At 42.0% G+C, this 60948-nt stretch overlaps 2 protein-coding genes across 18 annotated transcripts; one reads left to right on the top strand and one right to left on the bottom strand.

Annotated features, from left to right (window-relative positions):
- The first annotated feature begins 8771 nt into the window (after positions 1-8771).
- LOC141648508 (F-box/FBD/LRR-repeat protein At4g00160-like) lies at positions 8772-26575 on the top strand. Of its 17 annotated transcripts, none has more exons than XM_074457229.1 (20): positions 8819-9048; positions 10113-10404; positions 10747-11028; positions 11146-11284; positions 11383-11663; positions 12382-12542; positions 12643-12809; positions 12914-13028; positions 13629-13945; positions 14073-14199; positions 15755-15886; positions 15968-16084; positions 16657-16708; positions 18879-19012; positions 19090-19175; positions 19271-19349; positions 24392-24821; positions 25105-25605; positions 25716-25880; positions 26155-26575. In XM_074457229.1, exons 17-20 carry the CDS (start codon positions 24438-24440, stop codon positions 26500-26502), a joined length of 1398 nt encoding a protein of 465 aa, XP_074313330.1. In that variant the 5' UTR covers positions 8819-9048; positions 10113-10404; positions 10747-11028; positions 11146-11284; positions 11383-11663; positions 12382-12542; positions 12643-12809; positions 12914-13028; positions 13629-13945; positions 14073-14199; positions 15755-15886; positions 15968-16084; positions 16657-16708; positions 18879-19012; positions 19090-19175; positions 19271-19349; positions 24392-24437; the 3' UTR covers positions 26503-26575. The 17 variants fall into 17 exon arrangements, with proteins under 17 accessions (XP_074313326.1, XP_074313330.1, XP_074313329.1 ...); XM_074457228.1 differs by having other exon boundaries at positions 15752-15886; XM_074457222.1 differs by having other exon boundaries at positions 15294-15886.
- A 1505-nt stretch (positions 26576-28080) lies between these two features.
- Positions 28081-30638, bottom strand: LOC141648517 (uncharacterized). The gene is made up of 2 exons (XM_074457243.1): positions 29297-30638; positions 28081-28312 (listed from the first exon to the last, which is right to left on the bottom strand). The coding sequence occupies exons 1-2, from the start codon at positions 30561-30563 to the stop codon at positions 28248-28250; spliced, it is 1332 nt and encodes a 443-aa protein (XP_074313344.1). The 5' UTR covers positions 30564-30638; the 3' UTR covers positions 28081-28247.
- Between the last annotated feature and the right edge of the window lie 30310 nt (positions 30639-60948).

Raw genomic sequence — 60948 nt, 5'->3', positions numbered from 1 at the left:
GCGCGTGAGGGTTGTGAGGGAGTGTGAAGGTGCGGGTTGTAGAGACGGGTTGGTAGTGTTAGCGAGTGTTGTTTTTAATTCCTTTAAACGTAAAAACTTGTTTTATCATTTAATATATCGTACCCTTGTTTAGCTAATTAATTCCCGAGTTATTTAAATGTTTAGAGACGGGTTGAGTCGGGTTGGTAAAATAGAAAACTGCTAGATCGGGAAAGTTTCCATTTAAGGAAACTTTCCATTTTAAGAAGTTCTAATTTTAGTCACTTTCTATTTTGGGAAGGGAATGGTTTAAGTAATTGTTTATTATTTATTGTCTTTCAGAGGGCGAATTTGTTGTGGAATATTACTAAGCACCCGACTTTTGACTGCAATACTGAGGTAAGGGAATACACTGATTGAATTTTATGATTATAAAGAGTTGACATGTTTGGGATTATATGACATACCTGACTATCTTATTTACCCTGTTGAGCATTTTTGTTTCATATATTTCATACATTGCATTTGCATTGGAGTTGGAGTTGGAGGAGATGAGATTGTTGTGATTAAGGCCCAGGGCGGGTTCTGCAGACTTGCCACTGGTGTCCTCAACAAGGTGAGTGCGATCGACTACGGTCGATATATATATAGTCTACCGGGGATCGGTATGGCTGGGCGTGCCGGGGATGTGTGTGATGGAGTTGATTGGAGGAGCATAACATTGCATTCTTTATTATGTCGTATTACCTACTCAACCTCGCGGTTGACCCTGTGTATTCGTGTATGCCTGTGATGATACTTTTAATGGGGAGCAGATTGACAGGTTGTTGAGACATTGGGAGCTGGCAGGGAGAGAGCATGGATCACCTGACTTAGAGCTAGCTCACCTTTATTTTGTTTAGTTGTCAGACTTTATTTTTATTTAAGACATGTGTTATTTCCGTTGTAAACGTTATAAACTTTTTAATTTAAAAATCTTGTTATCTTTCTCTTTGTTATCTCTTTGCCTCGGATTCCCGAGATGGTAACGCCCTTCTTTATCTGAGGAGTCCTAGTTCAGGTCCTTAAATAAATGGGGGTGTTACAAAGTGGTATCGGAGCGAACGATCTTGAGCCTAAACCAATGAATCCAATGAATATAGGAAGAGTCTAAATAAAATGAACCCCGGGACAAAACTGTTAGGAGCACACTAAAGGTAAGGGATGAGTTAGGGGCCCCCTCACACCGAACCATTGGCCCTCTCGGTTTGACCGGGAACCCCGAGTGCATATGAGAGGAAGGGTAGAGAAGTTGCATGATATTGAGCATAACTTCATATATTATTGCCTAAGTATTAACTGATTGATATGATAATTGTTGTATAAAGAGTTGGTAGGAGGTTGTGGCATAATACTTTGCATGTTTTAAGGTTGATTTATACTTATACATCTATAAAGTTGTGTCGAGGAAGGCTATGTCTAGTGACATGCGGTTATGTGATCCCTAAACCATGCTAGATAGACAAGTAAGATAAGAGTAATAGAATTGGCTAGAATTGCCAAGGTGTTTTGTGTTGCGACTAATTCTTAAAATTCTCTTGTAGTCATGCCTCCAAGAAGGAACACGGTGTAAACATCACCCGGGAAGAGTTAGGCCGACTCTTGGGTGAGAATGAGGCCCTAAAGGCCAAAAGAATGGACCCTGCTAAGATGAGTACAATAGTGGCGAGGCATAACCCTACCATCTTCACCGGAGAGGGGGAACCTCACTTGCTGGGAGATTGGTGTCGGGAGTTCACCAACCTATTCGAGCTGATAGCTTGTCCTGAAGAGCTGCAAGTAGACCAAGCTGCACACTACCTCAGGGCTACAGCTGGGGAGTGGTGGAATAGGAACAAGGCGGAGATTCGACATGTTGCTAGGGACATTGAGGAAGGATACGTGTCTTGGTTAGAATTTCAAGTGATATTAACGGATCGGTTCATGCCGAGAATTCAGGAAAGCTAAGGCGAGGGAGGAGTTTGATACGTTTAAGATGACAGAGGACATGACAGTGGAAACATACCATAGGAAGTTCCGACTGTTGGCATCATACATCGATGAATTTGCAAAGAACGAGACCATGCTGGCTATGAGGTTTGAGAGGGGTTTGACGGTGGATATCAAAAAGAGACTCACGACAGCTCCACCTACCACCGTTCGGGACATCTATCCGAGAGCTGGTCTTTGCTGAAAGGCTCTCCCGAGCGGATCAAAGAGGATAAGAAAGGAAAAGGCGAGAAGAGGAAGTCGGAAACGTCGGTGATAATACGGGGCCAAGAAGCCGGGTCAGGCAAGTTCGGTGGATACTCCACCAATAGTGCTCCTGGGGGGATGAGGAACCAAAGCGGAGGCGGTTTCAGAGGTGCTAGTCTTGGAGGTAATGCGTCCGGGATCACTTGTTTTGGGTGTGGGAAGGCGGGACACGGGAAGTTTGAGTGCCGAAGTTCGGAGGAAACCAATGCTGGGGCTTCCGGACACCTACATCCGGGTTCGATGGGTCTCGGACAGTGGGATCGGGATACGGCGCTCTGTACTCCTAACACTCGCTATGGAGGAGGTGCCCGATCTGGGACAAGTAACATTACCAAGGAAGCTACAACAACTACCGAACCGTAGCCAACAAAAACCGATCCAATGGGGTGGTAATTTCCGGAGGAACCGAACGAGGGGAACAAGCAACCCAATACCGCTTCATCGAGTCGATCGGAGCTAAGTCCGGTGGCAAGCTCTTTACCATGGGGAAGGAAGCAACAAAGGAGGATGCACATGTTGTGACTGGTACTTTTCCTGTTAACTCTAAACCCACCTTTGTGTTGTTTGATTCCGGAGCTACACATTCTTTTATATCTGCGGAACATGCCAGAGTCTTAAATCTTAAGTCATATGATAGAATTGTTGATTCGGTAGTGGTACCTTCGGGGAGTCGGTGTCTTGTGATAGAGTCTACACTGGGTACCAATCCAGATCGGAGAGGTTGTGTTTCACGGTGACCTTATAGAGTTTCCCTTGGGGGTTTTGAGGTGATTACGGGATGGACTGGTTAGGGAAGTACAAGGCTTTTATCGATTGCTATCAGAAGAAAATCTCTTTGAGGGGACCTAAGGGAACTAGGGTGTCTTATAAGGGGTATGTGGTCAAGCCAAGAGTCAAATTCATATCGATTAATACCCTAAAGTCGAGTCGAGGAAAGGGGATCGATTAATCTTGTGTCAGATGTGGGATAATGGGGCGGAGACCCCTAAGGTGTCTGAGATTCCAGTGGTGAGGGAGTTCGAGAGTGTATTTCCGGAGGACATTCCAGGGTTACCACCGAAGAGAGAGGTGGACTTTTCCATTGATCCGGCGGGAACATGGCCGATTTCTAAACCACCTTACCGTATGGGACCAAAGGAGATGGAGGAACTAAAGAAGCGATTGGATGAGCTAGCAGAGAAAGGTTACATACGGCCTAGTGTTTCACCTTGGGGAGCACCGGTGTTGTTTGTCAAGAAGAAAGATGGAAGCTTGAGACTTTGCGTGGATTACCGTGAGTTGAACAATGTGACCATCAAGAACCGTTATCCTTTGCCAAGGATCGATGATTTGTTTGATCAATTGAGTGGAGCCGGAGTTTTCTCTAAGATCGATCTCGAGGTCGAGGTTATCACCGGTTGAGAATTAAGAACGAGGATATACCTAAGACCGCTTTCAGAACAAGGTATGGGCACTATGAGTTCGTGGTCATGCCATTTGGGTTAACTAATGCGCCAAAGAATGATGTTCATGGACTTGATGAATCGAGTGTTCGGTCCTTATCCGGACAAGTTCGTGGTTGTGTTCATCGATGATATCCTGGTGTACTTCAAGAATGAGGAAGAACATGAGGAACATCTAAGGTTAGTCTTGAAAACTTTGGAGGAGAACCGGTTATATGCCAAGGCGAGCAAGTGCGAGTTCGGTTGAAGAAAGTTGCTTTTAAGGACATGTGATTTCCAAGGAAGGGGTGTCGGTTGATCCTAGTAAAATTGAGGCGGTGACGAGATGGCAGAGTCCTAAGAATGTGGGTGAGATCCGAAGCTTCTTGGGGCTAGCAGGTTATTATCGAAGATTTGTCAAGGACTTCTCAAAGATCGCAAAGCCATTGACGTCATTAATGCGGAAGGAGAACAGGTTTGTTTGGGATGAGAGTTGTGAGGAGGCGTTTCTAACCCTCAAAGAACGTCTCACTACAGCTCCTATACTTGCTCTACCAGGATGGGAATGATAATTTCGAGGTGTATACTTGATGCTTCCAAGAAGGGTGCAGGGTGCGTATTGATGCAAAATGGGAAAGTAATCGCTTACGCTTCTCGACAATTGAAGACCTATGAGGAGAATTACCCTACTCATGATCCGGAGTTGGGGGCGGTGGTGTTTGCGCTCAAACTATGGCGACATTATCTTTATGGGGCTACCTTCAAAGTGTTTTCCGATCACAAGAGCTTAAAGTACATTTACACACGAAGGAGTTGAACATGAGACGAGAGAGATGGATCGAATTGATTGGCGACTATGACATGGAGATACTTTATCATGAAGGGAAAGCGAATGTCGTAGCGGATGCGTTAAGCGAAAATCCATCCATGCTTTGAGCGGTGCGGATCTAGGGTGAGGTTGCATAATGAGCTGCGGGAGATGGGAATCCACATGATCCGGAGAGGAGAGATTCTTGGGGACCCGACCGTTGAGCCGGAGTTATATGAGGAGATCGAGAGAGTTCTGAAAGCCGATGCTAGAATTCGAAGTGGCGCAACACGGAGAACAGGCGAGAATCCGGGGATGATTCCGGGTTTGTTATCCATGCGATGGTAGTCGAGGTTTGGAGGTCGGTGGTGTGTTCCGGATAATGAGGAGTCAAGAGGAAGATTCTTACCGAGGCACACGCTACACCATACTCGGTTCATCCTGGGGAGATAAGGCATACAAGGATCTCAAGAAGACTTTTTGGTGGCCGAATATGAAGAGGGAAGTTGCTGAGTTCGTAGCTCGATGCTTGACGTGTCAGAGAGTGAAGGGTGAACATAAGAGACCGCAAGGGAAGGTTCAACCATTAGATGTGCCGGAGTGGAAGTGGGAGAGCATTTCTATGGATTTCATTGTGGGGTTGCCTCGAACTCAGAAAGGTAACAACATGATTTGGGTGATCGTCGACAGACTGACTAAGTCAGCTCACTTTATTCCCATGAAAGATACTTGGAGTAAGGCTGAGTTGGCTAAGGCTTATGTTCGATGCGTGGTCAAGTTGCACGGTGTGCCTAAGGATATCGTCTCCGACAGAGATTCCAGGTTTCTATCCAAATTCTGGCAGGAATTACAGTCTTTGATGGGTACTCAACTGAAGATGAGCACCGCTTTTCATCCTGCTACCGACGGTCAGACGGAGAGGACTATTCAGACCCTCGAGGATATGTTGAGAGCTTGTGTTCTAGAGTTTGGCGGATCGTGGGAGGACAGACTGGGATTGATCGAGTTTTCTTACAACAACAGTTATCATGCTAGCATTGGGATGGCACCTTTTGAGGCACTTTATGGTAGGAAATGCGGGAGTCCCGTGTGTGTTGGGATGATCGATCGGTATTTTGTCGTTTTGGGGCCGAGAGATGATTCGGAGATGGTTGAACAGTGCAGTTATCGGGCAAAAGATGAGAGCCTCTCGGGACGACAGAAAAGCTATGCTGACACTAGGAGAAGTGAGATCTCTTTCGAGGTGGGAGAGAAGGTACTACTCAAAGTGTCGCCAATGAAGGAGTCATGAGGTTCGGGAAGAGAGGAAGGCGAGTCGAAAATTCATCGGACCTTATGAGATTTTGGACAGAGTTGGAGAGGTGGCCTATCGTTTAACTTTGCCACCAGCGTTAGCCGGGGTTCACAATGTCTTTCATGTTTCCCGATTGCGGAGGTACCGAGCGATCCATCACATGTGTTGAGTCCCGAGGTGATCGAGGTGGACGAGCGATTGTCCTATTTGGAGACACCCAAGGAGATTCGGACGGGAAGGTAAGGAAGACCAGGAATGGGGAGACAACTTTAGTGAAAGTCTTATGGACTAACCACAATGTTGAAGAAGCTACATGGGAGACTGAGGCTTCCATGAGGGAAAGCTATCCACATCTTTTTACATGAGGTAAGTTCCGGGACGTAACTTCCTTTTTAGGAGGGTAGAATGTAACATTTTGTTTCCGACCTAGATCCATGTGTCTTTTACCTCAGGGGATTTGTTTTGGGACCCACATCGATGCGTGTGGGGGCTTGCTAGATGAGTGAACTTCGGGACGAAGTTCATTTTAAGGGGGGAAGACTGTAATACTCCGTATTTTATATCGTTAATTGAGTCGAGTTAATTGTTTAGTTGTATTGATATCGTACGATCGAGTTATCGTAAACTTGTTAAGACGGGTTAATTGAGCGAATCACGTCACCTAATTCCTTTTCTACACTTACCCATTTACCCATTGACCTCCCGTTGACCCTAGCCCATTTACCCATGACCCAATTAAACATTTAACCTAATTCTACCCTAACCCTACAAAACCCCATTCCCCTCACACGCCTACCATTTCAAATGGCACATTTCCCCAACAAACACACAGATCGAGAGAGGGAGAGTGAGTGCGAGTATTGTCGGAGCAGCAAGGAGGGTCCTAGGGTGGTTGTCGACGTCCACAGTTAACCGTGGTGGCTGTTGGGGTGGCAGGAAAAAGGTATGAGTACAACTTCCTCTTTTGTTTGCGTTTTCTGTCGGGTTTTGTGTGTGGTGTCGTGTCTCAGGGAGGGGGTGTTGATGACTGGTGTCGGGGATATGGTGTTGGGTGGTTTGGGTCGTCTCTGTTGGTGGTGGTTAGGGTGGTTCTTGGTGGCGGGAATTGGCGGCGGGGTTGTTATTGATAGGGTAGATCACGGGGGTGTAGCGGGGGTTTTCGAGACGGGTTTTAGATGCTTAGGTTGGGGTGGCACCACCGTGGACTCGGGGAGGTCGAAATGGTGGTGTCACGGTGTCGGATGTGGGGTCGACGGCGAGCGGGACGTGGTGTTTTGGCAGAGGTTAGGGGATGGCTGCGGTGGTTGTGTGACGAGGATAGGGGGTGGTGGTGAGGCTCGGCGGTGAACCGGGCCAAATGACGGCTCTGGGTTCGACTCGCCGGCGGCGATCGACCACCTGGGTCGGTTGTTGGTGGTGGGGTCGAAGAGGGGAGCAAGCCAGGTGGTGTTCGTGGTGGTTTAGGGTGGCGCGTGAGGGTTGTGAGGGAGTGTGAAGGTGCGGGTTGTAGAGACGGGTTGGTAGTGTTAGCGAGTGTTGTTTTTAATTCCTTTAAACGTAAAAACTTGTTTTATCATTTAATATATCGTACCCTTGTTTAGCTAATTAATTCCCGAGTTATTTAAATGTTTAGAGACGGGTTGAGTCGGGTTGGTAAAATAGAAAATCGCTAGATCGGGAAAGTTTCCATTTAAGGAAACTTTCCATTTTAAGAAGTTCTAATTTTAGTAACTTTCTATTTTGGGAAGGGAATGGTTTAAGTAATTGTTTATTATTTATTGTCTTTCGTAGGGGCGAATTTGTTGTGGAATATTACTAAGCACCCGACTTTTGACCGCAATCGAGGTAGGGAATACACGATTGAATTTTATGATTATAAAGAGTTGACATGTTTGGGATTATATGACATACCTGACTATCTTATTTACCCTGTTGAGCATTTTTGTTTCATATATTTCATACATTGCATTTGCATTGGAGTTGGAGTTGGAGGAGATGAGATTGTTGTGATTAAGGCCCAGGCGGGTTCTGCAGGACTTGCCCTGGTGTCCTCAACAAGCGGTGCGGAGATCGACTACGGTCGATATATATATAGTCTACTGGGGATCGGTATGGGTGGGCGTCTTGGGGATGTGTGTGATGGAGTTGATTGGAGGAGCATAACATTGCATTCTTTATTATGTCGTATTACCTACTCAACCTCGCGGTTGACCACGTGTATTCGTGTATGCCTGTGATGATACTTTTAATGGGAGCGATTGACGAGTTGTTGAGACATTGGGAGCTGGCAGGGAGAGAGCATGGATCACCTGACTTAGAGCTAGCTCACCTTTATTTTGTTTAGTTGTCAGACTTTATTTTTATTTAAGACATGTGTTATTTCCGTTGTAAACGTTATAAACTTTTTAATTTAAAGTACTGTTATCTTTCTCTTTGTTATCTACTGCCTCGGATTCCCGAGATGGTAACGCCCTTCTTTATCTGAGGAGTCCTAGTTCAGGTCCTTAAATAAATGGGGGTGTTACATGGCGGGCCAATCCTGCCCGGCCCGGCCCAGCCCAGTCTCATGGGCTGACTTTCAGCAGCCTGACTAGCCCGTGTGCCAGCCCAACACAGCCTGTTCCTTCCCTCTGGTCGAGCCAGTGCCGCATTTTCCTTGGCCCAGCCCGGTCCAAACACTAAAAAAAATTAAAAGTATAGTTGGCCCATCCCGACCCGCCTTAGCCCGCTACTATGTAGGCTGGCATCGGGCTGGACAAAACCAACCCAGCATTGGCCCGGCCCAACACGGTCCCTCACGTGTGCCGTGCTAGACTGCTAGTGCTGCAACCCTTAGCCCAGCCCAGCCCAGCCCAGCCCATATCGTATATCCGGAAAATCGTATAATGAGAACCGTATACCGTATCGTATCCGTATTTAAAAACCGTATCGGAATTTTTTGCTCAGCCCTAGTGCTAGTGCTGCAACCCTTAGCCCAGCCCAGCCCAGTGAGCACCTCTACGGGCCTCACCCTCACATTCCCGTTTTGCATAGGCCAATGCAAATCCAATCCCAGCTCCTCCCATACATCCGCCACGGACCCACAATCCCCGCATGAATGACTCCATACGATAGCCACACCGAGAGCATCCTCATCAATCCCGATTTTCGAGAAAATTACAGAGTTAACAGCAGCAGCAACAGGAACAACATGCAAATCAACATACCTAGCTCGAATCGCATCAAATTCATCCTCAACAGCAGTCTGAAACTCCTTAAACTCTTCAACGACGGTAATCAACATCCTTAAATTCACTTTCATCGACAATCGTTCCTTGCGTTTTTGATGACAATGTTGCATTGACTTATGATGTTTGACTTTTTGTAATTAAATTGATTGATACATGTGAATGTATAGGTTTGTCGATACGATCATAATTCATAACTGAGTTAGGAGATGTTAAACCTGTTTTAGGGAAATTAGTGAGCTGTAAATTTCAAATATAGGAAGTTATTGAAATGATTTAGCTTCATCATTCGCTTTTGGTTGGACGTCGTTTGGTAGCGAGAATGGTTTGACTGTTTGTCTTGATTCTTAAGTATTTATGGCTGTATACTGTGTATTCTTGCTCAATACTCCGTAGTGCTTTATTAAGAAATAGGTTTATGTGAAATGTCTCCTCATATGCAATATGCATGTGCTTGCTTCATTTTTCAGCTGTTTGTTTTTATTTAAAAAAAAAGGTGCAAGGTGTATGGTAAATGGCTTATCAAATATAGCATAATTACTCGATAGGTAGAATCATATATTTCATTGCGTAGATATAAAATTTCTTTTCAGCAATGTTTCCTGTATTGGGATTTCCTTGGTGGCCTTAGAATTTAGTAGGTAAATAGTTCAGTACAAGTGTTCCAATTTTTTATTTGAGTGCCTTGTTCAGCTTGTTGTTTCTGGCTTTAGAGGATACATCATACAGCCGAAGTTATCTTATTCCATTGTTGGGAAATTTGTGATCCCTATCTTGTCCGTCTCCTGGAAAACTCACTCCGTGTCCGTCTTGTCACAGAAAAAAATTTGGTTTTCAATTATATTATAATGCAGCCTTTCCCTGTTTGTGATATTATTATTGATTCTGCGCTGTTACTTTATTGTTGGCCTGTTTCAACTGTTTATTAGCTGGTTTTCAATCTGGTTCGTCAAATCGTTTTACATTGGCCAAACTGTCTCGATGGAAAACATCCAGGGGTTATTGCGACTTCGTGTAGGGCACCTATTTGTTATGAATAACGTGTTACAATAGAGCTTAATCTAAAGCGTCGGTTTTTATAACTGTTCACAATCCTTGTATTTCTGCAGCGTCTTGGCGCAGTCTTCAGACTAGCCAGCCTAGGCTTTGAGAAATCTTAATGCGTCACTGTTGTTCTGCTTAGGAGAAGCTACCTGAGTATCTCTCTGTCAACTGTAAGATCTACTGAGAGTAAAAACAGTGGCACAGGAAGCTACTACAGAACGAGTAGAGGTGTTTCGGACACATGGATGTTAACTTAGAATGCTTTTGAATGTTTGTAGCAGTCCTTTGGTTCAGTGTATGCTTAGTGCTTTCCTTGTGCTCAGACGTTGGTTTGGCTGCAGAGTCCAAAAATGGAAGGTAACATCTTTTTTTCAATTCTGTTGTCCTCTTATCGTGATATCATTAGTTTCAATTTAAATCTTTGGGACTCAGGTGTTTGGTGACTTCAATCGGATGTAATATGTTTTTCATCATGCTTGTTCATTATCTTCTATGTACTTTGTCCAAATTCAAGCTTCTGGAATATTCCGAGATTTTTTTTTTTTGGAAATCTAATAAGTGAAATTCAAGAACAAATTTGTTATGCAATTATACCAGACATTATATATATTTTTTTTAATTTGCCTTTATTTTTGCAAAAAAAAATTGTCAGTCTTTTTTACGTATTTTTCACAAAGCTCCGTCGCGTCATGTGTGCAGGAGAGGAGCTGACTTTCTGGGACCCCTATTGCCTCCTGTTTCTGAAATATGTTCTGATTTCGACCCAACCGCCAACATTGACCCTTCACTTCTAAAGTTGCTTGGGAATTTGTGGTTCTATGTGGCTCTTTTCGGGTTAGCTCCTCCTATCCAATAAAATAAAATCAGTGTCACGAAAAGCCTGTTTCGACACCACTGAGTGGTGCTGCAGATGGACCATACTTGTGGAATATTCAATGGGCATCAACCATCGAGCGGACTGCTGAAGCTAGTCCGTCACTTGTGAGTTACTTATTGTAAAAATCCTAGTTTGTATAAATAATTATTACTTTGTTAAGCAAATACCGCCTTCAGCTTTTTAAGTACAAATGTTTTAACACTTCTTGTGTTTTTAATCAGGTTGTTAGCTCGGTGAAGTGGCTTGAGGATGAATTTGAACTTAATGCTCTTCATAATCCTGGTAGAGGTCGTGCGAATGGTGAGAAAGCTTGATGACATTTTGGGGATGTGAGACCTGTTTTAGGGAAATTAGTTAACTGTAAGTTTCAAATATAGGAAGTTATTGAAATGATTTAGCTTGATCATTCGGTTTTGGTTGGACGTTTGATAGTGAGAATGGTTTGATATTATTGTCAGACAAGGAAGAGGGATTGGACAGAACATGGGCAGCTGTTGAAAGGCCGAGCCATGTCAAGTTGTCTCTTTTCCGAGCTGCACTCGCAGCTAGATTAATGATTAAGTCACTTACGTCTCTCGATTCTTACCCAAAATCCACCAAGAGGTTGTTGCTTGAGAGTGTTCTCAAAATAATCTGTGAAATTATCAATTTTGGTTGGGGTAAGGTCCGAGCACCTGTCTATACATTCATCTTGGGCTTAGCTACCTGTATTCGTGAGATAAATGATTACGATGAAGAGGTGAGTTTTTTTTCTGTTTGTGTTGTGTCTTGAGTATTTATGGCTGTTTACTGGTAATCTTTGCTCAGTGATTGGTAAATTCAATTTTCAATTAAACCTTTTTTTCTTTTTTTCTCTCTCCCCCCCCCCCCCCCCCCCCCCCCCCCCCCCCCCCCCCCTCTAGTGCTTTAATAATAGGTGTATGTGAAATGTCTCATCATATGCATATCCTTGATACATTTTTTTTGGCTCTTGAAGCTATTTGTCTTTAATTTTTTTTATAAATTTTTTTGCTGAGGTGTACGGCAAATGGTATATCAAATACTCCGTGTAGCATAATAATTCGATAAGTAGAAGCATATGTTGCATTGTATAGAAAAAATCTTTTTTTTTCCAGCAATGTCCATGTATTGGAATTTCCTTGGTGGCGCCTTGTTCAGCTTGTTGTTTCTGATTTAGATGATGCATCATACACGCGAAGTTGTCTTATTTCACTGTTGAGAAATTTGTGATCTCTATCGGGTTATTCTCTTGGAAAACGCACTCCATGTCCGTCTTGTCACAAATTTTGTTTTGTCAAGTATCTTATAATGCAGCTTTGTCCTATTAGTGTTATTATTATTGATTCTGGTCTGTTACTTTATTGTTGCCTTGTTTCGACTGTTTATGAACTGGTTTTGAATCTGGTTCAAGTTATCACTTTACACTGGTCAAACTTATATGTATGCAAAACATCCAGGGCAAACAAGCTGTTCCTACAGTTCAGCTGAATGTTATCTGATTGTTGGCTGTTCTGAATGTTTCTGTTTAAAAAACGGAAGTGGTGGATATGATATTGCCATTGATTATAGACAGCTTAGAGGAGGGTGAAGCATCAGCTCTGTCTTATTGCGACTTCGTGTAGGGCTCCTATTTGTTACGAATAACGAGTTGAAATAGAGCTTAATCTAAGGCGTCGGGCGTTTTTTTTTAACTATTCACAATCCTTGTATTTCTGCAGCTTCTTGACGCGGTCTCCTTATTGGCCAGCCCAGGCTTTGTGAAATATTAACGTGTAACTGTTATTCTGCTAAGGAGAAGCTATCTGAGTAACCGTCGACTATAGGATCTACTGAGACTCTGAGAGTAATAACAGTGGCACAGGAAGCTACAACAGAACGAGTAGAGGTGTTTCTTGACACATGGATGTTAATTTAGTATGCTTTTGAATGTTTGTAGCAGTACTTTGTTTCAGTGTATGCTTAGTGCTTTTCCATTTTAAACTCCTTCAGAGTTTCTACTCATTGCCGGTGGTCTTACTGAAAGTAAAGTACGTTATGATTACCAACACCGGCTTCTTTCATTGTGCTCAGACGTTAGCTTGGCTGCAGAGTCTAAAAATGGAAGGTAATAGCTTTTTTAGATTCTGTTTTGTCCTCTTATCGTGATATAATTAGTTTCAATTTAAATCTTTGGGACTCAGGTATTTAGGGGTCGTTTGGTTCAAAGTATTGGAATGGATTGTGATACTATAGAGGTATGGAGTTAGAATCCCATACTTGCTCATAGGTGTTTGGTTATTCGATCATGGAATGGAGAGTGTAGTAGTAATAGGATGGAATGGAGTTAGAAAGTGTATAGATGGGTATGGGATTCCAAGGAGATGGAATGGAGTTAGAATCCATTGGGTATCTAACTCCATTCCAAAAACCTCCAACCAAACACTAGAATGGATTGAATCCATTCCAATCCACTTCAAAAGCTCCAACAAAACACCCCCTTAGTGACTTCAATCTGATGATGTAATATGTTTTTCGTCATGCTTGTTCATTATCTTCTATGGAATTTGTCCAAATTCAAGCTCCCGGACTATTACGAGATTTTTTTTTTCGAAATCTAATAAGTGAAATTCAAGAACAAATTTGTCATGTTGGCTTTATTTTTAAAAAAACATTCTTTTCTTTTTTAAGTATTTTTCACAAAGCTCCGTCGCATTACTGTGTGCAGGAGAGGAGCTGAGCTGACTTTCTGGGACCTCTATTGCTTGCTGTTTCTGAAATATGTTCTGATTTCGACCCAACCGCCAACATTGAGCCCTCACGTCTGAAGCTGTTTAGGAATTTGTGGTTCTATGTGGCTCTTTTCGGGTTAGCTCCTCCTATCCAATAAAATCAGTGTCAGAAAAAGCCTGTTTCGGCAACACTGAGTGGCGTGGGGACAGGGGAGCATGAGCAGGGCAGCAGTTGAAGCTGCCATGACCATACTTGTGGAATATTCAATGGGCATCAACCATCCAGCAGACTGCTCAGGCTACTCCGCCACTTGTGAGTTACTTCTTGTAAAAAATTGTAAAAATCCTAGTTTGTATAAATAATCATTACTTTGTTAAGCAAATACCGCCTTCAGCTTTTTCAGTACAAATGTTTTAGCCCTTCTTGTGTTTTTAATCAGGTTGTTAACTCGGTGAAGTGGCTTGAGGATGAATTTGAACTTAATGCTCTTCATAATCCTGGTAGAGGTCGTGCGAGTGGTGAGAAAGCTGCTGCAACACAAAGGAGTGCTCTTTCCGCTGCTTTAGGTGGGTGAGTTGAGACTGGAGCAATGAGCACAATTTCAGGTTTTGTGCACTTTTACTCACTTTTTGGAAGCTTAGAGTTGGAGATGTCTAATATCTAATACAGTAGAAAATAACCTCTCAGTTTACACTGCTAAGAAATATAATATGACCGTTCAACACCTGCTGTGGCACGGGGCTCTTCCGTCATGGTCAAGAAAGAGGGAAGTACAATTAAAAGTAGCTGGTTTATGAACGTAGCTGAAGTTCTCACTCTGTGAGAAGTCTAGCAGCATCTGGTAGTCAAATTTTTGTTGAGAGTTGTTTCGAAGAAGCTGGGCGTTTATCTCTTTTTAGTTTTTTCAAAATAGTCCTGTCATATGTAGTGTGCTTGCTTGTCTTCTTGTGTAATTTTGATCTGATTTTGCTCATTGCTTCACGGTGTCTGTCAAGGAGACATATTTTCTAGAGATGATTTGTTTTAGTAGAAATGGTGGTCCTGACTCCTGAATCAAATGCCTTTAGAAGTACCTTTAGTTGTGTATCTGAATACTTAAAAAACACCAAATCTTGCACCAGCTGTCTTTCAATATTTGACGACAATTGTCCATCAGGTATTTGAAACAGCTGTATCTTTGCTGGTACACTTCTAATCAGACTTCGCAAACTTGCATTGTTTATAATTGATGCTTATTGATGTGATTAGGGGGTTTGATTTAGAATCATAAATAATGGCTCATAGACTTTAGCTTGATTGATTTGAGGTTGGTTGTGAGCATAACATTAAATACTGTGCTTCGGATGCCTTGTCTATAAATCCACATTGGAAATCCACATTGAAGCCAATAAACTGTATTTTTTTGTGCACCTGTTCCTCATATACTGCTTGTTGATATATGATTTGCATTTGCTGTACCTCAATTTGTTCCTACACTGTTCCTTGTGTGTTCTGTTATGGCACAAGGTGTCTCCCTCTGTTTTCTTTTATATTGATTAAGATTTTTTTTTAACCAATGTGATCTGTAATTTTGTATTTATAGATGAAGCCTTATGTTTTGTTTATCGGTTTCTATTATCTAAGATGGGTATTAATAGTCTTGGTAAATTTATGCTCGTAGGTAGTTAGGCATCATAGTGTTGAGCTAATGCTTCTTATTGGTAGAATGTTTCAACGAACCACCAAACTTTCCTGGAGCTTCCACAACATCCTTTTGCAACGAGTACCTTTTTCACTAAAATGCTTCTTGGCCTGAATATTGCTCTTGCCGGTCCCAAGGTTACCTGCAAAATTTTAGAACGGGCCTTCAATTACTGGAAGACAGGATATATTGGTACTTGACTTTAACCAACTGGGTTCTGTCCGATAGAAATTGGTTCAAGTGATTTATAGTAGGGTTTTTTTTGAAAGTTATTTAGATAGTGCACATCTTACCCTAAACAAAAAAGACTGGTTGTCTTGTGTAGTGTCTCTTAGAGATTTAAGAGGGCTGAAATTTTTTATGAACCTTTGCTTTGGCACTTTGGCAATTCGTCTTATGCTTTGGAACATTACATGCATTGCTTGTTTGGACACAAGAAGTAAAATTTTTGCTCGGAGTGAGGTCCAGGCTGTCTCTGCAATTGTCCAGTTTCTTACAAACGAACAAACTGATTCTACTCCGTCAGATGATAAAGGCGAATGTTCTGAAAATGGAGGCTCTCTCTCGAAGAGGTAATGGTTATTTTAAGTAAAAAAGACTAGCTTCATATCTCGCCTTATAGCTTGAAATTTGATCTTAAGAATTTCTCGCAGAGAGATAATTTTCTCCTTCTGTGGGGTTCTCTGGAGAATTATTGTGCTGGGAGAGATAAGCGGAAGCAGTTACTTCTGATGTTCTGCCAATATGAAGCTGACAGGCTTGAAGTCTGGGTACAACTCACTAATTCAAAGTCATGCAACCGTTTAATTTAAAAAAATACCATTTTAGTATTCTTGCTTAAATAAATGAGCCTCAGGTTTTGGCTCGGTTATTCATATGCATGGGTTTCATTTGAATTTCAGGAATTATACACCACGGCCTCAATTTGTGCAAATTTTTCTACATTGTTGATGCTCCTATTTGGTGCTATAGTTATATGTGAATATGTGATGTTATGCTAGATTGAATTTTGAGCTTTTAAGCTGTTAATTGCAAATTAAGGTCTAAAATCCAGATGAGCTGTCCACGTTGTTCTATGTGCTACTGCATTCTATGATATTGATCCTCTGGCTAATTATCCATGTTATCTCTCCTTTTATGTTAGTGTAACCTTATAATTACTGATTTCTTGGTCCAATGGGATTGTTAGTGCCTTTGACAACCTTGAATTGTACGATTAAAAATCTTTACCCGTGTTTCTAGTCCCTAGACTTAAAGCTTCTCTGGTCATCTCTTTGGTTTTGTCATCCTAGCATCTTCTTCTCCACATTTATATGCTAACCCTTTGGTTGTTATGATGCAGCATTTGCTTCTTTTACGCTGGCTGAAGTTGTTGCTGACCAACTTATTCACTGGTAATTTTCAGAAGCTTGACATGCGCTTATTACATTAAGTTGCCTTCACGTAGTTTCATTTCTGTTGAATTGAGTATTTTTGGTATCCAATGAACAAAACTTTCTTTTTTCTAGTTGTTTGGTGTGTGTGTGTGTGTGTGTGTGTGTGGTGGTGGTGGTGGGGAGGAGGCTCAAAAAAGTATGGAGAGGTTGAAGAATAGGGAAATAATCCATGTGGATCGGGGGTTTGGCTTATTTTGTCTTCTTTATATCAGTGTTTCTTTTCGTTTGTTTAGGTTTCAATTTTTATTTTTATTTTTAATTTTTATTTCATCTCTTGAAAAGTGACTTCTGTCCACCACTACATGTCTCTAAGAAACCATGGTAATTTTTGAACTGATTACAAAATAGTGTTTCAAAAAGCCCTTGTGGCCGTGTATTAGAGCTTTATAGACTTTTAATTCAGTCGTCTCGGATTACCTTGAGCGACTTGAGTCGAAATGAGTGGAGGGTCTCAACACTAACTTATACGAGTACTTGATAATATGACTATTCTCGTGCCACATGGGTATCCCCTTTAGCCGCCTAGCCCTTTTTTGACACATCATACGCCATGCATGTTAAATATCGCATGATACACCATTTAATTTATTAGATTCATTATAATAGTTTCCATTTGCAATGAAGCCAAAGACTCATCGTTGCTCTTTGGTTCTGGACTATGATGTAATAAAGTAAAATGCTCACCAAAGTAGTTGCTCTTTGTTCTATTGTGAAGTAGCAACCCTTCGATGCAGTTTTCATCTTGGGTCATTTGAAAACAGCCTCGTTGTGTTGCTAACACAAAAGGTATATTGAGTATATCTTACCCCACCTTACCCCAAAATTTGTGGGAGCAGTTTGCACGGGGTTAATTTTGTTATTGTTGTATTAGATTAATTATAGTCACCACGTCCATTATGCACCCCTGTGCATACTATATAGACATATATTCAGTTGAATCATACACCGTGTCCTTTCATGCAGTCGAAAATGCATATTAAAATCATCAAATTCAGACATGTGGTACCGTCCAAGGAGATTGTGTGAGTTGAAATTGATGTTACTAACTTTGAGAAAACCAAGGACCCCCAGACACCATGTTGTTGAAACTGGGTTTTTCACTGGGGTGGTAATTTGACCCAAAAGTTTTCTCTGCTAATGCCTCTAATGGCTTCGTGATATTTCAATTGAAATGCCATCTTGGTTAAAGTGTGACATATATGTACAATATACGACCTTAGGAAGTTTTTCTTAAAGCTTGGAGCGATTTTGAAGCAGTGCATGCATATCATTCTCGGTCGTGAAATATATCTTTCAAAGTTGATCATGCTAGATCTAGTTGACTGAGTATTACATTTTAAATCCGAGGTTGTTGGCACCAGCTAATAGTCATCTTAGACCGTTATATATTATTCTAGATTGCATATTTTCTTTGATGCAACACCTGACACGTCTGGGATACATCAAAAGAAGACATGACCCTCGACGCTGAACTACAATGGAGGTTGGAGATGTAGAAAGGTAAGGACGAAATAAAAGTAGCAAATATGTTTTTTTTAGAGAAACTTACACATACCATTGATGAACAAGACTAGATATTCTCTGATCGTTAAGTACGATGGATGAAGATAGATATATTATGTAGAAGTGTAGAACTTAAATGGGCGATGGGATGTCACAGGGAGTTAGGTGCCAATAGACTGCTGCAGGAGGAATGAAAACGTCTTAAACAGTGAAGATTATTTGTTCTTTTTTATCCTTCTCTCTTTATGTTGTGGGTTCATTATGAAGTGCATTAATAGTTCTGTATTAAAATTGGGATCAGAATGTAATTAATTAGCATGGGTCATTCTGGATTTGTTGGTGCTGGAATTGGGTTGTGGAAATTCTCAATTAAGTGATGAAATGAATAAAGATGGAAATAAGCACTGATTTATCCCCTGTTGCTGTTCACAATTAAACTGATATTTATGCGGATAAAGTGAATAGTCTTGCAGTCTTGAAATAGCTGTATAGACTCGCATTTGCAAACGATAGGATTTGTGCTGTCAATAATTTCTTGCTGTTGCACGCTTATATGTTCGTTTTGAGCTTAGCAATTGTGATTTGTGAGTGCATTTTTCTCCTTGCATTTTCTTGATTTTTGCAGGGAACCTCAACTATCAGAAATTAAGGCCATGGTTGCGGATATGCTCGACTCGTTTTCATTGATGAGGCTTTTGATGTGGTCATGGAGAAAGGAATCCACAAACTGAAACTGTGAAAAGGCTTTCTAGTTCTACTGTATTATCCCTTATCTTTTGCTCTCTAATCTTTTTAAGTGTAAATATTTTTGTGAAGGATGTATTGTTTGTGGACAGTGGTGATCCATGGAATCCACAAGCTGAAATTGTGAGGAATGTCACGGCGATTCTTCAAGGCGTACATAGGGTCTTGAAGCCGGATGGTAATCTTCATCTCTGTAGAATTCCCCTGAACTCACTATCACATTTCTCATCTCTTATATTGAGTATTTGTCAGTTGTTTGTTCACTTGTTGCAGCCACATTTCAGCCACGTGGTCAATGAAGTGGGACACGTTCGGAGATGGATTCCATTATTTCTTGTATACGTTAAAGAAGGTTAGTAGTGTTGCTTTTGATGTCTGGTTTTAGCTGGGGAATAAGTGGGTTAGCAAGCACAATACTCCTCGTAAACTAAAGATTGTTTTTAAGGGGTAGGATTTAGGGTATTGTTCTCCCGTTTATATCAGTTAACTGTATAGAAGAAAGAAAAATTAGACATATATTCACCTTCCACAAACCCACTCACATGCAATAAGTGGACCCCAATAATAAGGGGTGCATTACATGCAATAGATGGAGACCCTAATAATAAGGGGTGCATGTGAGAGGTGACGTCCAAATTGGGAGCTCGTATCATTATCCAGTTAGGTTTGAATTGTAGCGCCACTTAACCGTTCTGCTATCAAAATTCAAATCTGTATTTGAACCGGAAAAGCGGATATCCGACCCGTACAACAATACAAAACCAAACACTAAAAATTTGTAATGGGCTGTGTTTTATTAGCCCAAAGGCCCAGATTACATTATAAAAAGCCACTCATTTTAACAGCCGTACATATTGCATCCCATTTTCTCTCTTTATTTTCTCTGAGTAAACCTAAAAATCTAAAATCAACATTTTCTAGTTACTTCATTCCTTTTTATCTAATAATAATAATAATTATTAGTGTCAAACTGATCGAAGATAGGAGGAGATCATCGAACAGTGGATGTTTAATAATTAGGCATCAAAATCATGTAAGAAATAGTTCTCTTGGTTTGAATCTGAATTAATTTTGTGTCTTGAAGTGAAATGACTGTAAAGTTTGGGTTGTTTGCCGTCTAATTACAATTAATCTGATTAAATTTATAAAACATGATAATGTTTCAGTTGTCTTAGTTTCGATGTTCTTGATTCAGGGAATAAATTAGGTTTACATTTGAAAATGTGAAAATGGAGACAGAATTAGGCTTTTGGAGTTGAACAAAATTGAATTGAGTTCGGATAAGATATTTGATGATTAAAATATGTCGATTTTGATACGTATATCTGATCCCATGACCAGTTTCGGATCGGATATCTGACCATATGTTCAGCCACATTGATATTCATAGTCGGCAAATAAGCATACCATTGTTAGGGGGTGTTCACCTAGTTGTCCGGACCAAAGACCAGACCCCGGACCATTTGGTCTGTACCAGACCGGACCATATTTTGTTTAGTCTGGTCCACGGTCCACCAATTTACTCAACTTTGGTCTTCGGTTCGGTGTTGGACCAAACCAAATAAAATAGACCACGGACCGTACCACGGACCAAACAAATACTCCCTCCTATTCTAAATAATCCTCCCTATTTCCTTTTTCGTCTATTCACAATACTCTCCCTATTTCCTTATTTGGCAAACTTTTAACTTATTTTAATCACCCCACCCCACAACAATACCCCATAATTCTCATACTTTATTTTATTTTAATCACCTTACCCCACAACAATACTTATTTTAATCACATAATACCTTCCCTCTCTCCAATCTCCTGACCCACTACAATACTTTACCATATAATACTCCCCTCCCTTAAATCCCGTGCCCTCCATGAAAGGGGAGGGTTATTAAGAATAGGAGGGAGTATAAGAGCAAGTCCAATGGTGTAGCTTAGGGTCTTACTTGCAATTTCTTAAAATTGCAAGCTAGTTGCTACACCATTGGAGATGTCCAACTAGATTAGCTTGCTTTAAGCAACAAGCCTCATTAAGCTAGTTGCTTAAATGGTCCCACAATATCATATCAACCAATGACAAATTAGTTTATTTTCATAATTTTAATTTTATTAAAATTTAATTAGGTTTGATTTTTTTCATAAACTAGCTAAGAAATTATTGCTTAAAATGTGATGTGGATTTGTCAAGCTACAAGGTAATTGTTTACCATTGTACTTGCTCTAAGAAAAGAATCTTTAAAAGTATAATATTATTGATTTTATTTTATACTTTGGTTATACTCCCTCCGTTTAATATTCTTGACAATCTATAAGAGAAAAGAAATATAGTTTGATTTGTCTTTATAAATATGATAAGAAAATCACATTTGTTTTTTTTTTTTTTTTTTTTTACAATGCGTAGTTATAGATATTTACGTTGCAAAATCTGCATTGGCATATGTGCCATGATGTCATGGTGTGTTTGGAGTTGAATGGAGGGAGTACGTATTATATCAGTATTAAATCGATAATGTTGCTTATTTATATCGTTAGGAATTTCTGAGTCCCTAATTTTCCATCATAATTTCTGAGTCCCTTATTTATATCAGTATTATGCTAAACCATGTCGATGACCATCATAATTGGTCCAGTCCGGTCTTGTTTACGCATTTTCCTCGACTATGCGTGGACTAGACCAGAAAGGACCAATATTTTAATACGGTCCACCTTTTAACCCTTATTTGATATTTAGTCCAGAGGTCTGGTCAAGTCCAGTGCTGTACCAATGAACACCCCTAACCATTGTTCTTATCTCTCACTGTTAGCATGACCTTACATTGTCTCTGTGTTACCGAGACACGGCTATTTAGGGTGAATTTTCCTGTTTTGTGGTCTAAATTGAAGTGTCGAGTATTGTGTCGTGTCTGATACGCGACACGGCAGTTAAGTGAAGTGTCAGAGTAACATAGCATTGAGTTAATGTGTGGTTTTCTTAATCAAAAACCAAGCGCACCTCCAATGGTCACAGACTCACAGCCCACAAGTGTCTTGAATAGAAAAAGTACCATTTTTTTTAGAATACAAAATCCTTTCTAAACGGGTTAATTTAGATAGACCGTCACAACAGATACCCTACAGAATAACAAAAGTTTGTCCTATCTATTTAAAATTCATTAGTATCACAAAAATGAGATGGGTAATATAAGAACACTAAAACTTGGGAGAGACGGTCTGAAAATTAATGCGCATACATTACCTATTACGGTTTATTCCCATAATCTTCATTCTTTTTGGTAAAGATATATTGGTTAATCCAATGTGTGCCCTAAGATATACTCATTGTTATAAATATTAAAAATATTGCCCTTTGATATACGCAAGTTCTTATTGTGTACCCTTAAGAAAATTTGATAATCTATTCCAATTTCTTATATATTATAACGATATTATGAAACTATTAATAATAAGATCTAAACTTACCATAACAGTGTCCTTTGATATACGCAAGTTCTAGATTCTGTCTTCTTTAAAAAGTACATAATCCACCCTCCGCTTTGAACTATAAATATAGGCTTCGAATACGAGAGTTTTTTTAAGGCTTTGAACTATAAATATAGGTAGCTACTTAGTTTACAAGCTAAGCGTTCAACAAGTTTTATCATACAATTGATATCAAAACTTATTTTCAACTTTTTGCCAAGTCTATTACTATATATACTCCTCTGTCCACTTTTTTTTGCAAAATCTATTACTTCGTACTATATGCTCCCTTTGTCCCGTGTTCCGGTCACCTTGGTTTTGGCACAAAGATTAAGGAAAGAGGAGGCGGTCAATTATTACATGATAAGTAGACCAAATTAAGTGTGGAAGATCAAACTTTCTATCAAAGGCATTCCTAAACTAGAAAGGTAAGCAATTGACTCAAACCAAGAAAGTATACGAAAACTTACCGTTGATGATTTTGTATTTTTTGCGCTGCCAAACAGTACTATATATGTTCTCACCCTGTGCTCCCCTCTTTTTATATATGTTCCTCCAATTTTCCTTTTTTAGATCAAAGTTTTAAAACTTTTACCACTTATAAATTATAAAGTAAATAATTTTTTCATAAAAGGTCGTAGCCCGTACGATTTACACATACACAAGGCTTGGAATAAAATGAGTGTTAAATATATATATTTTTTAATCATTGATGGTGCTTTATGTACATAATTAGACCTGCCAAACAGATCTAGATTAGGTCATGTCGTGTTTGTGTTCGTGTTCGTGTCAACTTTAAACGGGTCACCACTACCCCAATTCTAACCCGACCCAATTATATAAACGGGTTATTTGTCTCAACCCTAACTTAACCCATTTAATTTTCCATAATCAAACCCGACTTGTTTTACCATTTATAGGTCGTTTTTAACCCGTTTAACCTAACAAACTAATAAACTATACTAAGTTTTATAGCCCTATTATCTCATAAATGATGAATGAAAATGCTTATTTTAAGGTATTTGTTTGGATTATTGATTTAACCCCAAATATATTATGACACCTTTAAATAGTTGGGTTACTCGTGTCGAGTTCGTGTCAAAGGAGTTCAATCCTAATCCGACCCATTTAATTTTCATGTCATGTCTGTGTAAACCCAATTACTTAAATGGGTCATAGTCTTAATCCTAACCCGCTAATTTCATGTTGGGTTCGTGTCGTGTAATTGCCACCTCTAGAGACATAATATGTTGTCACTTACACTCACTTGTTAGTGAGTTTGAACTTGGTGATTTCTTTATCTTAGTTTCATTTGTCATGCATCATTTAGGTAGCACCAAAACGGACACGACACGCACATGTGACACAACATCCTATGATATTTAGGACACGAGATACATTATTTAAATTTAATAAAATATATATTTTATAGTTATATATGGGTGATTTTATTTTTGAAAAAGTATTGATATTAAATTTAAATAAGTGAAGGTAAAATTTGAGGTTATTATATCTCATTCTCATTTACAAAACCAAAATCCAACTTTCGAAATCTCATTACTCGTCTAAAGAATATCATTTGCCCTTAATTCAATTTATTTCCCCGCCAAATTTAACTATATAACAATCCAATCTATTTAACTTAAATTCAACTTGATTCCGTGTGAAGGTGTGTCCAAATACCATGGACACGTGTCGGACACGTGCCCAAATAAAAGATGAAAGTTAGACACGGCTTTAAGGTGTCCGATACGTTTTGACGCGTGTCCGACGAGTGTCGTGTCCGACGTGGATGTCCGACACGGAAAGGTCGATTAGGAAGAGTGTCCGTGCTACCTAGGGCATCATGCATGTAGTACTTTTGGATGCTAATATATAATGAGTTTGCAATAATTATTTAAATTAACAGTTTTTAAGGATTTAAATTTTTGTCCCCAGGTATTTCGTCCGAGTGGAAGAGTGATTGCGAAATCGAACTAACAACATGGTTCAACATGATTTCAAACGAGCTGCCACTGAAAATAACTTTCCAAAAATCAATATCATTAATAATGACATATTATGCTATATATTAACTTTTTTGCCTTTGAACGAGGCAGTAAGAACAAGTATTTTAGCAAGAAGGTGGAGAAACCTGTGGAAGTTTAATCCCAACCTTATCGTTGAATATCGTGATCACAAACGGATGCAAGAATTGCCAAATAGTGATACAATTATATCCAATCTTTTAGATTCCCACAAAACAAAGTTAAAATGTTGCCAGATATACCACAGCGCAAGTGATGTCAATAAACTACGGGTGCTCCAGTGGATTAAACGTCTCAAAGAGTCGCACCATGTCCAAGATCTCGCTCTCCAAAGTGACCGTGTGAGTATCACGTTTGTTATTTTAAGGAAAATACGCGATATTCTGTATTTTAAGGAAATTCTTTTTAAAAAAAGTGTTCAAGTAAAAGTAATTATCAAAATGAAAACGAAACTTATTTTAACCCGTTTCTAATTTAAAAACGTATTGCCCACTTTGAATGTAATTATGTCTTGCGATCACTTCTAATTTAAAACGTATTGCCCACTTTTGAATGCGATATTAAAAGTAGTAATACAGTGCATAAGGGGGTCTCATATAAGAATGCGGATTTCACTGTTGGCAGGTTTTCAGGTACGATTACTGGATGTTTGGCACACCTGTTTTTGGCAAGCAGTTGTCTGCTCCATCAAAATTATTTGGGAGTCAGACCTTGCAAGTTTTAAAGCTTAGCCAGTATATTTTAAGGGATGGATCGGCATTTGAAGGATGTGTAAATCTCACTACTCTTAAATTACAAGATGTGAAGCTCTTTTCTAGTACGACTATTGCGGAGATCATTTCGAACTGTCCTCGATTAACAAGTTTGAGTCTTATAAATTGTGTTGAGTCCAAAACATCGACATGGAAGGACTTGAGATTGTGTTCTGATAAGCTCGAATATTTAGAGCTGCGCCAAGGTAACCGTATTTATAACCTGTATATCGATGCAGTTAGGCTTCACACTCTTGTACTCGAATTTCAAATGACTGTGTGGGACAGTCATATCAACACTCCCCTACTTGCTACTTTTCGTCTTGTTGACGGTTGTGGATCAAGGTTTTTGAGTTTTCCTATCGGATTTCAGGTAATGCTTTGATCGTCAACATTGTATTTTTTTTTCCGTTCCTAATTTTAAATGTCAAGTCTATGTTAATTCTAATTTACTTTTCGACTTTTCGTGTTAAAATAATGTAGACTGCCAAGAGATGTAACTTTACACACAAAGGACTGGAAAATGTACGCTACTTATCAGTAGTTTTGGGTGTAAGCTACCAAAGTGATACCGAGTTGTTGTGCCGTATTTTCCAAGTTTGCCTTCATCTGAAAGAGTTGCATATCATCAATTATGAACGTCGCCAGGTATGTCACGAATCCAACAGTGATAAAAGTTACAGTAGGTCTCCCTTGTGACGGATCGGATCTTGCGACGGGTATTTTGTGAGTGGAGATGGGTAGAGGGGACAAGGTGGGCACCCACCCCATGTGCTCCTTCTCTCACCCTTATGGGTTTTTTGTGAGACAATATGGTACCCGTCACAAGTTTGTGCCGGATACCCTCCGTCATAAGGGAGAATTTGTGTAAAAGTTATTGCAGAATCGCTGTACCAAATTAATTTTTGTGTGTAATATGTAGGTTTTGGGTGGACCTGTTCCACAAGAGAACATAAGGGAGAATGATGAACCGTTATTGTTTTGGGATGATGACAAGATTGAAGGCAAAGTCTCAATTAATTTAAGGGCTTTGGAAGTGAGTATGTTTCGAGCTGATCGTTTGGAGATGGAGTTTGTAAGATATGTTATGTCATATGCCGACTTGGAATCGCTTGTGATACACTACGACAAATCATGTTCGATACAAGTAGTAGACGCAGCTAACCAAATTCTGCTATCCCATCCAAGAGCTTCTGGTACTGCTGCCATAAGCTTGAGATTGAACTATCTTGAGAATATGATAATCCAACCATCAAGATACAATTGTTAATTATCAGAAGTACAATGGCTAACACGATAATAAATGGCAATTTCATTTATAAATTTGGCTAATACGGATTTTGTATTTTTTTTTTAGTATAATGGCCCTCCATGTTTCCTATTATATTTAATTCATATTCATTCGTATCTCTTCTTCCTAGCTCAATTCATATTTTCTGTTAAAGTATACGTTAAAATGTCACAATTTACATAAAATGTTTCAATTTACATCTATTCAACGTCTAACATCTTAAATACCTTTAATATAATTTTAATAAAATACGGTTGTTTATTATCTGATATTCAAATCTAAAATATGGACTATTTATATTGTCATCGTATTAAACACTTAATTACGTTCAATTATACTTCCTCCAATTCATTCAATTCCATACGAGTAATTAGTAAAGCATCTTGCAAAATAGAAGATTGAAAATCCGCATTATTTCAAGAAGCATTTTGCAAAATACGAGTAGAAGATTAGAACTCTATATTATTTAATACGGAGTACTAAATACACTATGAGTCGTCAAACTCTATCCTACAAATAACAAAATGTATGGTGGAAAACTGGAAATTACCACAAATTAATAAAGTAACGTCATTGCTCATTCATGAATAACTTTTACTCTTTTATAGAATTTTTACCATTATGCTTCCTTACCTTATACTTCTTAAAAAAAAAAAAAAATTCTTTCTAACTCTCCTCCCAAAACTCATCAAATTCGATTCAAATAATTCAATTATGGATACTAGCTCTCTTGTTAATCAACTAATAATCCTAATTTAATTAACTATGTATGAATGACGTTAAAAAAAGGAGATTTAGTTATGGGTAATGCTAAATACAACCCACTGGGTTGTATTTAAGCATTAAATACCTTCTAATTTGGGTATTAATTTAAGAATTAAGTACTAAATTACACATTAACCAATACAATTAATGCATATATTAAGAATTTATTTCCTCTTTTGGTTTCTTAAATACAACCCAGTGGGTTATATTTATCATTACCCTTTAGTTAATTATGGTTAATAAATTAGGGTTTATAATCTTTGTGTTAATGAAAATTAAAACCACATGATTGCCAAAGGAGGCCTCGGGTGGAAAGGGAAGGGGCGGAGTTCGGAGGGAGGCATGTGGTGGCCGGCGTCAGAAGGCGAGGGAGAGGGACGACAGGGATGCGACGATAGGGATGCAGATGGCTTGATTCTGGCCAGAGGGAGGCGATGGTTGTGGCGTGAGGCCTGGGTTTGTGTGGTCGGCCGGTCGGGGGTGGTGCAGCGGTTCTGGTTGTGGTGAACATTGATGGTGGGTGGTGGTGGACTAGTGGTTGGTTTTGGAGTGAGTAATTTGAAAGGTTGATTGAAATTGGTACAAAGTGGTAAATGAGATTTAAAAGTAAGGGTATAATGGTTATTTACATCCATGATTGAGTAAATCATGTCCATGAATGAGCATGACCCTAAAGTAATTGCATGATTTATCCAATCAAATCAAACTTACCTGATAATCAGGAACGTGAATATCCTCAATTTGTTATGAGTTTGTTAATGATCTATCTAATCAAGCGACAATTGTAGTTAATTAAAAAGGTATTTCACATAATTTCTTAAACATAATCCACAAAGTTCACATATTTATATTAGAAGGGAAAAGACATAACAATGTCTGCATAAGCTGAGATTAATATTATACTGCATAAGCTGAGATTAATATTATACTGCATAAGCTGATGATGTACTGCCACCTGATTATACTGCAGAAGAAGTTGAAGTTGAACCCTCTGGATCCTTTGGTACGGCAGTTCTAGGGACCTCTAAAAGGTGACAATTAGCAAACCGGTCAATAAACATGAACACAACATATCAAACATTGGAGTATTGGACAATATATCAAACGACGCAAAAACGATCCATGTTGATACCCAACAAGGTTGAGAATCCAAAAAGAAAAATCGAAACTCAATTTTCAGATCTACCATAAACATTTAATACTTGTTGAACAAAAGACGCTGAAGCCTGAAGACATAGTCGAAACATTTCTATATACCCAAAACAGGTGTTTGGCGGGCGAAAATTGATGATACTGGTGGTTTTATTAGTAATACATGTAACTAACAAGTTCGTACAGTGCAAACCGTAAGTTAGTTCGCAAGGGATCGTGCCCCTATACATATAGAGATTAACAGCGGGATCCCAAGTTTGAAACCAGGTAGTGACATTCATTTCAACTTAATAAAAGCTGAAAAGGAAGATAAAGATGAAAAACAGAAGGGAAATTCTATCATGTACCCCTTTGTTTTCCAATTTTCTATGTGTATCCCTGCTTTTCTTAAAACATATGGTGTACCCCTTAACTCCCTTAGTAAGTCTCAACCATACCCTAAGTCAAGAAAACCGTTATCTTAGTCCGTTAGTTTACTTAATTTGATTCATAAATCCACTAAAATAGCCATTAACCTGACAAAACTACCTATTAACCACCCAAATATCCAGTAACCGAACCCAGCTACATTTCCACTTTAACTACTAACACAGTAACACCAACATTCATGGCTTAATGGCCTAAACCCACCACAAGCTCCACCATAAAGACCACCACCCACTTCCTCCCTTTGAGCACCATTATGTTGCCAATTATACTAACATCTCTCAAACCATGGTGTAAAAGATGAACTAATTGGTAAAGTTCAGGGGTACAAGATACATGTTAGAAAAAGAAGGGGTCTAAGGTAGAAAACCGAAAAACAAAGGGGTACATTATAGAATTTCCCAAAACAGAATAAGGAGAATTGGCTCACCAGGGAAAAAGAGAGTCTGCTCAAACTCGATAGATTTGAGGTTCAAAAACTCAGCAGTTTGACTCACAGATTCAGCAGGCAAATTGACACCATTCGGGTCAGGTGAGTCAACAAAGGTAATCGGATAGTCAACCCCTTGTCGAGCGGTATGAAACACAAGGAGATGTTCTTCATTATTAAGGAAAAGGAGTCTTGTAAAATCGGCACTGGATCCAATTACTGCATTTACCATACCAGACGGGATCTCAAATCCATCGAGGGCAGACTCCCAATCAATAGCACCACCTCCCACGTCGTATCTCCTAAGAAAATTAAAACCTTGATACCTGTCCTCCCCAAGTGCCCAGAGACAATCTCCAGCAACGTAGAAGCGAACAAAGTAATGTCGTTTCAGTTCCCATTTTTGTAGTATCAATCGTTTTAATTCTAAAGTGGGAGGCAAAAGACTGGGTTTTTGTATCGCGATTATAGACCTTGTATGAAAGTTATACCCATTTATAAACTCGGCATTTTCATTTTCATTTTCATTTTCACAGAGATACTCCCACAATAAAACATCCCCAGCAACACCCACATATGAAGGGTTTGTACCCATAAACAAAGCATCAGTTTGGATCGTTTCCCATTGGCGGTTACTAAGGTTTAGACAGTTTATAACAATCGGAAACCCAACAAGACCAGCACCAGTAATACAAACAATTTCTATGTTACCATCTCCAGAGTGTCCTATACCAAATACTTGACTATTAGAATCAGAAAACCTTGGTAATTCACAGCATTTACCTATTGTAGGGTTCCATATGAAATAACCGCTTCTCTCCCTTTTTTTGTCGATTGTAAGACATATTAGACCGCATGTTGAACCATGAAAATGAAGTTGAACATCATCATCATCATACTCATGCATACATTCTTCATCATCATCATCATCATCATCATCATCATTTAGAAGATCGCTGATCGGGGACGGAACTGTAACACGTGTCCGGTATGCGACTTGGGAAGTGGGAGGGTAATCAACACCGAGGAGGGAGAAGACAGTGTCATTATCAAAAAGCAGAACATTTTTGGAGAGGTTGGGGTTGTTGTTTATAAAAGCTGATGCAAAATGGTAACTCGATAATTCCTTTCTTAATGCTGTTGATACATATTTTCCGACGCGGAGAATATGATCTTTTGGAAGATAAGTATAAATTTTTGATATAAGTTCTAGAGGAAGTTGTGGAACATCTCTATCAACATATTTTAAGGGAGTTTCCATATCCATGGTTTACTGTTTTAGAAAGAAAGATTGAATGAAAGTGGAAATGAATCTCTCTTAGGTTTCGGCGCAGTCATGAAAGTGGAAATGAATCTCTCTTAGGCTTGGGCTTGGGCTTGGGCTTTGGCACATGTATTATGCACTTCAATTTCAGCCGTTCGGAAGGTCGTATCGGACCCTGTTTCTTTTTCTCCCTGTTTTTCAATCACGCGTCCGAGCTAATTTCAGGAATCAACCTGTTCGATTTCAGGAATCAACCTGTTCGATTTCAGCCTCAAATAACGAGCTTTAACACATTTTTCACGATAATCCGAGTTTCGGCGAATGCTGGTTTTTGGCACACCGGCACCCCCAAATGTCTTCCGTTGGTGCTCAACTTTGCGTGGCCGCTTTATCTGAACCGAGAAACTTTCTATGTGATTTCCGGAGAATTTTATTCCGGGACCCCGGAATCAAGAAAAACCGTGTATTATACACTTCAATTTCAGCCGTTCGGAAGGTCGTCTGGACCACATGTTTCTTTTTCTCCCTGTTTTTCAATCACGCGTCCGATCTCATTTCAGAATCAACCTTGTTCGATTTCAACCTCAAATAACGAGCTTTAACACATTTTTCACGATACTCCGAGTTTCGGCGAATGCTGGTTTGTGGCACACCGGCACCCACAAATGTCTTCCGTTGGTGCTCAAACTTTGTATGGCCGCTTTATCTGACCCGAGAAACTTTCTATGTGATTTCCGGAAAATTTTGTTCCGGGACCCTAATCCCGAAACCGTGTATTATACACTTCAATTTCAAATGTTTCGGAAGGTCGTATCGGACACTGTTTCTTTTTCTCCCTGTTTTTCAATCACGCGTCCGAGCTCATTCAGGAATCAACCTGTTAGATTTCACTTCAAATAACGAGCTTTAACACATTTTTCACGATAATCCGAGTTTCGGCGAATCTTGGTTTGTGGCACACCGCACCCCCAAATATCTTCCGTTGGTGCTCAAACTTTGCGTGGCCGCTTTATCTGACCCGAGGAACTTTCTATGTGATTTCCGGAGAATTTTGTTCCGGGACCCCGAAATCCCGAAAAACCGTGTATTATACACTTTAATTTCGGTAGTTCGGAAGGTAAATCGGACCTGTTTGTTTTTCTCCCTGTTTTTCAATCACGCGTCCGAGCTCATTTCAGGAATCAACCTGTTCGATTTCAGCCTCAAATAACGAGCTTTAACACATTTTTCACGATAATCCGAGTTTCGGCGAATGCTGGTTTGTGGCACACCGGCACCCCCAAATGTCTTCCGTTGGTGCTCAAACTTTGCGTGGCCGCTTTATCCGACCCGAAGAACTTTCTATGTGATTTTCGGAGAATTTTCTTCCGGGACCCCGGAATCCCGAAAAACCGTTTATTGTATTATACACTTCAATTTCAGCCGTTCGGAAGGTTGTACCGGACCCTGTTTCTTTTTCTCCCTGCTTTTCAATCACGCGTCCGAGCTCATTTCAGGAATCAACCTGTTCGATTTCAGCCTTAAATAACGAGCTTTAACACATTTTTCACGATAATTCGAGTTTCGGCGAATGCTGGTTTGTGGCACACCGGCACCCCCAAATGTCTTTCGTTGGAGTTCAAACTTTGCGTGCCCGCTTTATCTGACCCGAGGAACTTTCTATGTGATTTCCGGAGAATTTTGTTCCAGGACCCCGGAATCCCGAAAAACCGTGTATTTATACACTTCAATTTCAAATTACCGAGGTCGTCAATGGGACCACCGTTTTTCTTCCCGTTTTTCAATCAGCGTCCGAGCTCATTTCAGAATCAACTTTGTTCGATTTCACCTCAAATAACGAGCTTTAACACATTTTTCACGATAATCCGAGTTTCGGCGAATCTTGGTTTGTGGCACACCGGCACCCCCAAATGTCTTCGATTGGTGCTCAAACTTTGCGTGGTCGCTTTATCGACCCGAGAAACTTTCTATGTGATTTCGGATAATTTTGTTCCGGGACCGAATCCCGAAAAACCGTGTATTATACACTTCAATTTCAGTTCGGAAGGTCGTAGCGGACCACTGTTTCTTTTTCTCCTGTTTTTCAATCACGCGTCCGAGCTAATTTCAGAATCAACTTTGTTCAATTTCAGGAATCAACCTGTTCGATTTCGACCTCAAATAACGAGCTTTAACACATTTTTCACGATAATCCGAGTTTCGGCGAATGCTGGTTTGTGGCACACCGGCACCCACAAATGTCTTCCGTTGGTGCTCAAACTTTGTATGGCCGCTTTATCTGACCCGAGGAACTTTCTATGTGATTTCCGGAGAATTTTGTTGCGGGACCCCGGAAACCCGAAAAACCGTGTATTATATACACTTCAATTTCAAATTAGGTTGGAAGGTCGTACGGACCTGTTTCTTTTTTTCCCTGTTTTTCAATCACGCGTCCGAGCTCATTTCAGAATCAACTTGTTCGATTTCGACATCAAATAACGAGCTTTAACAGATTTTCACGATAATCCGAGTTTCGGAAAACTTTGGTTTGTGGCACACCGGCACCCCCAAATGTCTTCCGTTGGTGCTCAAACTTTGCGAGGCCTCTTTATCTGACCCGAGGAACTTTATATGTGATTTCCGTAGAATTTTGTTCCGGGACCCCGGAATCCCGAAAAACCGTGTATTATACACTTTAATTTCAGTCGTTCGGAAGGTCGCACCAGACCCTGTTTCTTTTTCTCCCTGTTTTTCAATCACGCGTCCGAGCTTATTTCAAGAATCAACCTGTTCGATTTCAGGAATCAACCTGTTCGATTTCAGCCTCAAATAACGAGCTTTAACACATTTTTCACGATAATCCGAGTTTCGGCGAATGCTGGTTTGTGGCACACCGGCACCCACAAATGTCTTCCGTTGGTGCTCAAACTTTGTATGGCCGCTTTATCTGACCCGAGGAACTTTCTATGTGATTTCCGGAGAATTTTGTTGCGGGACCCCGGAAACCCGAAAAACCGTGTATTATATACACTTCAATTTCAGCCGGTTGGAAGGTCGTACCGGACCCTGTTTCTTTTATTCCTGTTTTTCAATCACGCGTCCGAGCTCATTTCAGGAATCAACTTGTTCGATTTCAGCATCAAATAACGAGCTTTAACAGATTTTTCACGATAATCCGAGTTTCGGCGAATGTTGTTTTGTAGCACACCGGCACCCCCAAATGTCTTCCGTTGGTGCTCAAACTTTGCGAGGCCTCTTTATCTGACCCGAGGAACTTTATATGTGATTTCCGTAGAATTTTGTTCCGGGACCCCGGAATCCCGAAAAACCGTGTATTATACACTTTAATTTCAGTCGTTCGGAAGGTCGCACCAGACCCTGTTTCTTTTTCTCCCTGTTTTTCAATCACGCGTCCGAGCTTATTTCAAGAATCAACCTGTTCGATTTCAGGAATCAACCTGTTCGATTTCAGCCTCAAATAACGAGCTTTAACACATTTTTTACGATAATCCGAGTATCGGCGAATGCTGGTTTGTGGCATACCGGCACCCCCAAATGTCTTCCGTTGGTGCTCAAACTTTGCGTGGCCGCTTTATCTGACCCGAGGAACTTTCTATGTGATTTCCGGAGAATTTTGTTCAGGGACCCCGGAATCCCGAAAAACCGTGTATTATACACTTTAATTTCAGCCGTTCGGAAGGTCGTACCGGACCCTGTTTCTTTTTCTCCCTGTTTTTCAATCACGCGTCCGAGCTCATTTCATAAATCAAACTGTTCGATTTCAGCCTCAAATAACGAGTTTAACACATTTTTCACGATAATCCGAGTTTCGGCGAATCCTGGTTTGTGGCACACCGACACGCCCAAATGTCTTCCGTTGGTGCTCTAACTTTGCGTGGCCGCTTTATCTGACCCGAGAAACTTTCTATGTGATTTCCGGAGAATTTTGTTCCGGGACCCCGGAATCCCGAAAAACCGTGTATTATACACTTCAATTTCAGATTGTTCGGAAGGTTGTACCGGACACTGTTTTTTTTTCTCCCTTTTCAATCACGCGTCCGAGCTCATCTCAGGAATTAACCTGTTCGATTTCAGCCTTAAATAACGAGCTTTAACACATTTTCACGATAATTCGAGTTTCGGCGAATGCTGGTTTGTGGCACACCGGCACCCCCAAATTTCTTCTGTTGGTGCTCAAACTTTGCGTGCCCGCTTTATCTGACCCGAGGAACTTTCTATGTGATTTCCGGAGAATTTTGTTCCGGGACCCCGGAATCCCGAAAAACCGTGTATTATACACTTCAATTTCAGCCGTTCGGAAGGTCGTACCGGACCCTGTTTCTTTTTCTTCCTGTTTTTCAATCACGCGTCCGAGCTCATTTCAGGAATCAACCTGTGTAACACCCCCATACTCCAAGTGCCTTACCAGGACCACTCAGGTATGAAGACATTACCATCTCGGTTACCCGAGGCATGATATTCATAAGACAATAACGAAACAACTTTAAAAGTAAATAAAGTTTAAGGTGATTACATAGCAATTCCAAATCGATAAAAAGAAATACAAGATTCTCGGACGGTCTCTTTGCTAAAACTATCAAAGCTACAAAACACCGTCGACACAAATGGAAGACTTCTAATCGCCACGTGATGACTCATCCCGGCTATCCCATACGCGTCATATCATACCCGCTCAATAATCGCTCACCACCCCCGAATGGATCACCACAGTTTTAAAACATTTAATCGGGGTCGATTAATCACACAACTCAATATATCAACAATAAGATAAACAGATGAGCGACTTAACCGTCACACACACACACAATCACGCCAACCCCAACAATCTCAATCACCGATCGTCCACCGGACCCACCACGCCGATGGTGGACCGCACCGTACCCACCAAATCCCCGCTCCACATAGTGAGCGATAACCCCGTCCATTAATGTGCACATCCCTTCTGTGGCGGGTTCCACAGAAGGCGAAACTAGGGCGTGAAGCCACTCCCGCAAGTGACCCCACTCAGCCGAGAACGCATCTCGAGAGCCATAGACAGACAATCACAATCACAATATCAACAACCGTCTGAATCTATCAACAATGTACAATCACAATCACAGCCGTCACAATACAATTACTATATCAAACAATCAATCTCAACACATCAACAATCATCCCATTATGGGACTAATACCGAGTAGAAATCCTACCCGGAAAGCACAATTATCGACGGTCTCTACAAACTTGTCAAAAAGCTTCCTCTACGAAACCTCCTCCTATCATATAACATACAAATGCTACCAAATCACATACTACTCAAAAACCCCCAAATCCCTAAATTAGGGTTTAACCAAATCAAAGGAAAGACAACAAAAAGGGTACATAGATCTTACCCTCGACGCAAGGATCTCAACGGTATAACCAACGATGAGAACTGACCTTCCAAACTCCGGGGATTGCTAATTATGCGATTAGGATGAAGAACTTGCTTGCTTTCTCTCTTAAACAGTAATTTAGGTTTTGCCAAAAGTGATTTAGAATAATGACGACAAAGCTTATATACCTTAATCGCATAATTAATAAAACCCGAGAAAACTCCCCGTAAAACCGGCTACTCGATCGAGTACCCGAGGTACTCGATCGAGTACCCCCTTACTCGATCGAGTATCCTAGCTACTCGATCGAGTACCCAACAGGTCAGAAACTTTTCTAAAACGCAACTTACCCTTACTCGACAGAGTAAGGCCTACTCGATAGAGTACCCAAAGACTCATAAATACGGAGTATTACAACCTGTTCGATTTCAGCCTCAAATAACGAGCTTTAACACATTTTTCACGATAATCCGAGTTTCGGTGAATGCTGGTTTGTGGCACACCGGCACGCCCAAATGTCTTCCGTTGGTGCTCAAACTTTGCGTGGCCGCTTAATCTGACCCGAGGAACTTTCTATGTGATTTCCGGAAAATTTTGTTCCGGGACCCTGGAATCCCGAAAAACCGTGTATTATACACTTCAATTTCAGCCGTTCGGAAGGTTGTACCGGACACTGTTTCTTTTTCTCCCTGTTTTTCAATCACGCGTCCGAGCTCATCTCAGGAATCAACCTGTTCGATTTCAGCCTTAAATAACGAGCTTTAACACATTTTTCACGATAATTCGAGTTTCGGCGAATGCTGGTTTGTGACACACCGGCACCCCCAAATTTCTTCCGTTGGTGCTCAAACTTTGCGTGCCCGCTTTATCTGACCCGAGGAACTTTCTATGTGATTTCCGGAGAATTTTGTTCCGGGACCCCGGAATCCTGGAAAACCGTGAATTATACACTTCAATTTCAGCCGTTCGGAAGGTCGTACCGGACCCTGTTTCTTTTTCTTCCTGTTTTTCAATCACGCGTCGGAGCTCATTTCAGAAATCAACCTGTTCGATTTCAGCCTCAAATAACGAGCTTTAACACATTTTTCACGATAATCGAGTTTGGGTGAATCTTTGGTTTGTGGCACACCCGCACCCCCAAATGTCTTCCGTTGGTGCTCAAAATTTGCGTGGCCGCTTAATCTGACCCGAGGAACTTTCTATGTGATTTCCGGAGAATTTTGTTCCGGGACCCTGGAATCCCGAAAAACCGTGTATTATACACTTCAATTTCAGCCGTTCGGAAGGTCGTACCGGACCCTGTTTCTTTTTCTCCCTGTTTTTTAATCACGCGTCCGAGCTCATTTCAGGAATCAACCCGTTCGATTTAAGCCTCAAATAACGAGCTTTATCACATTTTTCACGATAATCCGAGTTTCGGCGAATGTTGGTTTGTGGCACACCGGCACCCCCAAATGTCTTCCGTTGCTGCTCAAAATTTGTATGGCCACTTTATCTGACCCGAGGAACTTTCTATGTGATTTCCGCAGAATTTTGTTCCGGGACCTCGTAATCCCGAAAAACCATGTATTATACACTTCAATTTCAGCCGTTCGGAATGTCGTACCGGACCTTGTTTCTTTTTCTCCCTGCTTTTCAATCACGCGTCCGAGCTCATTTCAGGAATCAACCAGTTCGATTTCAGCCTCAAATAACGAGCTTTAACACATTTTTCACGATAATCTGAGTTTCGGCGAATCCCGAAACTCGGATTATACACTTCAATTTCAAATAGTTCGGAAGGTCGTGCGGACTCGATGCTTTTTCTCCCTGTTTTTAATCACGCATCCGAGCTCATTTCAGGAATCAACCTGTTCGATTTCAGGAATCAACCTGTTCGATTTCAGCCTCAAATAACGAGCTTTAACACATTTTTCACGATAATCCGAGTTTCGGCGAATGCTGGCTTGTGGGACGCCGGCACCCCCAAATATCTTCCGTTGGTGCTCAAACTTTGCGTGGCCGCTTTATCTGACCCGAGGAACTTTCTATGTGATTTTCGGAGAATTTTGTTCCGTGACCCCGGAATCCCGAAAAACCGTGTATTATACACTTCAATTTCACCGTTCTCGGAAGGTCGTGCCGACCTGTTTCTTTTTCTCCATGTTTTTCAATCACGCGTCCGAGCTCATTTCAGGAATCAACCTGTTCGATTTCAGGAATCAACCTGTTCGATTTCAGCCTCAAATCACGAGCTTTAACACATTTTTCACGATAATCCGAGTTTCGGCGAATGCTGGTTTGTGGCACACCGGCACCCCCAAATGTCTTCTGTTGGTGCTCAAACTTTGCTTGGCCGCTTTATCTGACCCGAGAAACTTTCTATGTGATTTCCGGAGAATTTTGTTCCGGGACCCCGGAATCCCGAAAAACCGTGTATTATACACTTCAATTTCAGCCGTTCGGAAGGTCGTACCGGACCTGTTTCTTTTTCTCCCTGTTTTTCAATCACGCGTCCGAGCTCATTTCAGGAATCAACCTGTTCGATTTCAGCCTCAAATAACGAGCTTTAACACATTTTTCACGATAATCCGAGTTTTGGCGAATGCTGGTTTGTGGCACACCGGCACACCCAAATGTCTTCCGTTGGTGCTCAAACTTTGCGTGGCCGCTTTACCTGACCTAAGGAACTTTCTATGTGATTTCCGGAGAATTTTGTTCCGGGACCCCGGAATCCCGAAAAACCGTGTATTATACACTTCAATTTCACCCGTTCGGAAGGTCGTACCGGACCCTGTTTCTTTTTCTCCCTGTTTTTCAATCACGCGTCCGAGCTCATTTCAGGAATCAACCTGTTCGATTTCAGCCTCAAATAACGAGCTTTAACACATTTTTCACGATAATCCGAGTTTCGGCGAATGCTGATTTGTGGCACACCGGCACCCCCAAATGTCTTCCGTTGGTGCTCAAACTTTGCGTGGCCGCTTTATCTGACCCGAAGAACTTTCTATGTGATTTACGGAGAATTTTGTTCCGGGACCCCGGAATCCCGAAAAACCGTGTATTATACACTTCAATTTGAGTCGTTCGGAAGGTCGTACCGGACCCTGTTTCTTTTTCTCTCTGTTTTTCAATCACGCGTCCGAGCTCATTTCAGGAATCAACCTGTTCGATTTCAGGAATCAACCTGTTCGATTTCAGTCTCAAATAACGAGCTTTAACACATTTTTCACGATAATTCGAGTTGCGGCGAATGTTGGTTTGTGGCACACCGGCTCCCCCAAATGTCTTCCGTTGGTGCTCAAACTTTGTGTGGCCGCTTTATCTGACCCGAGGAACTTTCTATGTGATTTCCGGAGAATTTTGTTCCGGGACCCCGGAATCCCGAAAAACCGTGTATTATAATACACTTCAATTTCAAATTCGTTCGAATGTCGTACGGACCCTGTTTCTTTTCTCCCTGTTTTTCAATCACGCGTCCGAGCTCATTTCAGGAATCAACCTGTTCGATTTCAGGAATCAACCTGTTCGATTTCAGCCTCAAATAACGAGCTTTAACACATTTTTCACGATAATCCGAGTTTCGGCGAATGCTAGTTTGTGGCACACCGGCACCCCCAAATGTCTTCCGTTGGTGCTCAAAATTTGCGTGGCCGCTTTATCTGACCCGAGGAACGTTCTATGTGATTTCCGGAGAATTTTGTTCCGGGACCCCGGAATCCCGAGAAACCGTGTATTATACACTTCAATTTCAGCCGTTCGGAAGGTCGTACCAGACCCTGTTTCTTTTTCTCCCTGTTTTTCAATCACGCGTCCGAGCTCATTTCAGGAATCAACTCGTTCGATTTCAGCCTCAAATAACGAGCTTTAACACATTTTTCAAGATAATCCGAGTTTCGGCGAATGCTGTATTGTGGCACACCGGCACCCCCAAATGTCATCCGTTGGTGCTCAAACTTTGCGTGGCCGCTTTATCTTACCCGAGGAACTTTCTATGTTATTTCCGGAGAATTTTGTTCCGGGACCCCGGAATCCCGAAAAACCGTGTATTATACACTTCAATTTGAGCCGTTCGGAAGGTCGTACCGGACCCTGTTTCTTTTTCTCTCTGTTTTTCAATCACGCGTCCGGGCTCATTTCAGGAATCAACCTGTTCGATTTCAGGAATCAACCTGTTCGATTTCAGCCTCAAATAACGAGCTTTAACACATTTTTCACGATAATTCGAGTTGCGGCGAATGCTGGTTTGTGGCACACCGGCTCCCCCAAATGTCTTCCGTTGGTGCTCAAACTTTGTGTGGCCGATTTATCTGACCCGAGGAACTTTCTATGTGATTTCCGGAGAATTTTGTTCCGGGACCCCGGAATCCCGAAAAACCGTGTATTATAATACACTTCAATTTCAAAGATTCTCGGAATGTCGTCATCGGACCCTGTTTCTTTTTCCCCTGTTTTTCAATCACGCGTCCGAGCTCATTTCAGAATCAACCTTTGTTCGATTTCGAATCAACTGTTCGATTTCAGCCTCAAATAACGAGCTTTAACACATTTTTCACGATAATCCGAGTTTCGGCGAATGCTGGTTTGTGGCACACCGGCACCCCCAAATGTCTTCCGTTGGTGCTCAAACTTTGCGTGGCCACTTTATCTGACCCGAGGAACTTTCTATGTAATTTCCGGAGAATTTTGTTCCGGGACCCCGGAATCCCGAAAAACCGTGTATTATACACTTCAATTTCAGCCGTTCGGAAGGTCGTGCCGGACCCTGTTTCTTTTTCTCCCTGTTTTTCAATCACGCGTCCGAGCTCATTTCAGAATCAACCTGTTTGATTTCACCTCAAATAACGAGCATTAACACATTTTTCACGATAATCCGAGTTTCGGCGAATCTTTGGTTTGGGCACACCAAAGACCTTCAAATGTCTTCCGTTGGTGCTCAAACTTTGCGTGGCGAGCTTTATCGACCCGAGGAACTTTCTATGTGATTTCCGGAGAATTTTGTTCCGGGACCGGAATCCCGAAAACCGTGTATTATACACTTCACTTTGAGCCGTTCGGAAAGTCGTGGGACCACCGTATCTTTTTCTCCATGTTTTTCAATCACGCGTCCGGAGCTTATTTCAGAATCAACCTATTCGATTTCGGAATAAACTGTTCGATTTCACCTCAAATAACGAGCTTTAACACATTTTTCACGATAATCCGAGTTTCGGCGAATGTTGGTTTGTGGCACACCCGCACCCCCAAATGTCTTCCGTTGGTTCTCAAACTTTGCGTGGCCGCTTTATCCGACTCGAGGAACTTTCTATGTGATTTCCGGAGAATTTTGTTCCGGACCTTGGAATCCCGAAAAACCGTGTATTATACACTTCAATTTCACCGTTCGGAAGGTCGTCGGACCACTGTTTCTTTTTCTCCATGTTTTTCAAACACGTGTCCGAGCTCATTTCAGAAATCAACCTGTTCGATTTCAGCCTCAAATAACGAGCTTTAACACATTTTTCACGATAATCCGAGTTTCGGCGAATGCTGGTTTGTGGCACACTGTCACCTCCAAATGTCTTCCGTTGGTGCTCAAATTTTGCGTGGCCGCTTTATCTGACCCGAGTAACTTTCTATGTGACTTCCAGAGAATTTTTTTTCAAAATCTGAAAACCGTGTATTATACACTTCAATTTCACCGTTCGGAAGGTCGTCTCGGACCACTGTTTCTTTTTCTCCCTATTTTTCAATCACGCGTCCGAGCTCATTTCAGAATCAACCGTTTCGATTTCACCTCAAATAACGAGCTTTAACACATTTTTCACGATAATCCGAGTTTCGGCGAATGCTGGTTTGTGGCACACTGTCACCTCCAAATGTCTTCCGTTGGTGCTCAAACTTTGCGTGGCCGCTTTATCTGACCCAAGGAACTTTCTATGTGATTTCCGGAGAATTTTGTTTCGGGACCCCGGAATCCCGAAAACCGTGTATTATACAATTCAATTTCAGTAGTTCGGAAGGTCGTGCTCGGACCACTGTTTCTTTTTCTTCCTGTTTTTCAATCACGCGTCTGAGCTCATTTCATGAATCAACCTCTTCGATTTCAGGAATCAACCTGTTCGATTTCAGCCTCAAATAACGAGCTTTAACACATTTTTCACGATAATCCGAGTTTCGGCGAATGCTTATTTGTGGCACACCGGCACCCTCAAATGTCTTCCGTTGGTGCTCAAACTTTGCGTGGCCGCTTTATCTGGCCCGAGGAACTTTCTATGTGATTTCCGTAGAATTTTGTTCCGGGACCCCGAATCCCGAAAACCGTGTAATATACACTTCAATTTCAAATAGTTCGGAAGGTCGTACGGACCACTTTTTTTTTTCTCCCTGTTTTTCAATCACGCGTCCGAGCTCATTTCAAGAATCAACCTGTTCGATTTCAGCCTCAAATAACGAGCTTTATCACATTTTTCACGATAATCCGAGTTTCGGCGAATGTTGGTTTGTGGCACACCGGCACCCCCAAATGTCTTCCGTTGCTGCTCAAAATTTGTATGGCCACTTTATCTGACCCGAGGAACTTTCTATGTGATTTCCGCAGAATTTTGTTCCGGGACCTCGTAATCCCGAAAAACCATGTATTATACACTTCAATTTCAGCCGTTCGGAATGTCGTACCGGACCTTGTTTCTTTTTCTCCCTGCTTTTCAATCACGCGTCCGAGCTCATTTCAGGAATCAACCAGTTCGATTTCAGCCTCAAATAACGAGCTTTAACACATTTTTCACGATAATCTGAGTTTCGGCGAATCCCGAAACTCGGATTATACACTTCAATTTCAGCCGTTCGGAAGGTCGTACCGGACTCTGATGCTTTTTCTCCCTGTTTTTTAATCACGCATCCGAGCTCATTTCAGGAATCAACCTGTTCGATTTCAGGAATCAACCTGTTCGATTTCAGCCTCAAATAACGAGCTTTAACACATTTTTCACGATAATCCGAGTTTCGGCGAATGCTGGTTTGTGGGACGCCGGCACCCCCAAATATCTTCCGTTGGTGCTCAAACTTTGCGTGGCCGCTTTATCTGACCCGAGGAACTTTCTATGTGATTTTCGGAGAATTTTGTTCCGTGACCCCGGAATCCCGAAAAACCGTGTATTATACACTTCAATTTCAGCCGTTCGGAAGGTCGTACCGGACCCTGTTTCTTTTTCTCCCTGTTTTTCAATCACGCGTCCGAGCTCATTTCAGGAATCAACCTGTTCGATTTCAGAATCAACTTGTTCGATTTCACCTCAAATCACGAGCTTTAACACATTTTTCACGATAATCCGAGTTTCGGCGAATGCTGGTTTGTGGCACACCGGCACCCCCAAATGTCTTCCGTTGGTGCTCAAACTTTGCTTGGCCGCTTTATCTGACCCGAGAAACTTTCTATGTGATTTCCGGAGAATTTTGTTCCGGGACCCCGGAATCCCGAAAAACCGTGTATTATACACTTCAATTTCAGCCGTTCGGAAGGTCGTACCGGACCCTGTTTCTTTTTCTCCATGTTTTTCAATCACGCGTCCGAGCTCATTTCAGGAATCAACCTGTTCGATTTCAGCCTCAAATAACGAGCTTTAACACATTTTTCACGATAATCCGAGTTTTGGCGAATGCTGGTTTGTGGCACACCGGCACCCCCAAATGTCTTCCGTTGGTGCTCAAACTTTGCGTGGCCGCTTTACCTGACCTAAGGAACTTTCTATGTGATTTCCGGAGAATTTTGTTCCAGGACCCTGGAATCCCGAAAAACCGTGTATTATACACTTCAATTTCAGCCGTTCGGAAGGTCGTACCGGAACCTGTTTCTTTTTCTCCCTGTTTTTCAATCACGCGTCCGAGCTCATTTCAGGAATAAACCTGTTCGATTTCAGGAATCAACCTGTTCGATTTCAGTCTCAAATAACGAGCTTTAACACATTTTTCACGATAATTCGAGTTGCGGCGAATGCTGGTTTGTGGCACACCGGCACCCCCAAATGTCTTCCGTTGGTGCTCAAACTTTGCGTGGCCGCTTTATCTGACCCGAGGAACTTTCTATGTGATTTCCGGAGAATTTTGTTCCGGGACCCCGGAATCCCGAAAAACCGTGTATTATATACACTTCAATTTCAGCCGTTCGGAAGGTCGTACCGGACCCTGTTTCTTTTCTCCCTGTTTTTCAATCACGCGTCCGAGCTCATTTCAGGAATCAACCTGTTCGATTTCAGGAATCAACCTGTTCGATTTCAGCCTCAAATAACGAGCTTTAACACATTTTTCACGATAATCCGAGTTTCGCGAATCTTTGGTTAATGGCACACCGGCACCCCCAAATGTCTTCCGTTGGTGCTCAAACTTTGCGTGGCCGCTTTATCTGACCCGAGGAACTTTCTATGTGATTTCCGGAGAATTTTGTTCTGGGGCCCTGGAATCCCGAAAAACCGTGTATTATACACTTCAATTTCAGCCGTTCGGATGGTCGTACCGGACCCTGTTTCTTTTTCTCCCTTTTTTTCAATCACGCGTCCGAGCTCATTTCAGGAATCAACCAGTTCGATTTCAGCCTCAAATAACGAGCTTTAACACATTTTTCACGACAATCCGAGTTTCGGCGAATGCTGGTTTGTGGCACACTGTCTCCTCCAAATGTCTTCCGTTGGTGCTCAAACTTTGCTTGGCCGCTTTATCTGACCCAAGGAACTTTCTATGTGATTTCCGGAGAATTTTGTTCCGGGACCCCGGAATCCCGAGAAACCGTGTATTATACACTTCAATTTCAGCCGTTCGGAAGGTCGTACCGGAACCTGTTTCTTTTTCTCCCTGTTTTTCAATCACGCGTCCGAGCTCATTTCAGGGAATCAACCTGTTCGATTTCAGGAATCAACCTGTTCGATTTCAGTCTCAAATAACGAGCTTTAACACATTTTTCACGATAATTCGAGTTGCGGCGAATGTTGGTTTGTGGCACACCGGCTCCCCCAAATGTCTTCCGTTGGTGCTCAAACTTTGTGTGGCCGCTTTATCTGACCCGAGGAACTTTCTATGTGATTTCCGAGAATTTTGTTCCGGGACCCGGAATCCCGAAAAACCGTGTATTATAATACACTTCAATTTCACCGTTCGAATGTCGTCTGACCCTGTTTCTTTTTCTCCCTGTTTTTCAATCACGCGTCCGAGCTCATTTCAGAAATCAACCTGTTCGATTTCAGGAATCAACCTGTTCGATTTCAGCCTCAAATAACGAGCTTTAACACATTTTTCACGATAATCCGAGTTTCGGCGAATGCTAGTTTGTGGCACACCGGCACCCCCAAATGTCTTCCGTTGGTGCTCAAACTTTGCGTGGCCACTTTATCTGACCCGAGGAACGTTCTATGTGATTTCCGGAGAATTTTGTTCGGGACCGGAATCCCGAAACCGTGTATTATACACTTCAATTTCAGCCGTTCGGAAGGTCGTACCGGACCCTGTTTCTTTTTCTCCCTGTTTTTCAATCACGCGTCCGAGCTCATTTCAGGAATCAACTCGTTCGATTTCAGCCTCAAATAACGAGCTTTAACACATTTTTCACGATAATCCGAGTTTCGGCGAATGCTGGTTTGTGGCACACCGGCACCCCCAAATGTCTTCCGTTGGTGCTCAAACTTTGCGTGGCCGCTTTATCTGACCCGAGGAACTTTCTATGTGATTTCCGGAGAATTTTGTTCCGGGACCCCGGAATCCCGAAAAACCGTGTATTATACACTTCAATTTGAGCCGTTCGGAAGGTCGTACCGGACCCTGTTTCTTTTTCTCTCTGTTTTTCAATCACGCGTCCGGGCTCATTTCAGGAATCAACCTGTTCGATTTCAGGAATCAACCTGTTCGATTTCAGCCTCAAATAACGAGCTTTAACACATTTTTCACGATAATTCGAGCTGCGGCGAATGCTGGTTTGTGGCACACCGGCTCCCCCAAATGTCTTCCGTTGGTGCTCAAACTTTGTGTGGCCGCTTTATCTGACCCGAGGAACTTTCTATGTGATTTCCGGAGAATTTTGTTCCGGGACCCCGGAATCCCGAAAAACCGTGTATTATAATACACTTCAATTTCAAATTAAGTTCGAATGTCGTATCGGACCTGTTTCTTTTTCTCCCTGTTTTTCAATCACGCGTCCGAGCTCATTTCGAAATCAACCTGTTCGATTTCGGAATCAACTTTGTTCGATTTCGACCTCAAATAACGAGCTTTAACACATTTTTCACGATAATCCGAGTTTCAGCGAATGCTAGTTTGTGGCACACCGGCACCCCCAAATGTCTTCCGTTGGTGCTCAAACTTTGCGTGGCCACTTTATCTGACCCGAGGAACGTTCTATGTGATTTCCGAGAATTTTGTTCCGGACCCTAATCCCGAAAACCGTGTATTATACACTTCAATTTCAGCCGTTCGGAAGGTCGTACGGACACTGTTTCTTTTTCTCCCTGTTTTTCAATCACGCGTCCGAGCTCATTTCAGAATCAACTCGTTCGATTTCACCTCAAATAACGAGCTTTAACACATTTTTCACGATAATCCGAGTTTCGGCGAATCTTTGGTTTGTAGGCACACCGGCACCCCAAATGTCATCCGTTGGTGCTCAAACTTTGCGTGGCCGCTTTATCGACCAAGAACTTTCTATGTGATTTCCGGAGAATTTTGTTCCGGGACCCCGGAATCCTGAGAAACCGTGTATTATACACTTCAATTTGAGCCGTTCGGAAGGTCGTATCGGACCCTGTTTCTTTTTCTCCCTGTTTTTCAATCACGCGTCCGAGATCATTTCAGTAATCACCCTGTTCGATTTCGGGAATCAACCTGTTCGATTTCAGCCTCAAATAACGAGCTTTAACACATTTTTCACGATAATTCGAGTTGCGGCGAATCTTTGGTTTGTGGCACACCGGCACTCCCCAAATGTCTTCCGTTGGTGCTCAAACTTTGTGTGGCCGCTTTATCTGACCCGAGGAACTTTCTATGTGATTTCCGGAGAATTTTGTTCCGGGACCCCGGAATCCCGAAAAACCGTGTATTATAATACACTTCAATTTCACCGTTCGAATGTCGTGCTCGGACCACTGTTTCTTTTTCTTCCTGTTTTTCAATCACGCGTCCGAGCTCATTTCGAGAAATCAACCTGTTCGATTTCGGAATCAACTTTGTTCGATTTCACCTCAAATAACGAGCTTTAACACATTTTTCACGATAATCCGAGTTTCCGCGAATGCTGGTTTGTGGCACACCGGCACCCCAAATGTCTTCCGTTGGTGCTCAAACTTTGCGTGGCCACTTTATCTGACCCGAGGAACGTTCTATGTGATTTCCGGAGAATTTTGTTCCGGGACCCCTTTAATCCCGAGAAACCGTGTATTATACACTTCAATTTCGGCCGTTCGGAAGGTCGTACCGGACCACTTTTCTTTTTCTCCCTGTTTTTCAATCACGCGTCCGAGCTCATTTCAGAATCAACTCGTTCGATTTCACCTCAAATAACGAGCTTTAACACATTTTTCACGATAATCCGAGTTTCGCGAATCTTTGGTTTGTGGCACACCCGCACCCCCAAATGTCTTCCGTTGGTGCTCAAACTTTGCGTGGCCGCTTTATCTGACCCGAGGAACTTTCTATGTGATTTCCGGAGAATTTTGTTCCGGGACCCCGGAATCCCGAAAAACCGTGTATTATACACTTCAATTTGAGCCGTTCGGAAGGTCGTACCGGACCTGTTTCTTTTTCTCCCTGTTTTTCAATCACGCGTCCGGGCTCATTTCAGGAATCAACCTGTTCGATTTCGAGAATCAACTTTGTTCGATTTCACCTCAAATAACGAGCTTTAACACATTTTTCACGATAATTCGAGTTGCGGCGAATGCTGGTTTGTGGCACACCGGCTCCCCAAAATGTCTTCCGTTGGTGCTCAAACTTTGTGTGGCCGCTTTATCTGACCCGAGGAACTTTCTATGTGATTTCCGGAGAATTTTGTTCCGGGACCCCGGAATCCCGAAAAACCGTGTATTATAATACACTTCAATTTCAAATTCGGAATGTCGTATCGACCACTGTTTCTTTTTCTCCCTGTTTTTCAATCACGCGTCCGAGCTCATTTCAGAAATCAACTGTTCGATTTCAGGAATCAACTTTGTTCGATTTCAAATCAAATAACGAGCTTTAACACATTTTTCACGATAATCCGAGTTTCGGCGAATGCTGGTTTGTGGCACACCGGCACCCCCAAATGTCTTCCGTTGGTGCTCAAACTTTGCGTGGCCACTTTATCTGACCCGAGGAACGTTCTATGTGATTTCCGGAGAATTTTGTTCCGGGACCCGTAATCCCGAAAAACCGTGTATTATACACTTCAATTTCACCGTTCGGAAGGTCGTACGCACCTGTTTCTTTTTCTCCCTGTTTTTCAATCACGCGTCCGAGCTCATTTCAGGAATCAACTCGTTCGATTTCAGCCTCAAATAACGAGCTTTAACACATTTTTCACGATAATCCGAGTTTCGGCGAATGCTGGTTTGTGGCACACCGGCACCCCAAATGTCATCCGTTGGTGCTCAAACTTTGCGTGGCCGCTTTATCTGACCCGAGGAACTTTCTATGTGATTTCCGGAGAATTTTGTTCCGGGACCCCGGAATCCCGAAAAACCGTGTATTATACACTTCAATTTGAGCCGTTCGGAAGGTCGTACCGGACCCTGTTTCTTTTTCTCTCTTTTTTCAATCACGCGTCCGGGCTCATTTCAGAATCAACTGTTCGATTTCGGAATCAACCTGTTCGATTTCAGCCTCAAATAACGAGCTTTAACACATTTTTCACGATAATTCGAGTTGCGGCGAATGCTGGTTTGTGGCACACCGGCTCCCCCAAATGTCTTCCGTTGGTGCTCAAACTTTGCGTGGCCGCTTTATCTGACCCGAGGAACTTTCTATGTGATTTCCGGAGAATTTTGTTCCGGGACCCGGAATCCCAAAAACCGTGTATTATAATACACTTCAATTTCACCGTTCGGAATGTCGTGCGGGCCTGTTTCTTTTTCTCCCTGTTTTTCAATCACGCGTCCGAGCTCATTTCAGAATCAACCTGTTCGATTTCAGAATCAACTTTGTTCGATTTCACCTCAAATAACGAGCTTTAACACATTTTTCACGATAATCCGAGTTTCGGCGAATGCTAGTTTGTGGCACACCGGCACCCCCAAATGTCTTCCGTTGGTGCTCAAACTTTGCGTGGCCACTTTATCTGACCCGAGGAACTTTCTATGTAATTTCCGGAGAATTTTGTTCCGGGACCCTGGAATCCCGAAAAACCGTGTATTATACACTTCAATTTGAGCCGTTCGGAAGGTCGTACCGGACACTGTTTCTTTTTCTCCCTGTTTTTCAATCACGCGTCCGAGCTCATTTCAGGAATCAACCTGTTTGATTTCAGCCTCAAATAACGAGCATTAACACATTTTTCACGATAATCCGAGTTTCGGCGAATGCTGGTTTGTGGCACACCAGCACCTTCAAATGTCTTCCGTTGGTGCTCAAACTTTGCGTGGCCGCTTTATCCGACCCGAGGAACTTTCTATGTGATTTCCGGAGAATTTTGTTCCGGGACCCCGGAATCCCGAAAAACCGTGTATTATACACTTCAATTTGAGCCGTTCGGAAAGTCGTACCGGACCCTGTATCTTTTTCTCCATGTTTTTCAATCACGCGTCCGGAGCTTATTTCAGGAATCAACCTATTCGATTTCAGGAATAAACCTGTTCGATTTCAGCCTCAAATAACGAGCTTTAACACATTTTTCACGATAATCCGAGTTTCGGCGAATGTTGGTTTGTGGCACACCGGCACCCCCAAATGTCTTCCGTTGGTTCTCAAACTTTGCGTGGCCGCTTTATCTGACCCGAGGAACTATCTATGTGATTTCCGGAGAATTTTGTTCCGGGACCTTGGAATCCCGAAAAACCGTGTATTATACACTTCAATTTCAGCCGTTCGGAAGGTCGTACCGGACCCTGTTTCTTTTTCTCCATGTTTTTCAAACACGTGTCCGAGCTCATTTCAGAAATCAACCTGTTCGATTTCAGCCTCAAATAACGAGCTTTAACACATTTTTCACGATAATCCGAGTTTCGGCGAATGCTGGTTTGTGGCACACCGGCACCCCCAAATGTCTTCCGTTGGTGCTCAAACTTTGCGTGGCCGCTTTATCTGACCCGAGGAACTTTCTATGTAATTTCCGGAGAATTTTGTTCCGGGACCCCGGAATCCCGAAAAACCGTGTATTATACACTTCAATTTCAGCCGTTCGGAAGGTCGTACCGGACCCTGTTTCTTTTTCTCCTGTTTTTCAATCACGCGTCCGAGCTCATTTCAGGAATCAACCTGTTTGATTTCAGCCTCAAATAACGAGCATTAACACATTTTTCACGATAATCCGAGTTTCGGCGAATGCTGGTTTGTGGCACACCAGCACCTTCAAATGTCTTCCGTTGGTGCTAAACCTTTGCGTGGCCGCTTTATCTGACCCGAGGAACTTTCTATGTGATTTCCGGAGAATTTTGTTCCGGGACCCCGGAATCCCGAAAAACCGTGTATTATACACTTCAATTTGAGCCGTTCGGAAAGTCGTACCGGACCCTGTATCTTTTTCTCCATGTTTTTCAATCACGCGTCCGAGCTCATTTCAGGAATCAACCTGTTCGATTTCAGGAATCAACCTGTTCGATTTCAGCCTCAAATAACGAGCTTTAACACATTTTTCACGATAATCCGAGTTTCGGCGAATGCTAGTTTGTGGCACACCGGCACCCCCAAATGTCTTCCGTTGGTGCTCAAACTTTGCGTGGCCACTTTATCTGACCCGAGGAACTTTCTATGTAATTTCCGGAGAATTTTGTTCCGGGACCCTGGAATCCCGAAAAACCGTGTATTATACACTTCAATTTGAGCCGTTCGGAAGGTCGTACCGGACACTGTTTCTTTTTCTCCCTGTTTTTCAATCACGCGTCCGAGCTCATTTCAGGAATCAACCTGTTTGATTTCAGCCTCAAATAACGAGCATTAACACATTTTTCACGATAATCCGAGTTTCGGCGAATCTTTGGTTTGTGGCACACCAAAGACCTTCAAATGTCTTCCGTTGGTGCTCAAACTTTGCGTGGCCGCTTTATCCGACCCGAGGAACTTTCTATGTGATTTCCGAGAATTTTGTTCGGGACCCCTAATCCCGAAAAACCGTGTATTATACACTTCAATTTGAGCCGTTCGGAAAGTCGTACCGGACCCTGTATCTTTTTCTCCATGTTTTTCAATCACGCGTCCGGAGCTTATTTCAGGAATCAACCTATTCGATTTCAGGAATAAACCTGTTCGATTTCAGCCTCAAATAACGAGCTTTAACACATTTTTCACGATAATCCGAGTTTCGGCGAATGTTGGTTTGTGGCACACCGGCACCCCCAAATGTCTTCCGTTGGTTCTCAAACTTTGCGTGGCCGCTTTATCTGACCCGAGGAACTATCTATGTGATTTCCGGAGAATTTTGTTCCGGGACCTTGGAATCCCGAAAAACCGTGTATTATACACTTCAATTTCAGCCGTTCGGAAGGTCGTACCGGACCCTGTTTCTTTTTCTCCATGTTTTTCAAACACGTGTCCGAGCTCATTTCGAAATCAACCTGTTCGATTTCAGAAATCAAATAACGAGCTTTAACACATTTTTCACGATAATCCGAGTTTCGGCGAATGCTGGTTTGTGGCACACCGGCACCCCCAAATGTCTTCCGTTGGTGCTCAAACTTTGCGTGGCCGCTTTATCTGACCCGAGGAACTTTCTATGTGATTTCCGGAGAATTTTGTTCCGGGACCCCCGAATCCCGAAAAACCGTGTATTATACACTTCAATTTGAGCCGTTCGGAAGGTCGTAGGACACTCGTTTCTTTTCTCCTGTTTTTCAATCACGCGTCCGAGCTCATTTCGAATCAACTTTGTTTGATTTCACCTCAAATAACGAGCATTAACACATTTTTCACGATAATCCGAGTTTCGGCGAATGCTGGTTTGTGGCACACCAGCACCTTCAAATGTCTTCCGTTGGTGCTAAACCTTTGCGTGGCCGCTTTATCTGACCCGAGGAACTTTCTATGTGATTTCCGGAGAATTTTGTTCCGGGACCCCGGAATCCCGAAAAACCGTGTATTATACACTTCAATTTGAGCCGTTCGGAAAGTCGTACCGGACCCTGTATCTTTTTCTCCATGTTTTTCAATCACGCGTCCGGAGCTTATTTCAGGAATCAACCTATTCGATTTCAGGAATAAACCTGTTCGATTTCAGCCTCAAATAACGAGCTTTAACACATTTTTCACGATAATCCGAGTTTCGCGAATCTTTGGTTTGTGGCACACCCGCACCCCCAAATGTCTTCCGTTGGTTCTCAAACTTTGCGTGGCGCTTTATCGACCCGAGAACTATCTATGTGATTTCCGGAGAATTTTGTTCCGGGACCTTGGAATCCCGAAAAACCGTGTATTATACACTTCAATTTCAGCCGTTCGGAAGGTCGTACCGGACCCTGTTTCTTTTTCTCCATGTTTTTCAAACACGTGTCCGAGCTCCCAAAAAACCGTGTATTATACACTTCAATTTGAGCCGTTTGGGAGGTCGTATCGGACCTAGTTTCTTTTTCTCCCGGTTTTTCTATCACGCGTCCGAGGTTATTTCAGGAGTTAACCTATTCAATTCAGCCTCTAATAACGAGCATTAAACGAGCATTAATCCATTTTTCATGATTATCCGAGGTTCGACGAATGCTGGTTTAACACATTTTTCACGATAATCCGAGTTTCGGCGAATGCTGGTTTGTGGCACACTGTCACCTCCAAATGTCTTCCGTTGGTGCTCAAATTTTGCGTGGCCGCTTTATCTGACCCGAGTAACTTTCTATGTGACTTCCAGAGAATTTTTTTCTGGGGCCCCGGAATCCCGAAAAACCGTGTATTATACACTTCAATTTCAGCCGTTCGGAAGGTCGTACCGGACCCTGTTTCTTTTTCTCCCTTTTTTCAATCACGCGTCCGAGCTCATTTCAGAATCAACCGATTCGATTTCACCTCAAATAACGAGCTTTAACACATTTTTCACGATAATCCGAGTTTCGGCGAATCTTTGGTTTGTGGCACATTGTCACCTCCAAATGTCTTCCGTTGGTGCTCAAACTTTGCGTGGCCGCTTTATCCGACCCAAGGAACTTTCTATGTGATTTCCGGAGAATTTTGTTCCGGGACCCCTAATCCCGAAAACCGTGTATTATACACTTCAATTTCGTAGCCGTTCGGAAGGTCGTACCGGACCCTGTTTCTTTTTCTCCCTGTTTTTCAATCACGCGTCTGAGCTCATTTCATGAATCAACCTCTTCGATTTCAGGAATCAACCTGTTCGATTTCAGCCTCAAATAACGAGCTTTAACACATTTTTCACGATAATCCGAGTTTCGGCGAATGCTTATTTGTGGCACACCGGCACCCTCAAATGTCTTCCGTTGGTGCTCAAACTTTGCGTGGCCGCTTTATCTGGCCCGAGGAACTTTCTATGTGATTTCCGTAGAATTTTGTTCCGGGACCCCGGAATCCCGAAAAACCGTGTAATATACACTTCAATTTCAGCCGTTCGGAAGGTCGTACCGGACCCTGTTTTTTTTTTCTCCCTGTTTTTCAATCACGCGTCCGAGCTCATTTCAGGAATCAACGTGTTCGATTTCAGCCTCAAATAACGAGCTTTAACACATTTTTCACGATAATCCGAGTTTCGCGAATCTTTGGTTTGTGGCACACTGTCACCTCCAAATGTCTTCCGTTGGTGCTCAAACTTTGCGTGGCCGCTTTATCTGACCCAAGGAACTTTATGTGATTTCCGGAGAATTTTGTTCCGGGACACCGGAATCCCGAAAAACCGTGTTATATACACTTCAATTTCAGCCGTTCGGAAGGTCGTACCGGACCCTGTTTCTTTTTCTCCCTGTTTTTCAATCACGCGTCCGAGCTCATTTCAAGAATCAACCTGTTCGATTTCAGCCTCAAATAACGAGCTTTAACACATTTTTCACGATAATCCGAGTTTCGGCGAATAATGGTTTGTGGCACACTGTCACCTCCAAATGTCTTCCGTTGGTGCTCAAACTTTGCGTGGCCGCTTTATCTGACCCGAGGAACTTTCTATGTGATTTCCGGAGAATTTTTTTCTGGGACCCCGGAATCCTGAAAAACCGTGTATTATGTACTTCAATTTGAGCCGTTCGGAAGGTCGTACCGGACCCTGTTTCTTTTTCTCCATGTTTTTCAATCACGCGTCCGGAGCTCATTTCAGGAATAAACCTGTTCGATTTCAGGAATAACCTGTTCGATTTCAGCCTCAAATAACGAGTTTTAACACATTTTTCACGATAATCCGAGTTTCGGCGAATGCTGGTTTGTGGCACACCGGCACCCCCAAATGTCTTCCGTTGGTGCTCAAACTTTGCGTGGCCGCTTTATCTGACCCGAGGAACTAGCTATGTGATTTCCGGAGAATTTTGTTCCGGGACCTTGGAATTCCGAAAAACCGTGTATTATATACACTTCAATTTCAGCCGTTCGGAAGGTTCTACCGGACCCTGTTTCTTTTTCTCCATGTTTTTCAAACACGTGTCCGAGCTCATTTCAGGAATCAACCTGTTCGATTTCAGCCTCAAATAACGAGCTTTAACACATTTTTCACGATAATCCGAGTTTCGGCGAATGCTGGTTTGTGGCACACTGTCACCTCCAAATGTCTTCTGTTGGTGCTCAAACTTTGCGTGGCCGCTTTATCTGACCCGAGGAACTTTCTATGTGACTTCCGGAGAATTTTTTTCTGGGGCCCCGGAATCCCGAAAAACCGTGTATTATACACTTCAATTTCAGCCGTTCGGAAGGTCGTACCGGACCTTGTTTCTTTTTCTCCCTGTTATTCAATCACGCGTCCGAGCTCATTTCAGGAATCAACCTGTTCTATTTCAGCCTCAAATAACGAGCTTTAACACATTTTTCACGATAATCCGAGTTTCGGCGAATGCTGGTTTGTGGCACACTGTTACCTCCAAATGTCTTCCGTTGGTGCTCAAACTTTGCGTGGCCGCTTTATCTGACCCAAGGAACTTTCTATGTGATTTCCGGAGAATTTAGTTCCGGGACCCCGGAATCCCGAAAACCGTGTATTATACACTTCAATTTCACTGTTCGGAAGGTCGTCTGGGACCACGTTTTTTTTCTCCTGTTTTTCAAAGACGCGTCTCGAGCTCATTTCAGGAATCAACCTCTTCGATTTCAGGAATCAACCTGTTCGATTTCAACCTCAAATAACGAGCTTTAACACATTTTTCACGATACTCCGAGTTTCGGCGAATCTTTGGTTTTGCGGCACACCGCACCCCCAAATGTCTTCCGTTGGTGCTCAAACTTTGCGTGGCCGCTTTATCGACCCGAGGAAATTTCTATGTGATTTCAGAGAATTTTGTTCCGGGACCCCGACTCAAAAAATGTGTATTATACACTTCAATTTCACCGTTCGGAAGGTCGTACTGACCACTGTTTCTTTTTCTCTCTGTTTTTCAATCACGCGTCCGAGCTCATTTCAGGAATCAACCTGTTCGATTTCAGCCTCAAATAACGAGCTTTAACACATTTTTCACGATAATCCGAGTTTTGGCGAATGCTGGTTAGTGGCACACCGGCACCCCCAAATGTCTTCCGTTGGTGCTCAAACTTTGCGTGGCCACTTTATCTGACCCGAGGAACTATCTATGTGATTTCCGGAGAATTTTGTTTCGGGACCTTGGAATCCCGAAAAACCGTGTATTACACTTCAATTTCAGCCGTTCGGAAGGTCGTACCGGACCCTGTTTCTTTTTCTCCATGTTTTTCAATCACGCGTCCGAGCTCATTTCAGGAATCAACCTGTTCGATTTCAGCCTCAAATAACGAGCTTTAACACATTTTTCACGATAATCCGAGTTTCGGCGAATGCTGGTTTGTGGCACACTGTCACCTCCAAATGTCTTCCGTTGGTGCTCAAACTTTGCGTGGCCGCTTTATCTGACCCGAGGAACTTTCTATGTGATTTCCGAAAAATTTTGTTCCGGGACCCCGAAATCCCGAAAAACCGTGTATTATACACTTCAATTTCAGCCGTTCGGAAGGTCGTCTGGACCTGTTTCTTTTTCGCCCGTTTTTCAATCACGCGTCCGAGCTCATTTCTGGAATCAACCTGTTCGATTTCACCTCAAATAACGAGCTTTAACACATTTTTCACGATAATCCGAGTTTCGCGAATCTTTGGTTTGTGGCACACTGTCACCTCCAAATGTCTTCCGTTGGTGTTCAAACTTTGCGTGGCCGCTTTATCTAACCCGAGGAACTTTCTATGTGATTTCCGGAGAATTTTGTTCCGGGACCCCGGAATCCCGAAAAACCGTGTATTATACACTTCAATTTCACCGTTCGGAAGGTCGTGCTGGACCTGTTTCTTTTTCTTCCTGTTTTTCAATCACGCGTCCGAGCTCATTTCAAGAATCAACCTGTTCGATTTCAACCTCAAATAACGAGCTTTAACACATTTTTCACGATAATCGAGTTTCGGCGAATCTTGGTTTGTGGCACACCGGCACCTCCAAATGTCTTCCGTTGGTGCTCAAACTTTGCGTGGCCGCTTTATCTGACCCAAGGAACTTTCTATGTGATTTCCGGAGAATTTTGTTCCGGGACCCTGGAATCCCGAAAAACCGTGTATTATACACTTCAATTTCAGCCGTTCGGAAGGTCGTACTGGACCTTGTTTCTTTTTCTCCCTGTTTTTCAATCACGCGTCCGAGCTCATTTCAGGAATCAACCTGTTCGATTTCAGCCTCAAATAACGAGCTTTAACACATTTTTCACGATAATCCGAGTTTCGGCGAATGCTGGTTTGTGGCACACCGTCACCTCCAAATGTCTTCCGTTGGTGCTCAAACTTTGCGTGGCCGCTTTATCTGACCCAAGGAACTTTCTATGTGATTTCCGGAGAATTTTGTTCCGGGACCCCGAATCCCGAAACCGTGTATTATACACTTCAATTTCAAATAGTTCGGAAGGTCGTCACGGACCCTGTTTTTTTTTCTCCCGTTTTTCAATCACGTGTCCGAGCTCATTTCAGGAATCAACCTGTTCGATTTCAGAATCAACCTGTTCGATTTCAACCTCAAATAACGAGCTTTAACACATTTTTCACGATACTCCGAGTTTCGGCGAATCTTTGGTTTGCGGCACACCGCACCCCCAAATGTCTTCCGTTGGTGCTCAAACTTTGCGTGGCCGCTTTATCTGACCCGAGGAAATTTCTATGTGATTTCCGGAGAATTTTGTTCCGGGACCCCGGAATCCCGAAAAACCGTGTATTATACACTTCAATTTCAGCCGTTCGGAAGGTCGTACCGGACCCTGTTTCTTTTTCTCCTTGTTTTTCAATCACGCGTCCGAGCTCATTTCAGGAATCAACCTGTTCGATTTCACCCTCAAATAACGAGCTTTAACACATTTTTCACGATAATCCGAGTTTCGGCGAATGCTGGTTAGTGGCACACCGACACCCCCAAATGTCTTCCGTTGGTGCTCAAACTTTGCGTGGCCGCTTTATCTGACCCGAGGAACTATCTATGTGATTTCCGGAGAATTTTGTTCCGAAACCTTGGAATCCCGAAAAACCGTGTATTATACACTTCAATTTCAGCCGTTCGGAAGGTCGTACCGGACCCTGTTTTTTTTTCTCCCTGTTTTTCAATCTCGTGTCCGAGCTCATTTCAAGAATCAACCTGTTCGATTTCACCCTCAAATAACGAGCTTTAACACATTTTTCACGATAATCCGAGTTTCGGCGAATGCTGGTTTGTGGCAAACTGTCACCTCCAAATGTCTTCCGTTGGTGCTCAAACTTTGCGTGGCCGCTTTATCTGACCCAAGGACCTTTCTATGTGATTTACGAGAATTTTGTTCCGGACCCCGAATCCCGAAAACCGTGTATTATACACTTCAATTTGAGCCGTTCGGAAGGTCGTCTGGACCACTGTTTCTTTTTCTCCTGTTTTTCAATCACGCGTCCGAGCTCATTTCAGGAATCAAACTGTTCGATTTCAACCTCAAATAACGAGCTTTAACACATTTTTCACGATAATCCGAGTTTCGCGAATCTTTGGTTTGTGGCACATTGTCACCTCCAAATGTCTTCCGTTGGTGCTCAAACTTTGCGTGGCCGCTTTATCTGACCCAAGGAACTTTCTATGTGATTTCCGAGAATTTTGTTCCGGACCCCCGAATCCCGAAAACCGTGTATTATACACTTCAATTTCACTGTTCGGAAGGTCGTACGGACCCTGTTTCTTTTTCTCCCTGTTTTTCAATCACGCGTCTGAGCTCATTTCATGAATCAACCTCTTCGATTTCGAATCAAGTCGTTCGATTTCACCTCAAATAACGAGCTTTAACACATTTTTCACGATACTCCGAGTTTCGGCGAATCTTTGGTTTGCGACACCGCACCCCCAAATGTCTTCCGTTGGTGCTCAAACTTTGCGTGGCCGCTTTATCTGACCCGAGGAAATTTCTATGTGATTTCCGGAGAATTTTTTCCGGGACTCAGAATCCCGAAAAACCGTGTATTATACACTTCAATTTCACCGTTCGGAAGGTCGTCCGGACCACTGTTTCTTTTTCTCCCTGTTTTTCAATCACGCGTCCGAGCTCATTTCAGGAATCAACCTGTTCGATTTCACCTCAAATAACGAGCTTTAACACATTTTTCACGATAATCCGAGTTTCGGCGAATCTTCGGTTAGTGGCACACCGCACCCCCAAATGTCTTCCGTTGGTGCTCAAACTTTGCGTGGTCGCTTTATGTGACCCGAGGAACTATCTATGAGATTTCCGGAGAATTTTGTTCCGGGACCCTTGAATCCCGAAAACCGTGTATTATACACTTCAATTTCACTGTTCGGAAGGTCGTGCGGACTCTGTTTCTTTTTCTCCCTGTTTTTCAATCACGCGTCCGAGCTCATTTCGGAATCAACCTGTTCGATTTCTACCTCAAATAACGAGCTTTAACACATTTTTCACAATAATCCGAGTTTCGGCGAATGCTTTGGTTTGTGGCACACCGTCACCTCCAAATGTCTTCCGTTGGTGCTCAAACTTTGCGTGGCCGCTTTATCTGACCCGAAGAACTTTCTATGTGATTTCCGGAAAATTTTGTTCCGGGACCCCGAAATCCCGAAAAACCGTGTATTATACACTTCAATTTCAGCCGTTCGGAAGGTCGTGACTGGACCTGTTTCTTTTTCTCCCTGTTTTTCAATCACGCGTCCGAGCTCATTTCAGGAATCAACCTGTTCGATTTCAGCCTCAACTAACGAGCTTTAACACATTTTTCACGATAATCCGAGTTTCGGCGAATGCTGGTTTTGAAGGAAAGGTAGATCTTTATACCTAACAACATACTCATATATGTATAAATTTAATTTGTCATAAAATTAACTAATGATCTTATGCATGCAAACATTAAAACAAAGAGAGGAAGAAACATTATTCTTACATTGCAATATCGGTATATATGGGCACAAAAGAGTTCTCCTTCTCTTTTGTTCTTGAGCTATCCCTTAAATGGAAGAACAAAGAACCCAAGACCCAAGTATAGGATCTCTCCCAAGGCTTTATACCCAAAGCTTTCTCTTAATTAAAACTAATATTATGAAGACTAGATAATACTAATTTTTGCAAGAAAATTGAACCAAAAATTTGGTCACCATGGCAACAATGTCACGGTTGAGTGATTGGAAGAGTAAGAACATTTTTATGCTTTCATAAACATTTATGTTCAGCACAAAAACATCATCATTCATAATATGAAAATGACATGTTAAAAAATGGCAAAATAAGAACAAAAGGCCATGCCTCTTTGACTTCCCAAACCGTGTGGGACAAGAAGAGTGAAAATGTGATTCTCTTCTATGTTCTTTTCGGTGCATAAAATAATATGAGTCCATATTATTTTTGTCAATTTGTCAATATGTTACATGTCATATGTCACATAAAATTGCTATGTATTTTTAACACATTTAAAAATCAACGTATTAATAAAAATACGTCATACACAAAAATTGACTCAAGAATTCGTAATTACTTGTACCAAAATATTTTACCAATTATAAATCACAACAACTTGTATTTATAATTATTCATTCAATTTCAATTGTTTCCTTAAACAATAATTTCATCCGAGTAAAGATACAATTGACATTCGATCGTATCTCATCTAAATGAGACACGTAAATTTTACTTCCAAAATCGTCCGTTAATTTTCAAGTAATTTAATTAACTCGTAACATTATACGATTAATTAAATAATCAATTAAGAGTGTTGCCCTATAGGTATGACCTAGGGGATCAACTGATCACCACCGTCGCACGACATAATGTCAAACTCTAGTCACCAATCATTACCGATATGTGTGAACCAATTGACAAGAAAAATACTTCCCAAATGTATTCTTTAAAATGAGATTTAATAATGATATTTAAATCATATGATCGCACTATTGTTGAGGACACATTTCCCAACAATCTCCCACTTGTCCTCGACAAGTGTGCGTCACCAATTCTCTTGTCCTATTACTATCTCCCACTCAATGCAAGGTGTCTTTCGTGTCGTACTTGCAAGTGATCATATCGTGAGTGGTTTCCTCGATCCGAGAATAACGATTGACCGGATTTATCCACCATGGATACATTCCGAGCGTGGCCACGCATTTCCGTTCATTACTCCTCGAGTGGCCCCGAGATATTGTTATAACCCTGACAAAGGGGTGGACAATTCCTATCGCACTCATTCCCTTCGACTAGCCACACCCATCATAACCCAAAATATGCCCATTTGACCCCATTTACGAAGGTCGTAGTAACACAAATCAAAGTTAATCAAAATCGTGCCA

This window comes from Silene latifolia, chromosome 3, assembly GCF_048544455.1.
Source record: "Silene latifolia isolate original U9 population chromosome 3, ASM4854445v1, whole genome shotgun sequence".
Taxonomy (NCBI): domain Eukaryota; kingdom Viridiplantae; phylum Streptophyta; class Magnoliopsida; order Caryophyllales; family Caryophyllaceae; genus Silene; species Silene latifolia.
This window is presented reverse-complemented; position numbering and strand designations above follow the sequence as displayed.

Excerpts from the sequence above, each read along its gene's own strand:
- LOC141648508 (XM_074457225.1), top strand. The coding sequence starts at position 24,438 with ATGGTTCAACATGATTTCAAACGAGCTGCCACTGAAAATAACTTTCCA. Across the intron at positions 25,606-25,715 it reads GTTTTCCTATCGGATTTCAG|ACTGCCAAGAGATGTAACTT; the intron begins GTAATGCTTTGA and ends AAAATAATGTAG. Across the intron at positions 25,881-26,154 it reads TCAATTATGAACGTCGCCAG|GTTTTGGGTGGACCTGTTCC; the intron begins GTATGTCACGAA and ends TGTAATATGTAG.
- LOC141648517 (XM_074457243.1), bottom strand. The coding sequence starts at position 30,563 with ATGGATATGGAAACTCCCTTAAAATATGTTGATAGAGATGTTCCACAA. Across the intron at positions 28,313-29,296 it reads GCAGACTCTCTTTTTCCCTG|AGGTCCCTAGAACTGCCGTA; the intron begins GTGAGCCAATTC and ends GTCACCTTTTAG.